The sequence below is a fragment of the Motacilla alba genome, chromosome 1, assembly GCF_015832195.1.
Source record: "Motacilla alba alba isolate MOTALB_02 chromosome 1, Motacilla_alba_V1.0_pri, whole genome shotgun sequence".
NCBI lineage: Eukaryota > Metazoa > Chordata > Aves > Passeriformes > Motacillidae > Motacilla > Motacilla alba.
In genome coordinates, this window is record NC_052016.1 from 107,251,724 (window position 1) to 107,322,973 (window position 71,250).

General features: G+C 42.5%; 3 protein-coding genes across 5 annotated transcripts in view; all 3 read right to left on the reverse strand.

Annotated features, from left to right (window-relative positions):
* Positions 1–16,649: 16,649 nt before the first annotated feature.
* ASB9 (ankyrin repeat and SOCS box containing 9) lies at positions 16,650–32,110 on the reverse strand. Its single transcript, XM_038150984.1, has 8 exons — positions 31,769–32,110; positions 27,116–27,195; positions 26,021–26,128; positions 24,892–25,042; positions 24,183–24,317; positions 22,655–22,846; positions 19,438–19,604; positions 16,650–18,262 (listed from the first exon to the last, which is right to left on the reverse strand). Exons 1-7 carry the CDS (start codon positions 31,860–31,862, stop codon positions 19,480–19,482), a joined length of 885 nt encoding a protein of 294 aa, XP_038006912.1. The 5' UTR covers positions 31,863–32,110; the 3' UTR covers positions 16,650–18,262; positions 19,438–19,479.
* A 13,211-nt stretch (positions 32,111–45,321) lies between these two features.
* ASB11 (ankyrin repeat and SOCS box containing 11) lies at positions 45,322–59,617 on the reverse strand. Of its 2 annotated transcripts, XM_038151718.1 has the most exons (8): positions 59,402–59,522; positions 58,040–58,183; positions 56,332–56,411; positions 53,289–53,396; positions 51,649–51,799; positions 51,306–51,440; positions 50,192–50,383; positions 45,322–45,513 (listed from the first exon to the last, which is right to left on the reverse strand). In XM_038151718.1, the coding sequence occupies exons 2-8, from the start codon at positions 58,107–58,109 to the stop codon at positions 45,389–45,391; spliced, it is 861 nt and encodes a 286-aa protein (XP_038007646.1). In that variant the 5' UTR covers positions 58,110–58,183; positions 59,402–59,522; the 3' UTR covers positions 45,322–45,388. The 2 variants fall into 2 exon arrangements, with proteins under 2 accessions (XP_038007646.1, XP_038007637.1); XM_038151709.1 differs by lacking the exon at positions 58,040–58,183 and having other exon boundaries at positions 59,402–59,617.
* A 5,196-nt stretch (positions 59,618–64,813) lies between these two features.
* PIGA (phosphatidylinositol glycan anchor biosynthesis class A) overlaps positions 64,814–71,250 on the reverse strand; it is an 8,369-nt gene continuing 1,932 nt past the window's right edge. Inside the window, exons 4-6 of one of the 2 annotated variants that reach the window (XM_038153454.1) lie at positions 70,318–70,450; positions 68,809–69,015; positions 64,814–67,194 (exon numbers count right to left, since the gene is read on the reverse strand). In XM_038153454.1, the coding sequence (XP_038009382.1) occupies positions 66,931–67,194; positions 68,809–69,015; positions 70,318–70,450 (604 nt within the window). In that variant the 3' untranslated portion in view covers positions 64,814–66,930. The other variant, XM_038153462.1, reaches the window with a different exon arrangement.

Here is a 71,250-nt window from a genome sequence, read left to right on the forward strand (position 1 = left end):
AAATGTCTCTTGTGGACAATCAGTGTGCTGGAAGCACATAGCAAGAAGAGAGTTAGACTTAATGCAGAAGATTTCCTCTGGGATGTGTTCCCAGCAAAACCTGGGAAGTGCAGTAGAGACCAAGTCAGTCTGCAGATGAAATTAGCATTCAGAGAAATGAAGATAGGGTGATGCTTAGCTTTTCTTACATCTATAGTTCTTACTGAGAGTGATTACAGGGAAACTGTTGACCTTCTACACTCATCCTCTTATGCTCTTTTTCCCTGGAAAATAGGCAGCTAATTACTCCAAATGACTTGGGAATAGAGCCACAAAAGGCTTTTAGTACTCAAATCTTGTCTGAATCTGAACTTGCAAGCTTTTAAAACCTGTCTCATCCTGGGCTGAAAGCCTGGAAGTGGATATGGATATCTAGCGCAGCATTCACATGAACTCTAGCTAGATCTAAATATCCCAAGTAGAAATTATATATCCAAGCCTTGAAATCTTCTCTTTCCTTATCTTGGCCCATGCTTGCATCCTCCTGGCACTCACAAGATAGATGCCTCTCTCCGTGTTGGGGGAGGAGCCCAATCTGTCCAGTGTCTTTACCCCACATCAGCCTGAGATTGTCCCAGCATAGTGACAGTCAAGCTGTGTTCTCTTGAGTCATCCTAAGGCTTCCCTTTCCAAAACCAGCAGTCCAGCTACTTGACCCCACATCTGTTAAGGCTTCCCCAACAGGAAGGAGTTTCAACAGGCATATGTCCCCTCATGTCCAAAGCACCTTTCAGATTGCATTTGGCTTTAGTTTTATGATTAGAATGCTCTGGTTGGAGGGTACAACAGACAAACAAAAAAAAAAAAAAAAAAAAAACAGCCCAAATATCCTGAATAGCTTTGAAAACCTTTTAACCATCAACCTGAATGGTTGATGCCTCAGTTGCCTCAACCATTGCCTCAGTTGCCATGCCTCAGCAACCTGATGCCTCAGGTTGATGCCATCAGCCTCAGTTTCATTACCTTGGAGAAAAAGATAAAACTTTAATGATTCAGCTGAGTTCTCATGGCAAATCTTGGCTAAGGATTTACCTGGGGAGAAGGGAATAGTGGAGGGGGGGTTCAGTGCAGAACTGCCAGGTGGGGATTTGTGGCCAAGAGGTAGGTACCCATATCCCACACTAGGTTATTAAATGTTTCATTGTGCTACATACTAATTCCTGACTATCTGGCTCTAAGACCTCTTATTTTTTCTTTCTTTTGTTTTATGGAGTAGTACACCCCATTCTGGTGGTCAGGCATGCAAAAAAATCAGGTAGAAGAGCACACAGCCCTGAGACACTCACACTTTCTCATTGCTTCACAGCTGGTGTATTCACAATATGGAAATTGAGGGGTAGAGATGAGCTGCATTCACCCACGACCTTGGATGCAACTTGATTGAAGGTTATCTAATAAAACATCATCTCTGATGAGCAGAGGCTCACAAAGCATTAGTCTGCTCTGATTGTTTAAATAGGTGAGGAAAAGACAGAAGAGGAATTTTCTGAACTGAAACAAAGTTATCCTTTTAAACAAAAAAACCCACAAGTAGTTTCTCATATTGAACACAAGGCAGCTCTTATCCTGGAGAAAACCCTTGGCAACATCTTTCGGAGCTTAATTTCCATCCAAGCTGGACATCAGAATGTGCTGAAAACAGAACATCAACCAAAAAAAAGATGTGTATATGCTTGCAGAGCAACCCTCAGTGGAGATTTCCGTGGCTATCCTCAACCTGGCAGAAGCAGACAACTCAGGTTAAGCAAGCAAAGGGACATGCAGGAGCTGATTACAAGGTCCTTTACAAGATATTTTCCATTTTCCCCCTGTTTTTCACTATATAACTAGAATATCCTTGGTTTTTTAGACTCATTGTGATAACAAATAATCTACACTGTCCTTTTTTGCAATACAATACCCTTAAATAAATCTCTTCTCTGTGCATTCATAGAGGTCTACAAGAAAACTTATTTTTGAGATCTTCTCCAGATAATAAGCATGCAGGAAACCATAGACTGAATAAATAACATAACACCCAGGAAAAAAAGGATTCAAGACAGAAGTAAGGAACAGAAGGACATCACAAAACAGGTCAAAACCCCCCCCAAAGAAATATGCAGCTGGATTAATTCGCACATATATTCATCCTCTTAATAAATAAAGCAGATAAAGGAAAAGTGCACTTTCACTGGGGATTACAGCAAGTCAGGTTGTTGTTGATAATGACACTGATGTAGCAAGGCAAGAGAGATGCTCAGTGAGTCAGAGTGAAAAATGCCCAGATCTATATGTAAGGGTAACTTTTCTAGTTGCACTGCAGGTCAGTCCCTGGTATATAACTCAAAAGACAGAGCTCCCTGCTGGGAGCTGCATGGCAGAGCTGCTTAGATCTCTTAGACCATAACACACTTTTGTGTTTTAATGCTGGCATGGAAAGCTGTGAGACCAACCTCAAGCTTTCCCTGTGCACAGTGTTTCCACACTACTGTCAGCCACAGGACTGAGCACCCATCCCACCAGCAGTGGGGGAGATGCCCACGGGGCAGAGCCTCCCCACTTACTGCACAAACAGGGAGAGGCAGGAGCACATGTCCCTGCATCCGTGGAAATGTGTGTGCTGCCACAGCCCTGCTACTCTGCAAGCAGGGATCCTTTTGTGCTTTGAATTGAGATATGAAGATATTGCCGCGGGTCTTCTGGGCAGTCAGGACTTGGTGAAGGGAAGGAGAGATCTTGACTCCATTTCAGAAGGCTGGTTTATTATATTATGATATATATTACATTAAAAAAGACCACATTATAACTATACTACAAAGAACAGAGAGAAAGATTCATCAGAAGGCGAGACAGGAATAGAAAGGAATGAATAACAAAGTTCTGTGACTCCCAGAGAGTCCGAGAGCTGCTGCCTCCTCGATTGGCCACCAAGTTGAAACATCCCACACTGACCAATGGAGGAAGCACCTGCTGCATCCCACAGCAGCAGATAACAAATTGTTTACACTTGAAGCTGAGGCCTTCTCAGCTTCTCAGGAGAAGAAAATCCTCGCAAAGGGATTTCATAAAATATCACAACCACATGAAGACATCTTTGGTTTTCCTCAGAAAATAAACTCTCATTTTTACCTGACTGCCAGCTCCACAGGGTAATGTAATCCTGCTAAAACACTCCTATGAATGGACACTAACCTTTGAATTAGCAGTGAATTAAAAAATGTATGATTGAGATAAAAAGCACTGATGTAATTTTATCAAATTCACATTGTACATATGCAATATGATTCCATCTTCCTTGGGATAATCTCTTCCTGGAAGCTTCCCTACTTTCCTGCTGTTTAACCTGAAGGAAGAATGTCCTTTTGGACTGAGTCCTCCCTTTCCTCTTGCTGTTTCCCTGGGAGAGGGGGAGAAGTCTGGCTATCTCTGTAACCCTAAGGTCATGCAGGCAGTGGTTTTTGCCAGCAGAGACTGTTTTTGTATACAAAACTCAGGGGCTTTGCATTTCTAGTGCTGCTCCAGAGGGGACCCAGGACTCCCACACAGCCTGGAGAGACCAGAAGTGCCTCAGGCTGGCCCTGCAGTGCTGGGTCCCACTGGTGGGCACAGCAAGCCCCACTTAGGGTACTCTGGGCTGTGTGCCCCTCTCCATGTCCCTGCAGGGACTCCTTGAAGCTCCCTGAAGGAGCTGCAGGAGGCTCCTTCAGGTGCTGCTTAGCAGGGATGAAGCCCCTCTGAGACACCTGGTTCAATAGATTAGGTTTTGTTTCCTGAACGTAGCACCAGAAAGAGTAACAGAGGAAAATCTTACCTGGCAGAAAAATCAGATGGCAATGACCAGAGGCTTGTTAGCAAATGTTATATGCTTTAGGCAAACTCCACAGAAAACAACAGAAGGGGGAGGGAAGAGGTGTTTTCCTTTGTTTTCCTGTATCTAAATATCTGTCAAAAAAGGTTCTTTCAATCTGACCAAATTGCAGGATTTGAACAGAGTCCTTAATGATCATTGATAAGGGCAAGGCTGTGCAGAGCTGTAAACAGGAAAAAGAAGTCAAAGCTGCAATTTGTAACTTTGCTATTGTATGATCTTTCTGGGAAAGTTTCACAGCTGAGGCTGCCATTTACTGCACCATTCCTGTAGATCATTTTCCTCCCAAAGCACACAGTATTGATTGCTTCTCATCCCCTCTGAATCCCATCATTTTGAAGAAGTCTTTTGAATTGTTTCCTAAAATAAGTAATAGATGATGTCTGGAAAGTATGGGAGAAAAAGGCCTTGGAAAAACACATTCTTCTGGAAGCAGAGGCTAGGCAAATTCAACTTGAAATTGAAGTGTAATTAATCATCAGTGAAGCATTGCAACAGCTCAGACAGAGATGTCTGTAATTTGAAGTTTTTCTTTCTGTGTTTCAAATCTTTCTGGAAGAGACAATTTAGTGAATTCAAGTCAAGATTTTTCACGCAGGGGTTGTTGAGTAAACGCTCAATATGGTTTGTCCTGTTAAATGACCACAGATTTGGTGGATTTAAAAATTATTATTTTTCTAAAAGCAATGCATGAAATCCCACCAAGATTTACTCTGCAAATCACAGGAGCATCAGGGCTGAGAATAATGCATGTGTATGGTCAGGCAGTTCAGAATCACAGTCACAAATGTGTAAAGCATCCCAGACACTCACGAACTCGTGCTTTGATTGTTAACCTGGACTAAACACGTGGTTTGTGACCTTTTTTCACCTGCAAACCCCTACATACTTTCCTGAAAGCCTCTCTGCAGTGTACTGCAGCTTGCTGAGGAACAGTTTGCTCTTCTAATTACCATATCTGTATGCTATAGAAATAGCCATGTGAATGGATTTATGGATCTGAGTGTCCTCAAAACCATTGTACTGAATGACTTTTTTCTGATCCCATGGCTGTTCATGTCCTGTTTCTGTACTGCTACTCTCTTTAGTCTTCAACAGGCATCTATATTTGCCCACATACTACAGATTTAATCCAAATCCTGTTGGATTCTCTGACGTCCTAAAGTTTTATCCATATAACATAGAACATCTTGTGAAGGGAGCAAAAATATCCCAATAAGCCTACAGAAAGCAAAATTAGGTGTTTTTATTCAAATTGGAGGAAAAAAGTCATTCTGCTTAACTCTGCTTGTCACATTTATATGTCTCATTTCCTAGCTCTTTAAAAGCTTCAGTGTGTACTGAAGGTACTTTGTTGTTACATTGTCTGCCAGACTGATATAAACAGATATATATTCATTAATTACTCAATTTTTTGGCTTAGTGTAATGCCTGCCAAGACAGTGATGCACCCTTGCTGTCCTCTGCCTTTTGCCCGATCAGTTACATCTGTGGAGGAAGTTGATATTCAAGGTGGCCAAGATGTGGTAAAAGCAAAAAGCAATTAAAACAAATGTATCCTGTCTCTTTCTTAGGTTTTTTGCCAGGAAGCCAGTATTTAATGAAGCTTAGCATTATCTGACAGCCCTTCAACTTTCCTCTAATTAACTTGCAGCTCTTTGAGTAAAACCTTTCAACACAGTGGGACTGGCCGTGAATGCAGTATTTTGCTGCCACTTCAGAGGACATTGACCTCTTTGGTGTGGTAGGGAGGCCAGCTCTTTAGTTTCTCCATTAATTGTTCTTTCTCTTGACAGCTGTATTGTTGCATAACTCTAAATAGAAATGTATTGTCCTTTCATGAAAATGCTGAGCAGGATTTCGCATATGCTCCATAATTCAAAATATTAATGTGTATCTTACAAAGCCAGATCCCTTGTATTTGCCTGCCACAATTAATGTTCTCCCTTCCAAACAGTGACCAAAATAATGGTGACCATCTTCAAAACCTGGGAGTCTCTGGGATCCTATGTTTCCTTCAAATGTGTGATGCTGTCCTGTCCAGATAGAGCTGAATGACAGCCCTTGGATGATACTTTGAGAGACAAAGATCCTTTATCCCTGCTTTGCTATATCCTATATGTAAAATCCTTCCTCATAGCAAAAGGATCATTTACAGGAAGTATTCCCAGTATGTGTCCCCTGCAGAGCAGTGACTTTTCTGCTCCCTCTTAGTGGGCCCTTCTCTTTGAATTCTGCTTATAATGAAAAGGTTTGAAAAAATCTCAGCAGATGCAGAGTGCTACCTGTGTTCAGCAGTGAAGATCCCTCATCCTAGACAATTACTTTAATTTCAAGGAAGGAACAACTGTGTACATTCCCAAAAATGTGTGGCTGCCTAACACCACCCACCCTCACAGCACATGCCACTTGCTGCAATAGACAGGTGAGGCTGACTGTAAAACTGTTTGCTCAATGGCTTGTGAACTATCTCTAATCAGTCATGTTTCTCTTCTGTGTAGCTTAAAACCCAAAGGCTAGCTTTAAAGAAAAGAAACCATGTTGATAGTTCTTGCATAGTTGCCTGATACCATATTTGCCAACACATTTGCCCTAAAGTGCTTTAGTGTTTTGTCAGTCCATAACCACCAATGTACAGCTCAGCTGTGCAGCTTGTTGTGTTTATACTGGAAAAAAACCCCAAACCTTCATGAAGATTTGAAAATTCTTTTTGTGGTAGTTCCAATGTCTTATTAAGATATTGGTTAATAAGTCATGCTTATGCAGCTCTGTTTTTCTGTGTAAAATTCAACCTACCTTGCCAGATTTTTTGCCACTGAGATGCTCAAATTCTTGAGCATGCAGTTGTTTTTTAAGAATTACAGCCTTCTATACCATCAATATTCAGTGTTGATTTTTGACTCCTCTTTTGGCCTCTCAGACTATTCCCTTCCAGCTAAATATTGCTTTTTTGTCATCCAACAGCTGAAGTCACTATTAAAATTCCCATTCAAAACATTGGCATGCTTCAGGTATTTTTTTGTTTTCTAGAAATTGATTTTGCCACATAGTAAACCCCTTTTTCTTTTCCCCTCTTTTCTTTTTGGGAATGGACATGGTCTCAGAGCTTTGCTGGATCCCTGTTCGATGCAGGTCATATTTTCCCCACTTCCATGGGTGACTGTTCATGTGCAGGGTGAGAAGGCAGAAGAATAGATCCTGTGCTAATGAGGCGAAATGCAGGAAAAGAAAACAGGCCTAATACAAGGAAGTTTTCTGAATACTGAGGTCTATTGACTCACAGAATAGTCTTAAAACAGAAGGATATGACAAATTACACCTTTAAACTATTTAGGAATAGAGTTTACTGAGAGTTTTTCTCAGGAAAGGCAAAATGTGAGCCTTCTGAAGGCAGGATTCCTCACAAAAGTGAGTGGAAAGGACAGAAAAGTAATTTAGTTCTCCTTGTTCTCAGAATTTCAAGGACAATTCTCTCCAAAGCAGTGGGATCTAAGTGCTTATTTGAAGAATATCAACCTGGCCATGCATGTGATGAGCCTGGGAATGAAAAGACAAACCAAGGGATCAAAAAGAGCAAGGATTGCTTGAATGGGCACCTCTGCAACATATTCCAGAGTTATCCTCTTTTCCCATAATTCTTCAGCCTCAGATACTCTGGATTTTGGGCCTTTTGTCTTATTCTCAGATGAGAAACTGGACTGTGGAGGCTCAACATTGAAGCAAATATGTTGGCAGGACATAGGATCCCATTAAATAGTTGTCAAAAGCAGAGGGTGCTTGACCTACTGTAGAGGGGCTCAGTTCAGTCAGAGTAATTATTAATCTGTCATTAATGCCTGGTTGCATTCTGTGTAGAAACCTAATAACAGAAACTGTAAGAAACTGTTACTTGAAGACATTTATATCCAGCAGCCTGTATAACATTTGGTGTGAGTTCATCAGCATCACATCCTACTTCACATTATTTTCACAGTCCACATAAACAGTGCTCTTTTGGGGATGAGCCTACAATCTTTGAATGAAGAACTCAAAATCAAAGCTTCCCAGCAGAGCCACCAAATACATTTGCATTCATATACCAAACCTGAATAACAAAATGGAGAGAAAATGCTGGGGTGGCTGTCCTGGAGGAAACCCTATAATAAAAACTGAGGGCATTATCCATAAGAGAAGCTCTTGCCATTGGTACTAAACCTCTTTTGGCCAGGGAGCATCCTGAGAGTTTGAGAGAAAATGAGCACCAAGAGAAATACACTGTTAAGAAACAATCCTGATTGTAGGTATTTGTTTAACCTATAACTTTTTTTTTTTTTACCTTAGCTTGCCATGAGAAACTTGACCTTGAAGTCTCAATGTATAGTTCTTGGGTTTTCTTTAGCATTAGGCCTCCTCACTGCTATTGCTGCAGAGTGATGGACCAGCACATCATTGTCTGTTTTCCCAAAAGCAGGCAATTCAAAAAGAGTAGTGGGTGCAAGCACTGCAAGGTGTTCTATACCACAAGTATTTCATGTTTCCTGATAAATTGCAAAGGAAACCTTTGAGGACTGCTATTAACTAGTGTAAATTTTGGAAATTTCCTTCTGCCTTTGCCTTAGTAGGCATTATCTAATGTATGTCTCACAGGAAGAGAAAGAAAAAAGTATCCCACCTTTTTGAACAACCCCATGCATCACACTTAGCTAAACAACAAATCAATTTCCAAAAGGAAAGGGATTATCCAAAGGGATATGCTTATGATTCTGAGGTCAGCAGAGGAACCAGTGTGACTCACAATTTGCCTTTGGGGATCCCGCCTTCAAGAGCCTCTTTCATGACTGGACATCTTAGACAATCATAATCCTTTTCCTACAAAGGATGCCTTTCTGATAGATGTTACTCAGCAAGCTCTTCATCCCACAGGATGACTCAGATCTCAAACTGCTCAGGGAGCCCGGACTTCCCAACAGTAATGATGTCACTTGTTGCCAGAGACAAGAAGCAATGGTAGATGAAAAACGTGGATGCAGGGCTACTGAGACAATCAATATGTTTTTAAGTTCTACCTCCTCAACCACTAAAACATCTCCCTGTGCAATTTCATGTAATATCAAGGAAGTAGTTTGGAGGGAGGAGGACACGTCAATGCTTTTGTTGCCCAGATTGCACTTTTCTGCTTTTTGAAGATAGGTGCAGTGTCAGCAATTCTCCAGTTAAATGACCTCTATCTATGCTTTATGAATTCTTAGAAATTTTGATGGTGAGTATTACAGTCTGTTTAGGTAGAGGTGATCTGTCCCCCTGACATGAAGACATTAATGTCTCTGAGTACTGAAATTGCCTTAGCCCAAGTCACTCATGGAGAATAATAAAAGGAAAGCTATGAAAATGTTTGCAGGCTTTTGCACTAAACTCTTTCAAAGCTTACCTGCATGGGAAATTGTAATGTACAACTTACTGGGTTTACAGACCATCTGTCACTCCTTCTGACAGCTCAGCAAAGTGACAGAATGTAAAAGCCCAGTTAATGCTTTTAAAGATTTAGAAAATCACTTAGTCTTTGCAACAATCATCACAACATTATTGTGAGTTATTTAATTGTTAACTGTTAAATTAAATAGCATCTGAAAGATGCCATATGTTTTGATCTATTTCAGAAGCCACAGACTGCATGGAGTGTGCACATCCTTGAGATATCTCAGGTGCCAAAACAACAGAGAAGATGAGACATGAGCCAAGGACACAGAAAGGGAGGGAATGTGGACCATTAAAGAGATGTTTTGAGGTTCTCCTGCCCTTGTCTGTGAGGAGCTGTGGCAAGCACTCAGATCAACCCACCCAGACAGGCAGGCAACGGTACCCAGTCACCCTCAGGGCTGGTCTCCCTCAGGAAAGGACCAAGTTCTAAGAGACATAATTATGATGAGAACTTTGGATGTCAGTGGTGGGAAGTTTACTGGACTTCCCCTGAATACTTCTGTGAAAGCCAGCACCAATACTTCAAGACACTTATTCTTTCAAATCTATTTTTTTAAACACACATGAAGCAAGACAAACAATTTGAAATAATTTATTATTTTTTCTCCTTTTTAGTGAATTTAATACTAACCCAGCTAATTACAATTATAACAGATAAAACTTCATGATGAATCCCTATAAACCTGGGCAGTGCTAGGAATAATGCTGTCCCTTTAGCTTCAGTCAGTATCCTTAGACCCATGAATCCAGCTGTGGTCTCTAACTGTAGGATAGCTGTTCTTGCCCTAGATCCTGCATTGTCACTGCAGAAATGTGGAGCAATGTGGCTCCCTCTCATTGCTCAGTGCGTTGGCACTCTGCCTCATCCATCGTGGGCTGTTCAAGCCATGTCCTGGTGATAAGGTTATTCATTTCACCCAGTGCTTTTCTTTAGGGCTGATCACTGCTGTGACACAAACATTAGTCAATGCATTGTTGTAGCTCCTCAGCAAGGAGCCTCTGCTGTACAATCAAGGAGCAGAGCCACAGCAAGACTCCTAATTTTGGATGCCCATTTGAGGTTTATGGTATAATTTTCTTCCATAACTGATAAAAGTTACATAACGCTGTAGATGCTTAATATGCAGCTAGTTTTCATTTCAGTTATATTTGACTTTCAGTGAGAAAGTTATTGATAATCAAACTGGATGTAGAGAAAATACATCCAGTATGGCTGCTTCTTTTTAAATGCCACATTTATGTATCTTGCCTGTCAGAATGTACAGAGCAGTTGGTAAAGGCAATGCAAGACAGCCTTCTCCAGGACAGCCCACATATTTTCACTTATTTTCTCTGGGATAAGCATGCTATCCAATACTTGATGAAACAAAACTGCCAAATCATTCTGATCCTTTTAACAATACTCTGACATCCCTTTCTTGCTTGCCCACTTATTGGATAAATCAGTTTACAAAAACCTTTGAACCCTTTAGATAGGTAAGGTCTGTGAAAAATATCCTGTGATTCTCAGTGTTGCTGGAATAGCATCTACAATCTGACCATCTAACCACCCTGCTGTTCCAGGTGCACACGAATCATCATTCTGCCTCTTTGGTGGGTGAGATCCAGGTAGATACTATCTCTGCTTTGTAATCCCCTTCCTCTTTATGGAAAATACAACTAGCCCCAGTGGTCTGAAGGAAGAAAAAGTGTTCTCTAGTCTGGTCCCTGATGTTGGCAATGTGTGGAGCCGAAACCGGGTTGTGCGGTGGCATCCAGATGTTTCTCAGCCTCAGTGATGCCAAATCAACCATAGGCTTCTCTTTAGCAATTATGAATCACCTAGAGGGAATCCTATTTCCAGTTTCATTGTGCACTGCCTCTGCATATGGATGAGATGCTGCCATGCAAGGGCAGGTGTGTGACTCCAAACCCTCAAGGTCACTCATGCATTGGAGGAAAGAAGTCCCCTGTAGCCATGGAAGCTGGCTGTGGGGCATCCAAGAACTACCAGGGACATGGAAGGTACACTTCTACACCTTGCACTGTGGAGTAAGAGGAATGTGGGGATTTCTTTGAAACTATTTAAATAGAGGTGCTTGAAAAAGCAGCAGGATTTCATAACGTAGTGTACATGCCACTACACCAAGGAATGGCCACCCATGAGACCATAGAGCCTCTCTCTCACACTCTGGCCCAAATAAAATGTCTGTACTATGGCATCTGAATAGCTTTGAGGATCTGGTTGCCAAGGGAAGTTTTGTGACAGTGTCATTTTGAACATCCAGAATAGCTATCAAAAACTACAGGTGTCTGTTTTGGGTTTTTTTTTTTTTTTTTTTGTCCTGGATGTGGATGTAAAAGTACCTTTGAGCCAATGGATAATTCTCAGCTTGATGAAGGTTTTTTCCTTTTTTTTAGCTTTTTTTTTTTTTTTTAATCTGCCTTTTGCTTTCAAAAGTGTTTTCAAATTCCCTCAACAATGTTCACATTCATGCCTCACAATTGTGTGGCACTTTAAAAATACTAATGCTAGCAGTCACCCTTCATGAGATGAAGGTTACATAAATGCTTCTTAACTACAAAATGCTGCAAACAAAGAGCTCCAAGTTTTTCCCCAATGAATGTTTCTTTGGAGATTCAGAAGCTGATATTTTACTGAACTTTTTCTGCCTGTGGACAATCATAATAGCTCTCAAAAAAGTAAACCACACCAAAGCTTTATAGCTCAAAGCAGAAAGCTGCAGGAAATTAGCTTTATTTTGCTGTTAATGGAAAAAGGCAAAATCCTGCAGTAACTGAACGGTTTTGGGTTTGTTTTTCTTTTTTTTTTTCATTTTTAAATGATTGAAAGAGATTAATAAAATTTAGGGGACAGAATGAACTTGCACTTCCTATGAACATGAATATGAACATGAAAGGGCACTGTATCCTAACAGCAGATTTCTGTGATAACCATAAAGCAGAATTTAATGAAATTGCTTTAGAGAAATGCAGCAATAAATACAAGTAATGAGCCAGCAAAAGAAGCCAGGAGGCAAGGTGCTTCCATAGATATGAGTCAATAAATGCGATAGTGAAAGGAACAATGGTATCTTGGAGAGAAAATTGCTTAAAATTATCAGAAATGAGAAGAGTAGCAATTTGTACAAAATTCCACCAAGAAATCTTCTTTTTTTCTCTCTGGTTATATTTGAGTATCTGCACTTTAACAGAAGTCTGGAAAGGCCAAAATGGTAGTTAAACCACTATGTTTTTACTGTCAGCCAAAATATCTTCGGAGTCTGATGTGTGATATGAAGCGAGGTCGCCACACCTCATGCACTGTTTTACCAAGCAGCACACAAAATACAGCTCTGCTGAAAAAACAGCAGTCTCAGGATGATCAGAGCTGGAGCTTTGCATCAAAATATGCATCAGTTTGAGATGGGAGCAATATGAAATGAACCAGCAGCCCTCCAGTGCTTGCATCATTCCCCTCTCACAGAGGCACTCCGGAGGCACACAGGTGGTGGGGGGCAAAGCAGAGCACAGGTCTCCTTTCTTCGTGTCTTTTGTGGAACCAGAAGAGAAGGGTGAAGGAACTGTGCACCCTATACATTTACACCTCCTAGCTGCAATTTGCTGAACAGAAGTAGCACAAACACATCAAGTTTGTGATGCCACTCCTACCCCCTAATGTTTTACTCACTCCTGTAGAAGATTCAAAGAAATGAGAGCACTGTCAAAGTAGCTGCCTCCATTTGTGCAAAGGCTAATGCACATCTCGGGGCAGTCACTTGGATGTCTTACTAAATTACCTGATCTGCAAGGATGTGTGAAAGTCTGCCACAATAACTCACAGCATGCATTGCACTTGAGAGGCCTGGCCCATGAGCAGGCATTATCTGAAGGCATTTATTTCTATGGCACGGAGCTGAATTAGATTGCCATATGCAATGCATACGTCTCCTGGGCTGTAGACAGTGGGAAATGGGATAAACAAAACATTTGGAGAGGACATGGAAATAAGACATTTCCCTGAAATCGGAGTCACTGCACAGCATGGGGCACAGACATGGCAAGTCCCGTGACACCAAATGGCTTTGTAAAATTCTGTGTTACATGACTTTTAGGAGAAGACTCCAAGGATCACTCACACAAAAAATATATTACGGGAAGGACTTTTGCTCAGAACTGCTGTCTAGAAAGTGATAACAGCCAGCCTGTAAAATAGGAAGCCAGTAACAGTAATTATTTCCCTAGACGAGAGAAGGGGTTTTGAAAGGTATTATATACCAGTAAGCATTTATTCTGAAAACTGAGACAGATTTCTGTTTCTAATTGGTTAATTATATGTAATTTCAGTAGGTACGGATGTTCCATTTTCTGGAACCGATCTTTTTTCTGTCAAGTGCTAATGGAGGTTAGAAGAAAAATATATTAAGCAAGCTGCTATGTAAAAAACTAAGCAGACCCTTCAAAGACTGGGAGTGCTGCAGGGTACCTCTAATTACAGGTCACTGACAACCAGTGACTGAGAGTGCTTATGTTCATGTTTTTCAGGCTTTTCCAGTACAGGATATATAAATGGTAAAAACCATTAGATTTTGGAAAAAAAAAAACCAAAACCAAAAACAAACAAACAAACACAAAAAAGGAAAAAAAAAAAAGATAACAAGTATTAAGTACAGTTAACCTATCTGTTAAGTCTGTTAAGACAAACTCTGAGCATTGTACACATCCTGTCACTTTCAGACAATCGATGTAGAAAGGTTGGTCAGTAAGAAGAACAGTAAAAAAGAAAAGTTGCACAACTCGCAAATGGAAATGGCAATGATGGGAGATTACGTGGTCCTTGTGAGCCTGAGGTTGCAGTCACTCCCAGCACCACGTCTTTTCTAGCTCAATTTTTTTCACCAATTATTCTCTGGCAAAGCTTCTCTGCAGAGCTGTGTGCCAGCAATACCATCTGCTGGCTAAACCTGGCACTGCCCGGGGCAGCCAGCAAAGGCTGGCAGTGCCCAGGGCAGCAGCCCCTTCTCTGCTCACATGCTCACACCTTGTGCTCACCATTATGATTATCTGAGGAGCAGAAATGCACTGGTCACTTATTCTGAACTGATAGGTATCAATGGAGTTATTTCAGAAAGGGATGTCCATAGTACTCATTGAAGAGACTTGAAAAAGCAGAGGTTCTGTCAACCAGCTTGTAGGAAAAATTATATATAAAGAGTTGGAAGGAACAAAGAATTTGTCAGTCTCAGTCAGCATGCTCAGCCAGAGGGTGAAGAAGCTGAATAAAGTGCAGGGTTGATGCTCCTTCAGAGAGGCCTGGGGGGAGCAAAGCAGCTGCTGGGAGCTTTGCCCCATTCAGAAATTCCCAGAAATACCACCTGTTCCTGTTTTGGTATTATTTAATCAGAGGAAAAAAAAAATGCAACTCCCTTTCCTCAAAATAAGGTAATAAAAAGTGCAGTCTCAATGACAGTGAGACAACCCAATACTTGTCCTATTCATAACATCTTTCCGAGGTCTGTACGAGCCTCTGTGATTCAGAGTCAGTGCTTTCATGAGACAAAGAGCTGCTACTGCTGCATTTTACAAACCACAGAAAGAAAAGCTCCAGGGATTTCAAAAGCCGTAGACTCGGCAGAGGCTCCACAGTTTAATTTGTGAAGTGAGACAGCTGACAGCTTACAAACTCAATTTTACTTCACAGTCACTAAAGCCATGAATCTAGTGCTGTGTCACTCGAATCAGTGATGATTAATGAGTTTCAAGACCTTCAAAAGTGCAAAGGGAAGTAGTTCAGAAAGGAAAGGCTTCACCTGGCACAGAAGAGACAAGACCTTGTTGCACGGTGACATGAGCCAGATATTCTCCCTTTTAAAGAAAAGTGGGCTCCCCTAGGTATCCTAGAGAGCAGTTTTGCATCAAATGTTGCCTGGTGCATGAAAGTGAGTATCCCTTGGAGCAGTGAGCTGAGCAATGTGTCAAGAAAGGAAAATAATTGCTCAATATACGTGGAAATAACTCCTGGGAATTTTTATCCAAAGCCAGCAGGATTAAGGCTGGAACTGCAGAGCAAGGCAGGCTCCATTTTGACAAATACAGCTCATGTGTTAAGCAACAAAAAGTGGATTCAGGAGCATCAGGTCTCAGACCCACAATTTTCAAGAACATGAGTCCAATGGGAATTGAGCATATCCCATAATAGGCATAAAAGTACTCTCTTTTTCACCACTAACGTACTATTTTTCAGCCAGTCTGTCCTATTTCGTTAAGCTAGTAAAATTTATTTCCTTCTTAGTCATCTTCAAAAGAATTCATGTCAGTGGACAGGCAAGAGGACATTCTCTGAATATGCTCCAAAGCAGTGTGTTACATTTGCTAGATTTGCATGTCTGTTGTTTCCAGTTAAGAGAAAATATAAAACAACAAGAAACGTACAGGACAGCTGTGGACCCTTGCACAACTGCAGAAAGAAGAGCTGTGTCCTGGGATGTGGCTGATCCCACCGAGCAACTGCAGAGGTTTATTGCACCAGACATATTTCAATAAAACAAAAGATCGTTGTGCTTAAATCCATGGTTTTTTGGGTTTTTTTTTTTGGTTTTTTGTTTTTGTTTTTTTGTTGAGGTGTTTTTACTTCCACAGGTTCCATAAGCAGCTCTCTATCCATCAGAAAAAACATCTTGTAAAGCAATTTGCTGGCACTGTCCTCACTCTTTGAGCCGGTCATTGTGGGCAGGGACTCCCAGAGATGCATCCAATGGAGAGGGAATGACTGTCCTTCCACACCTCCCCAGGCCAACAGCGTACCCAAGGGCACTGACAGACACCTGCTGGGCTTCTGACCACACTGGGACCTCCACACTCACTTCCAGTAAAGGGTTCCTGCTGTGTACAAACACACGACAGCACCAGAACATTGCATGTGCCTTTTGCCTAGCTGTCAGGAGAAATAAATAAATGCAAATCAATTAAAAATTAAAACAAAAAAAAACAAAAACCCCAAAACCAAGCTGAAGACAGTGCCCATCGAAATTTGCATCTTTTCCTCCTTTGTGTAATTTCTATCTCCTTTTCACTAATCCTCAAGTGAGCCAAGAAGGAATTTCAGGAGTCCAGATCTACATTAAAACATCAACAAAAAGCACGATTTGTACAGTATTTGCATTTTAGTCTCATATTTACTATAGTTTTATTTGAAGGAAATATTCTGTTCACTACCTGCCTGCAAGTGGGATTGCAAGATATTAGAATTCAAAACTCCATAGTATCAGTCAATCCACAAAACTAGGGCTATCATTTAAAAACTGAATGAAAACAAATTAACAAGGAAAAGAGGATGAAATATTTATTTCTGAAAAAATATACTACAAAATTGTGTGGCTTAACTACCATTAAACTGTTAGCACAAAAATAGGAGAGAATGTGATTAAATATATTCCTAACAATCATTTAATTCCTGCTTTACATTTTGAATGGTTTCAAATATAGAAAAAATACAAACCTCACCTACAAAGAGCTTATTCAGTTTGCATCTTGTACTTTTACAGTTTATAACTGGATAAGTGTTGATGCATAAAGCTGTGACTCACCAGTGTTGACCACAATTTTTATGAAAATAAATAAGTAAACACACTGAGATGATACAAGCTGAGCATACAGAATTCATCCTAATTCCACTTGGGCAGAGAAATTCAAGTAAACAGAGTCATACCATGAAATTTTCATAAGAAAAGCAAACTAGAAGCAACACCCTCACCTGGTTCTCAGAGCAATTTTCTCCTGGTATTATAATTACTCCTATAAATCCACTGGCTGAAGTTACAAAATAAAGGCAAAAATAAAAATAGCACATACAAAACTGTTTCTTCATCATCTAGAATATAATGAGATGGATCTCCAGCTTTCCACTGTGTCACCAAAGCACACTTTAATGTCCAAAAGTTAAGCACTAGGTTCACTGTCCATTCCTTGCCTGTTCAGTGCAGATACAGCTTAACTAAGACAGCAGTTTTAGAAGCATATACCTTCCCCATCCCAGGTACCTGCTTTTATTTAACCTCTGTGAAGACAGATGTCTACTTTTCTTCCTGGGTATGAGGAAAACCATATTGAAGGCCATCTTAAACCAGCCAGTTGATTTTTACATGGCTCAAATATGTGTGATGAATTGGGTCAGATAAGTGACACATTCCCAAGTGTCTCTATCACCAGAGGAGTTAGGGACCTAACTGTGTTTGTCATTTTGTCTCATTAGGGTACAATTTTGCATCCCACAAACCCAACAGAACTGTGCTGTGTCAGCACAGGAATCAAACCATCACACTGGATACCGATAGCCAGCAGTCATGTTGTACAGACAAGGATTTGAATTGTGATTTATATCAAATACCAGCATCCAGGTAGCATTTGACCTCTCCTCTCTAACCTTCCACTTGCACAAGGCAGGCTGGCACTGCTCACACTGGCACTGCTCACACTGGCACACTGGTGAACACCTAAATCAGCTTCCATATATTTGAAGGCTGCCAGCCTGCCCACTTCTGAACTGAGGACTCTGTATCTCTCATTGCTGGTGTTAGTGATGTCAGCAGCTTTTGCACTCCCAGCCCACTCTTACAGAGTCTCCACAGCAAAGAGAAAAAGGATCTCCAGAAGCACCAAAGTGTGTGGCTGCCCCTTGAGCTCAGGGGTGACATGGAAGCCCCTCAGGGTGCTGGGCATGCTGCTGCTCCCAGGTGACACAGATGCACTTGGGTTTAGAACTCAGAAGGAAACAGGGCAATGGGAAGAAGAGCTGGAGTCTCACATTCTTGCTCCCACATCTATCAGGCAGCTGATATCCCCAGGGGAGCACCCAAGGGAGCAGAGTGGTCACAACTGCACTTCGGTTTGTGCAGAACCCCCACTTCGGTTTTTCTGCACTTCAGGCAGCAGGACCCATTTCTGAAAGGGAAAGAAAAATGCCCAGTGTTAATGTTTAGCTGGAAATAATTGTTCTTATGACCTCAGTGGAATAAGAACTACATATGTCATACACTGAGTCAACCGCCCAGCAACTGAGCAGGGGGCAGTAATTGCCCACTGTTTTTAAATTTGGAATGGACTTTGATTTCATTGTTTTATGACCACACATTAGAGGCATTATTATTACCACTCCCATAGAAAATGCTATGAATGAGGTAGCAACTCTCACAGAAAAAAATATTATCTCATTCTTAATATTTTCTTGGGTGGAGAAGGGGTGTAGAAACTGTTGTTTTTCTGATGCATGCTGAAAAAATGCTTACAAAATACCACCTAATTTTCAGGGCAGAAAAGAGAAGCACTCAGTGTCTGCTGCTGATAGCCTGTTAGCCTCTGTCCTTGAAAATTAACATGCTACAAGGAGAAAATGCATAGTTCTGAAGTGTAGCTCTTCTATGTCTCAAAGTATCAGCAGTAATTTTCTTGAATGGATGATTAAAAACTTTTGCCCCACTACTATTGCACTGTATGGAGCTGCCATCAGCAGTGACCTATTTGCTGTCAGGGCAGAAATGCTTGTTTCAGATCCTGGCCTGAATGCAAATGATAGTTGGTTGGTGTTTATCTGTCTGCAGTGTGATATCCCTAGAAAATAAATAACTTCTGCCAGAGGGCCTTCCTTGCTTGGCAGCTGGGTTCACTTGGGTTCCCTGCCCTTCCTCGTGGTGGCATGGGCACAGCCCTCACAGGCACATGAGCGCTGCCTGCAGAGAAAGCTCTCTGCAGCTCCTGGTGTGCCTAATGTTCACATGAAATGCTGGTACTGCTGGGCTGGGATATGTGCTTTCTTTGTAAGGCGTTGTCAACCACAAGACCTCTGAAATGGTGCCAGAGAATCAGGAGATCTATTTTAAAATGTTATGCTAGTTTTCTGTGCTTTCAAGGGGGCTCTCACATCACATTTCCAAGTTTCACCATGCAACCATGTAGGATTGTTTCTTTCCAAATGGACTTGGTGGGGGTGATGGCATTGAGGACTGAGCCAGTTGGTCAGTCCTGTGTTTTTTTGACCTGGGCTTTACTAGAGACCAAAAATTGCTATAAATTATCATTGCAAAAACTGGCAACACAAGTGACAAAAAAAGTCAACAAACCTTGGTGTGTTATTAAAGGCACTGTTTTGAACATGAAAAGGCTCAAATGTGGAGAAGGAAATGTTTCAGCTCGTCTGGGAGGAGAAGTCCAGTTATTTTTTGATGCTGCTGGTATCCAAAGCACCTCCTGATGCACAGGCGACACAGCTGCATCAAGGACAGTGGCCCTGAGAAAGATCCAGGCAACAGGTTACACACATGGCTTTATAATGCCAAGACTATAAACCTGAAACAGCAGCTGTGCAACCCACCTCCTGCAACCCACCTCTCACCAGGTTTTCACACTCAGCAGTGGAAAGTCAAACCTGCATCCCCCAAAGGACACCTGCCCTCCTGCAATCCAGTCCATGCCTGTCACTGTCATTACTCAGCTGGCATCAGCAGCATCAGCCTTTCCCTTTTAAGCCATGCAAATATTTGTACTGGCTGAGAAGAGATGATTGATGCTACTTTAAAAGCCCTTCCCTCCTCTCACTCCCTCTCACACGGTGAGATCAAAGTTTACAGTCCACTGCTTTCTTGAGGCATATTTTATAACAGTGATGAACACAAAGCAAAAGAAGCACTTTATAATTCTTTATTTAAACCTTCCAGGTGAACCGGTCCCATATTGATGGATGGGAGCCCTGCTGAAGAATCTTTGTCACTTTATAAAAATCTACTTGTTTGGGTCACTTATCCTTTTCAGGAAGAGGAAGTTCCTGTGTGAAGTTCTACCTGCAGCACCCACCAGTGTTCAACCCTGCAGAGCATCATTTGCACAGGGGTGATGAGTGCGTAGGGTGGCAGGGGCTGTGGGAGGGCAGGTAAGAAGATGGGCACCCATGAGGGGGTTGGATGCAGGGAATGGGGAGGACATGAGAAGGGACACTGCAGAAAGCAAGAGGGAGGTGAGTAGCTGGGAAGGGACAGTTTAGGTGCCCTCCCTCCTGCAGAGCAGAGGGAAAGAAGGAAGGCCACAACAAAAATGCAACGAGGTGGCAGCTTCGATCAGCTTTTGAGACTTCCCTCGTGCAGGACACCACATTTCCAGCAGCTCTGCAAGGCTGAAAGCTGCTGTGCTATCACAAGGGCTGCACCCTTCTGCTAGGAGGCAGCATATGAGTTATTACCCTGTTCCTGGGTACAAAACACAGCAAGCTAGTTAAACTATTGCAGCATCACGCTGCGCATGTGCTTGACTCTGATCCCACAGATAAATGCTCTGCCTGCAAACATCTCACTAAAAAAACAAAAGCTTACATTAAAAGAAAAAACAACCAAACCCAAAACATGAAGACTTATCAAAACACAAGCAGTGACACTACACTGGAAAATATTTTGCAAACACAAGCACACAGTGCATTTTTGGAGCACTCGCTAATTCTCCCACCCACGCACAGGACTGTCCCTGAGATGTAAGCAGGTATGATGGTCAGCACAGTGAACTGCTAGGAAGGGAACCACCACATGTACTGCACCTGCCCTGGGCTGGTCCTGGGAGGGTGGCTGGGTCAGCACACTCACCAGCTCATCTCTGGTGGCCAAACACGCTCCCTGCAGCCTGCCGGGCCATGGGCTGCAGGGCTCCAGCAGCTGGGCTCTGGGGGGAGAGGAGCCTTGCATGGCAGCAGGGCAGGAGAGCAGCTCTTGCACCACTCTCCTAGATCACAATTGTTCAGCCAGCCAAAGAAGCCACACATCATCTGTCCACAGGCATGATCCCACTCAGAGAAGGGCACGTTGGAGAACATCAGAAAAACCACTATTCCACAGTAAAATTCCCTTCAGGCATTTATTGTTTCTGATTTTGATTGCTGAACTTCACGTAGAAAAGTTCCTCACTGCCCATGCTGTCAGCTCAGCCTGAGCAGTGTTTCCAGGCCAGCACCACAGGGCGTGCCTGAAATGTTTTTCTATCTCAAATAAACAGGACACATGCAGTGCCACAGGAGTCAGGAGTCGAATGCAGCAGGGACTGGAACTCAAAGAGGTCACTGCTCTGTGTGCCATAGACTGGGTTGGGAAACCAAAAGTCCTCTTCTCATGCATAACATGCACAGCACAGTTGTTTCCATGCTACTTTCACGTTACTTTTTCAAGCAAGGCCTGATTCATCACTTTGTTATTCCAATTTTACCTCTCTATGGCAACAATCTCATCAATGTATAACTGTTTTAAACAAATCACCAATTTGTTTAAAACAATGAAAATCCAGATTATTTAGTAATGTATATAGCTTGCTGACTGAGAAAATCTGAGGATGAACACAAGTATAAAAATGAGTAGACACTTTGGATCTTATTCTAATTTCCCTCAATAACATTTTTCTCCATAATTCATTAAAGATTTCATAATCAATAAAATAAAATAAAATTACATGAAACTATTTAATTTACAAGTATGAAACAGACTCTTCCTAAATTTTAAGCTTATGGTTTGATACTGCTGGTATTATTCAGCACATAAGGTTGGTCTTTAGAGAAAGTCTAGTGTATAAATTAATATAAATATATAATTCCTCATATCATTCCTGTGCAATTTACCTTAATATAAAAAAAAATCATGTAGCCTTTCATTTTAAAGATACTTTTGCATCTATGTAAAAGCTTGGGCCAAGAAAAAGAAGTAAAGGACAAAGAATTAAAAACTAGGTTCAAAATACCCTTTTTTTTAGTATCACATGCATTTTTTTGGGGTTGCAAATCTGCATGTATGCATTTGTGCTGAGACAAATCTGACCATCTACTGTATAACCAGGGATCCCAAACCTCATCCTCACTACCTAGCCTCAATTCCCATCAGAGGTGATTTGCTGCCTGCATTTGTCAGTGCACTCCAGGGAACACTCCTGGGTCTGCTGCTGTCTGACACAAGGGAACACACAGGATCTCACTGAATTCAAAGCTTTAGGTAATGAAAGAAGCTACCATTAATTTCTAAGGTGTCTTTTGCTTGTTTATTCACCCTAAACTCTACTTTGTATTAAATGGCAAGCTCAAGATGATTGCTTCCTGATGCAATAGATTAAAAATCTGGAGGTTTAGGGTGGGTTATTTTTCTTATCATTATCACTGTGAGTTCATCACTATATTCTGGCACTTGAACAATGCCCCTATGTCAGCAAATGGGGCCAAGCTCAGTAATTCCCAGTTTTTTTAGTGCTAGCAGCCTGGAATAGCCTAGCCTTGTGCTATAGTCTGTGTGTGTTTTCCCTAAAACAAGTTCTAAGGGGCACCTTCTCTCTGCAGGAACAGTTGGCCCAGAGGGCAGCCAGGTGGAACCAGCTCCACCGGCCTCTTGTTTTCAGCATTCTTCACCCAAACGTCTGCTCCAAAGTCCATCAGCAGCTTCACCAGCTCCACGCTGCAGTTCCTGGCAGCTGTGTGCAGAGGGGAGTCCAGGCCCTTGCCGCTGTTCACGTTTGCTCCTGAACAACAGGAAGGGCAAAGAACAATGAGAAGAGCCATGACTGCACAGTGGCCTGTTTTCATTCACTGCACTGCTGTTTCTCTGAGTAACACACGAGCTGTAGCCTGCACCCAGAGCTGGACTCCCTTACGCTGGGGCTTGGTGCTACAACTTGCACAAGCACAACCCTCACTGGCTGGGGAGTGGGGCTGTGACTAAGATGATACCAGAGGAATGGTACACAAGGAAGTTCTACACCCACAACCCAGCCCAAGGGTATCTTGAAGCAAGACAAAGGTGTAGCTCCACCTGTGGCCCACCTCTGCTTCCCATCCCTTAAAATAAAGGCAGGATTTCAACATGCCCTATACTGGAGGCTTAAGCTGGTGGGATTTCCAAAAAGTATCTGTTAGAGAAAAAATGTGAGGATGGGAAAGCTCTAGAGGTCCTTGGTAGAAGAGGGCATAAGCACCCCTGATGAGAGTTCCCTCATTCATTACCCTGGATTACTGGCTCCTAAAACACCCTAAGAAAGGTGAGCTGCAGAACTAATTAAAACCTATTATGTTTTTATAATACACATTCCCATAGACAGGAGGCAACAGAAAAAAAAAATAGCAGAAAAAAGAAAATGGTTGCCAACATTTAATTAAGATTAAACTAAAAACATTTAGATTAATTTGTATTTGACTTCTTCCCCAAAAAAAAGATCATTGTACTACACAGCGACCTACTAAAATGTGATATATATGATTTTTTGCTTGTTTTTTCTAAAGTAGCTTTGTTGGTCCATCATTTTTGTACCAGCTATATGGCCACTTTAGGTTATATGGCCCCTTTGGCTAGAAGACCTGTACTACTGTAGATAACAAGAAATGGTTTTGTGTAATTACCCAAGCATTTAGCCTTACAGCTTTGTGTGATGCAAAGGATACAGTGCTGAACCTTCTTCTGTGTTGGAAATGTCTCCAACTTTTTATGAACTCATTGGAAATCAAAACATGTTTGCAGAAATACTATGTAAAAGTGGCTGAGTCAATTGCTTTGGATAAAGATGAGGTAAAAAAAAAATTCTTCCTGTTTACTTTGAATAACTGGAGCATCACAAGCATAGACACTGGAAAGAATAGCTTGTTCCAGGCACAATGTGAAATCCAGGATCATCCATCATTTTGTTGGGAGCTATCAAGCTGAATTCCTGATCACCCTGCTACCACATTTAACCAGGGCTGCTATTAGGAGTGAAACATCTCCTGATCCCAAAGCAGGAGCTCCCCTAAATCTTTGATGCAAACATAATCCAAAGACAGATGTTGCAGGAAACGAAAGTACACATTCTGTATTTTTGTTTTTACCTGACTCAAGCAGCTTCTTGGCACAGCTCAGTTGCTGGTTCTCACATGCTACATAAAGAGGAGTACCCAGGTGCTTGATGTTGTGATCTATATTTACCCCACGGGACACAAGGAGTTCCACACATTGCACATGACCTTAAAAGGGATAAAGGAAGAGTCAACTCACAGAGATCAGGCTTTTTTTTTCAGCAAATTCTCTGTTGCAGCAGTGTAGTTTGGCAAAGATTCAATGTTTTGTCAAGAGGTGGTAGTGTAATACTTTCATCCACTGCAATGGATCCAGCCAGCAAAACAGGAGCTGAAAAGCCACGTTCAGCAAAGCAGGCTGAAGCCCTCACATTTTATCTGACTCATTTCAGATGTCTGCTGAAGATGAGATGAATCACTCCATGTTTCTCTCCACTCCTTCTGAATATAGCCAGATGTCTCCCTCAAATGTCTCCCTCCAAATCAGCTACATTGCAGGTAGCTGATTTGGACAATGCATTCCCTTCCAGGTGTCACAAAGTGAACTCAGATGATCTGACAGCTGAGCTGACCTGCCCTTGAGGAGCAACAGGGGTGGGAAGAACTGCACCCCTCATGGTGAGACCAATTAGCAAGGAATTTTACATGACCCAAACCAAGAAAATTATCTTCTTTATCTCTCTCCTCCGCTTCAACACGCTGCTAGCAGCATGGGAAGGAGGGCTGATGCCTGTGGGGTTACCTCTCTTAGCAGCTTCGTGGATGGGGGATGCCAGGTCACAGGGTGGTTGTAGGTTGGCTCCATGCTCCAGCAGTAAATTCAAGCAAGCCACACTGCCACTGACACAAGTGTTGAACAGTGGTGTGTGCCAGTCCACAGTCACTCCATTCACCTGGGGGAAAATAACACAAAAATCCAGCAAGACTTTTGTCTTAGTATTTCAGAATTGATGACAACTAACCAGTTTCTAAGCAGAAAATAGGGGGTTTGACTTTTTTTTATTTAATTCCATGCCAAAACTGCCCAGTGCTTCTGAAGACTACAACTTTTAATTAAAACAATCATTATAAACATATTTTTTAATTGCCCCCAAGTCTCTCCTACTGAAAAAAAAAAAAAACCACCACAAAAAAACCCCCCACACACAAACAAAACAAAATAAAAAAAAAACCCACACATCAGGGCCACTCCAGAGTCTCTCAGGAGTTTCCAAGCTAAATGTAAGACCATTTCTCAGTTATCCTAGCTGAAACATAGCTACCCACAGTCCTCTCCTGAAACAGTCCATTTTTGGCTGAAAGCGTGCAACCCTTCCTTATTTTTTATTTATTCTTTTAAATTTTTAACTGAAAGGTAATATCTGGTAAGGTAATGTATGTATGAATGAATTTTCTTATTCGCTATAAATTTGAAGCTGGCTTGAAAAGAAGTGGCCATGAGACACCATTCTGCCATTTTACTCACATCTTGTTTCCATTTTCTTCCCATTTTTTGTCAGTTGGTCCTAACATTCCTACGCCTTGACTTAAGACTCTGTGCATTGATACCAATAAGATTAATTTGCCTGCATAAAATAAAACACACCCTTAACTGCTGCAGGATTATAAACATTTTGCAAGATGAACTTCCCCTTGTTCTTGTGAAAGATGAGAACATTTTATCCTCATCTAAAGAACAAAAATAACTGTTGCTTGTATCTGTGCTTTTTGGATTGCTTTATTAGGAAGTGCATTTCAGAAGTACCTCAAGCAGAGCTAAGTACAGAATGTAAATCACAGAGATACTCATGTGACGTGACATCATGTAGCAGTAAGTGTGGTAACACAACATACCAACACTAGAGACAGTGGTCTGTCCATCACCTACTCACCTGAGCACCATGTTTCAACAGGACACTGGCACAGGCAGCATGACCCCCAAGGCAGGCTTCATGGAGAGGAGACACCTGGTCTGCTGTAACAAGATTGACATCATTCCCCTGATAAGATAATGGAAAACATCATTACAACCAACTACTAAAACCCCCATACAAAAATCAACAATAAAAAAAAACCAACCCTTCTTTAAAAGCCTTATGTAACTAGACCTTCCTCAACTGCCTGGAGCTATTCATCTCAGAAAGTAAGCAGATGAAGGGGATGAAGAGGCTGTGATGTTTTGGCTGGAGTGGATACTGGCACAGCATACCTGAGGCCATGACCGGCACACCCTGAAAACCAGCACAGAAAGCTTAGTGGACTGTCCAGTGGGACAATGTGGTGCGGTTGACTGGCTTGAACCCTGAATGCTCTTGGAAGTATTTATGCTCTTCGCCTCGAGGCAGCCACTGAAGGAAAGAAATGCATCAGAAACATCGGTTGGATTCCACAGGATCTCTTGTTTCCAACGATCTTGGTGCTCCAGAAGACTAAGCTGGAAGAATCTCCAATGCTTCTTCCCTTTCCATTACCTCCTTCACAGGTTAAACCCAGGGATTTCGAAGAAACAAAGCGGTGAGGTTCAGAAATCACTTCTACCTACCTATCTCTGACCTTCTGGAGGGACAAGGGCTTTGGGATATGCTCAGGCACTTCAGAAACAAATGTCTGGGTGACTGAATTGAAGCCTCAACCAGACCCATGACTGGGTCCAGAGCTGGCCCCTCAGCTGGGGCACCAAAAACTGCTCACAGGCATGCACAGAGCTGCAGAGGAGCTGCCCTCAGCTCTCCAGAGATCCCAGTGATCCCATTACCTCTGCCACAGTTAACATATCGCCCAGGATAGCTCAGTACATCACCAAATCAGTGCACAAAGCTTGTGCTGGCAAGGAACTGGCTGTAGGAAAGAAAAGTCTGTTGCAAGCAGATTTCACTGTGGCCTGGTTAACATGATTTTCTCACCCCAAAGTTTCACAGTAAAGCACAGACTGCATTCATCCACTGAACAAACCCTGCAGAGACCACAAGAACCCAGGGGAGAGGTACCTGTTCAATGAGCTTCTTCAGGGAAAGCAGACGCCCATGGATAGAGGCCTCATGTAAAGGAGACCAGTCTGAAACAAAGTCTGTACAAAAACAAAGACAGGAAAAGGGCTAAAAACTCTATTTTACTAGCATACTTTACTTCAACTGTGTGACCTCCCTTCTACTTTATTTGAGCTGCCAAGATTTCTTTGGAGCAGATGCTGTGAGGGGGACAGACAAGAAGATGGTTTCCCTCTGGGTGCATTTTTAACTCATTCCATGTTTGCACTGTGCAGCTGTGTTCCCCTTCAGAAGACAGGAGAGGGATTTGCAGAACATCATCTGGCTCTGGCTGAGCTTGTCCCTCTCTCTGATTTATTTATTTCCAGGGCCTTTTTTTTTTCCTTACACAAATGTATTGCATTTTACCAATTATCTCAAAAGGAATATGTTTTGAAGAGGGTTCAGCTGATCAGTCATTTACCCCTGCTCAGAGCTGGACCAGAGTCAACAACACTTGGCAACAGAAGGGACCAAAGTACAGGGAGGCAAATTGTGCTACCTGTTGATTCTGTCTTTCAGTTTTCAGTGTTTGCTATGAGTGGTGCACTATAAGTAATACCTATGTTCTCTGCATTGCTGAAACCACAAAGTGAGGTACAGCATGTATATACTGTGCACATATTAACAGAGGGAGATCTTCAGTATTACAGATTTTATGGCTCAGAGCCAACTGACAGCAATAATCCCTCTGGGAGATATTTACATCCCAGCACTCAAAACCCAGAGTCTGCTCTAAGCCAGTGTCCCAGATTCCCCCTGGGAAGGAAGGGAAGCCTTTACAGAGGGCACTTCACACAGCTTCCTGTGGAAAGACATTTTGCTGTTCTCTGGAGATGTCCCACTCTCCTTGCACTAACTACAGAGAATACTCCAGTGACCAAGTTGCTGGCTGAGTTGCTAAGGTTCTCAAGAACTATATTAGAGCACATGCATGGAATGGAATCCTTAACAGTGGGAAGTCTGCCTTCAGCAAAAAAAAAAAAAAAACAAACGAATAAGCCACTATAATTCTTTAAAAGAATGTTTACACATAAGCTGATGAACATACAGGTTTTAAATGAAAATAAGGTGTATTTAGACCAGACATAAAAATGTGGTGGTGAAATAATGGAACAGGTTGCCTAGAGAGGTGGTGGATGTCCCATTTGTGGAAAGATTCAAGGTCAAGCTGGATGGGGCTCTGAGCAGCCTGGTCTAGTGGAAGGTTCCTGTGCATTGCAGGGGTGTTGGGCTAGACAATCTTTAAAGGTCCCTTCCAATCTAAACCTGGCTATGAGTCTATGAATTAGCTTTTAAAGAAATTAGTATTCTTTGTTATTAGCATTATTTGAGCTCTGCCTGCCTCCTTCTATGTTCCATGGGCTGCATCTCACAGCATTTACACAATTTCATTAGGTTTCCAAAAATCTTTTGGCTTTAGCAAATGGACAGCCAGTTCTGGAAGTTGTGGTTCTGGTTCATAAGGACAGCAAAACTGGGCTACAATTATTAAAGCACAGAATGATTAACTGACTAAACCAGCTAAGTGATGTGTGTCAAACTGATGCTTATCTGACCGTGCTGTTGTTCTTGCTGGTCCTGCCTGTGTTACAGTCAGTTGTGTTTCCAGGGTATGTAAAAAGTTTTTCCCCATTTAGAAACTAATGCCATTGCCTAAACTGCATGAGTTGTAAGGGAAGTTTGTTTATAGATATTCTAAAAATCTAGATTGCAGTACAAGTTTTTTGAGCTGCAACTTGAACTTTTTTTGGCCACACAAATATTGGCAGATGCTTGCGCTGTACCAATCTGCGCATCGTACCAACTTATGATATCATCATGTCACGATGATATAAGAGGGACATACCCAGGTATGGATTTTATCCATTCAGTCCTTGCTTGAGAAAAGACAGGTTTCTGCTGAAACTCTTTTTAAAAAGAGCCAGACCAGCCATCTGTGGACTGGCCACTGGCTTGCAAGTTTCCAGGTTTTAACAATGAATTAAAAGACTGACCATATAAGCATTAAAAACACATGTCAGTGAAAAATAAGAGATATGTGCCAACACATAATCTATCTGGATGTTCTGTAACTGAAAAAAACCTAGGGTTTTATCCTAGGTGGAAGTGGAGCCCTATGGAGCCCATCACACCAGCTTTGGATACCTTGGGAGGAGCAGGATTAAAGGCCTGACTGATGACTAATTGCAATGGCATAATTCCAGATCTGCTGCCACGAGCTGCACAGCCCCAGGCTGATGTCTCTCCTGCCCTACCTCCATATGCAGCAAGCACCTCTAACCTGAAGCAATGCCAGGGAGGCAAACCCCCTGGAAGGGATGGAAAACTTCCCCAGTTTCTTGACCCAAGGCATAACCTTCTGGCAAACAACAATATTTCTATTTTCTGCCTGCTCCAGGCTGGAACTCAAGTTTCTTGCCTGGAAGAGGAGAAAGGCAGTGGATTTCCACGTCTCACTGCCCTCTTTTACACTTCAGAGGAGGCACACGGCCAGAATATAAAAGATCTGTATTGTATTTGATTAAGACCTAAGCACATGTCAATTCCAGCTGACCACAGGCTTTCAAAATCCTGAACCAGTGACTTCCATGAATGTGCCCAGAGCACCCTGCCACCAGAGCTGCACATGGAGTAGCAAGGCCAGTGTATGTGGGGGACACAGCTGTTCATTGTATGTACCACCACTGCAACAAGGATTCCTGACTGTCAAAACCAGGTACAACTGCCCTTTCACAAAGAAACAAGATAATTTGTCCAAATTTGAAATTTACCCACACCTTAGTCCACAGGGAGGCTGAGTCAGATCTCAGCAGTTCAGCATCTAGGCATCCAAATCCCACTGGCTTTCAGTGGCTTTGGGTCACCTAGCTTCCCTTCCACTGCAGAAAACTCCAGCCAGCCCGGAGGTCACATTAAACCTCTGGTCACATTTGATGGCATTGCCATCACTCAGGCACGTGACACTGGCAGGGTGGTGTACACAGAGGGAGTCATAGCAATAACCATGCACACATCCAAATTCTGACTGTTCCCCGTGCACAACAGAGCTCTCACAGGACCTTTCTAGAGCACTGGTCTTTGTGGTGATGGCTGAAGCAACTTTTCCCAGCCTCTGACCATGTGAGGGCATTTCACCCTCCGTGCCTGTCCCCAGGCTGGCTTCCTCCCATGCCTCTCACGCACAGCGCAACCTGAAAGGGGCTCTTAAGTCTTTCCAGTGTTGGTGTGTTCTTGCATGCGTTTTTGCAGATACAAAATCCTTAAAGCATTATATAGAACAGTATTACAAATGCTGTTTTTCATACTCAAAGGCTGTGCCTTAAAGTTTGTGATACACATAGCCTGAGCCAAACACGTTCCCACTGGAAATTGCCAGCAGAGCTTATTGACTCTGCTAAGGAACAGGAAGATACGAAAGGAATGGCCTAAACTTTGATTTTCAAAGGACCAAATGATCTGTGTGCAGCACTGTGCCATGTGGGATTCCCTCCTTCCACCCTCCATTTTGCTGGAGCTCATCTCCAGTGGGGACTGGTTCTATTTCATACTGTTAATAATAATAATAATGCTGTCTGTGCCTTCCTGCTCCCCCCAGCCTCAGGCTGTACATACGTGGCACACACGAGGGCAGGCAGACTACACTGCAGATAGGCTGGTCAGCCTTGCATTTTGGTTTTATGGTCTTAATTTTCAACTTGGTATTAACGGAAACATCCCGAACAGCCCAGAAAAAGAGCAAGGACAGCATAAAGTCACATTTTCTGAATTTCCCTCATTCCATCTGCACTCGCCATTAGATGAAGGAGTAACTTCAGAGAAACAGAGCTACATCGAACACATCCAGCTCAAGATATTAGGTTAAATTACTTGTTTTTTTTTACCATGTCATATTTTCAATGGCTCTGGGCCAGACACAGAGCAATGCCCGGAGTGAGGCCATTTGTCTGAGTAACTGCTCACTATTATGTGCCCACAGCAGCACTGGTCACAGCAATGCCACTGCAGAAGAACCCAGCAGGCTCAGCCTAAAAAAACACTTAGGTCTGTTCATCTGAAAGACAAGGGGAAAGGATAAAAGATCAGGAAGAAAAAAAAAAAAAAAAAAAAGAAGAAAGGGAAGACAAAAATGAAAAGCAAAAAATAAAACAATCAAAAGAAAGAAGAAAAGAAACAAGGAAAGTAAGGAGGAAGGGGAAAAAAAAAGAAAGAAAAAGAAAAAAGAAAAAAAAAGAAAAAGAAAAAAAGAAAAAGAGGAATTGAGCCAGTGCTGAGCTTCCTGCTGGCACTAATTTAAGTCAAACACGCCACATTTAAACTTATTTTTCAGTGTGCTGCAGTCCAAGTGCTGCATTTGTTTCTGCGTGCACAAAATGCACGACAAAACCAACCACTCTTTTCTATGACACGAAAGAAAAACAACCAAAATTTCAGTACCAAACCGAAATAACTTTCTATAATCCCCTCAGGAGTACAAAGGCATGTTGGTGTTATGCGGGACGGACTGAGGACCTGTCCTGAAGCCGGCCACGGGGAGCAGCCCAGCGCAGCCTGTCCCTGTGCCTCGCTGTCCCCGCAGGGCTGAGCCCCGTGCCCGGCAGGAGCGGCACTTACCCCTCATCAGCGGGGACCACGGCGACGCTGCAGATGCCTGGCCTCCCGCTCCTTGCAGTTTGCTGGCATTTTGATTCGTTCTCTCATCATCCATCTCAGCCCTGTCTGCCCAACCGCTGTTTTTTCACTTTGTGGTCGGTTTCCAGAGTTCAAATTCCATCGTTCCCGGCGAGCCCCCGGCGGCCGGAGCGATCTCTGGCACAGACCCTGCCCGCATGAGCCGAGCAGCCCTGGCGGCAGCCGGGACGCGGTGCCGGCAGCTCCCCGTGCAGAAACCCGAGCACCTGGGCTGGGATTTAACTCGGCGGCTCCCGGGCTGCCCCGCTCGGCGACCCAGCCGAGCGAGAGATGTGCCTGATGTCACATCCTCTCCAACGCGACGCCCAATCGGGGCGCCCGCCGCTCGTTTTTATCAGGAAGGAAATTCTCAGTGTGCCAAAAGCACGAGACAGAAAGAGCCAGTTCAACTAGTTGAGCAAACTCTGCCTGCAGGGGATGCGCAGGGACGGCAGGCAGGCTCCCCGGGCCGGGCTCGGCGCAGCTCCGCCGGAGCGGGCGCGACCGGAGCGGCGGGACCGGTGCTGCCCGGTGCCGCCCGGTGCCGGTGCCGCTGCCCGGTGCTGCCGCTGCCCGGTGCTGCCCGGTGCTGCTGCCGCCTCTGCCCGCTGCTGCTGCCGCTGCCCGGTGCTGCCCGGTGCTGCTGCCCGCTGCTGCTGCTGCCTCTGCCCGCTGCTGCTGCCGCTGCCCGGTGCAGCCTCTGCCCGCTGCTGCTGCCGCTGCCCGGTGCTGCCTCTGCCCGGTGCTGCCGCTGCTGCCCGGTGCTGCCGCTGCTGCTGCTGCTGCTGCTGCCCGGTGCTGCCCGGTGTGAGCGCCGCCCGTCCCGCGGCTCTGCGCGGCGTGGGGAGCCGACCGCAGCCGGGCTCGGGTCCCTTTACCCCGTCCGGCTGAGTTCACCGAGTGCCACCAGCAGTTTTGTACCAAAACAGCGTCCTTTTATTTCTAAGCAACTTCTCAGCCTAAACAAACCATCACAAACCAAACAGCAAAAACAAAAAAAAAAAAAAAAAAAAAACAAACAAGAAAAAAAAAAGTCTTTATTATTTTTTTCAGGAGGACCTTTGCCTCATTTCTTTGGGTCTGTTTTGCAAAAGTTCTGTTCTCGCAGATCATCTCTGTTTGAACTATTTTCCCTCCCAATTTATTTTTATTTACAAGCACAAAATCTTTTTTCTGTCACTGAATATTTGCCCGTTTGTGTTTGGTCTGTGTTGCAAAAGTTCTGTTCTCACAGATCATCTCTATTTGAACCATTTTCCTTCCCAATTTAGTTTAATTTACAAGCACAAAATCCTTTTTCTGTCACTGAATATTTGCCTGTTTGTGTTCAAGTCGAAGTAGGCAGAACGTCCATGCAATATGTTTTAACATCAACCTGGATCTCAAACAACACAGAACTTCAAACACAGATTAGAAACAGCTTACACAACACAGAGACACAACAGAGCTTTTAAGCATTACAGTACTATTTTCCATTTAAATAGCAAATACATCCCCAAGTTCTACATAAGCAGGCCTAGCTGCAGAAATTACTTTATCCTTATTCAAGTGCAGCCATCCTCTGTGCATAGAAGTGCACAGTAAAGTGGAATCTACAACACTTAATATTACTTTTTTCTGTTTTATGTCTTACAAAAGGAATTGTATTTTTTTTCCTCCTTCAAAAATCTAAATTTTTTGTAATTCAATGGACTGTTCTACTATCATGGTTCTTTTTTTTCTTCCACTTGGTAATCAGTTTTTTAAATTGTGCAGATAAATTTTATAATGATTTTATTATTATTATTAGCACAAATATTGCTACAAAAATGAAAATGCACTGCTGGTAAATCTTTTCTTGGTGTGAAAATTCAGCCTTGGTTTCTGAGGATGCAAACCACAGAATTACATAAAATGTTCGGAAAATTGGACATAAAACATAAGATTTGTTCAATTTAACTTCAGAATCAGGGTGAGATTCCTAGCTTTTCCTTAGCACTAGTGAAGAAATACAGGCATTCTCAAACCATGCTTTGTCTCACCTACTTTAGATGTCTGCTCTGCGGCTACACATACTGGAATTTTAGAGTCAGTCTTGACCAACTGTAAAAGGGATCCCTAAATCGTGAGCAGAGAATTAGCTGTGTACGTGTAAACAGCTGAAACCCACTTTAAAATGTGGCTGAACTGACAGCCAAGGGTCCCAGCTCTGACACCCTGAGTGCTGTCATGTGCCTTGTCCTGCACAGCCTCTGGGTGCTGCAGCTCAGGGTGAAACATCTTCATCCAGACAAAGGCCAGCATTGCCCAATGCCTGAACCACAGAGCCTCAGCTTTGGAGTGCCTGTATCTCAGAGAGCAGGGTTTTGACAGACAATTCAGACAGATTTATCTGCATTGATCCAAGCTGTTGCTCCCTGCCTGGCTCCCAGCTCTCAGCAGAGATTACCCAATACAAGGGATGGCAGCACTGGCCACAAACTGATGCCACAAGTGTCTCAGTACCTGGCCCATTGTGTCATCTCAAAAAGCTGTAAAAGCAGTTTTCTTCTCCAGCCTGTAAACTCGAGCTCTGAGACCCTAGCACATGCCACATCCTCCTCTAGGGCAGTAATTTCCAGTCAGCAAGCAAGGCAAACATCTGGGACAGCCATGTTTTAAATCACAGCAGTTAAATCTGCCAGAGCTTGCCTGCAGGAGCACTGAAGCACTGGTGTCATTTCCAGACGTACCTGGGTTTTCTTTGGAAAGCTGCTGTGAAATCCTTGAGCTGACACAAAATGGAGAAGTTCTCCCTTGGAGAAATAAATAATAGTGTCCAGTTCCTGTATCCCTAATTTCCATTCTTCAAATCAAGTCTCTCCTCCAGAGGCTTTACTTCTTTTACACTTTTTCTGACATGAAATGTTTTCATTTTCCTTCCTCTCACCCTCACAGAAACTTCCCTTTGCAAACATTCCATTCCTGGCTGGGGACCAGACAGACTTCTGCAAGTAACTGTTCCCTTCTGCAGGATGGCCAATTTACTTAGCAAGAGAGACTCTAAGTCAAAACAAACAAAAAAAACATGAAGAAGGCATCAAAGACATCTTGGTTGCACCCTGGCTACATCAGTAGCACCTGGATCTGTGCTTTAATTCATTGCAGATGTGGAGAAGTGTGGGGTTTCACCCCCAGATTGGGGTGACCCTGAAAGATGGAAAAGTCCCTCCTCCAACCCGTGCCTTCAAAGAAAGACTCAGTAGTCTTCTGTTGTCCGGTCTCAAGGTAGTTTATTGTTGGATATCTAAAAGATTCTTCTCCCTGAACTGCTGTGGCCCGTTCAGCAGGGCAGGCAAAGGCACACTGCCCTCCCAGGGGGATGGTGCCATCTTTTATATCATATATTATGTACTACATGTTTATACCTTTTCCCCAATGCCTACTATCTATATTGAATGGTGACTTTCTACTCTAAACCAATCTGTGAGTGCCAACATCACCAAAGACATGGAGGTTAGGAAGGAGAAAGAAGGAGGACAGGGCACACCCAAATCCCTCCATCTTAGAACTCCTGACCCCCATGTACAAAACTTGGACCCCTGTGTACAAGGCTTAAACCCCCCTGTACAGCACTCAAAAATCCTTCCTTTCACTTCATGACTACTTCTACTACAATACCTAAACTTGTGTGTGTGGCTTGTAATTCTTCATACAGAGTTGGTAATTTGCTCCATGGGCTAAGATCAAAACCCCACGTGTGTCTTTGGCTGCAGGCCAGGGTCTCAGAGCCCCCTGCAAGTGGCTCTGGCCATCCAGGGCACACAGAGGGATGTTCTGGATTCCGACAGAGAAGCACCAAGATTTCCCAAGGAGCAGGACAAACTTTGCATGAGAGCTTGCAAACAAGGTTATTGTATTTTCATTGTGTCAAGAAGGGGCATTTTCCCCACTGAGAGAAAAGCAACAACAATCTGGTTTTCCCCACCTGGTGCCAGTTGTTTCTCAGTGAACATCTGTGTAAGCATCTTCATATGTTGCAAAATATATCTTGACATTGCTTTCTGAACAGGATTTAAAACATATGTATGTACTCCTGTTCAGGCAAAAAGAATCCAAACCCTGAAACTGGTGGCTTAACATTTGGTTTGGGTTTTGGTTTGGTATTTTTTTGTTTGGTTTTTTTGTTTGGTTGTTTTTTCTGTTGGTTGTTGTTGTTGTTTTTTGGGGTTTTTTTGGGGGGGTTTTTTCTGAATCATTGTGATTTCTATCATTCCCAGGATGTTTTTTATCCTCTCTTGTGGGCTGCAATCATGGTTTGCCCACACTGCCAGGTGAGTTGTGTGGTGAAACACCTCATGTGACAAGTACACTCCAGCAAGCAGAGAGTAGGTGTAACAGCAGCAAAAGTGTCAGCCCTGTTCTTGAGAGCTGTGGAGGTTTTTCAGCAGACTGCCAGCATCTGGCAAACTGTAAGGTAGTCTTGTCCAATACCAACTTTTAAGTGAAACCTAAATCCAGGCATAGAGCAGATTTAAATTTCTTTCTTCCCCTTTTCGAACTGTTCATTATTAGTTTTGAAAAACAGTGAGAATTCTTTGGTTTGCTGGCAAATCTTTTTGGTTCCCAGACTTTCCGGTGTAAAATAGTCGTTTCTGAAGAAAGCAAAATTACTTCCTCAAAACTATTAATTTTGTCAGCAACTTTGCATTAAAACAAAAAAACCCACAAAAAACAAAAACAAAAAAAAAAAAAAAGAAAAACCCACCAAAAAAACCCACAAAAACCCCCCAAAACAAAACAAAACAAAACAAAAAAACCCAGTTAGAGTTTTCCACTAATCCCAGTGGTTAGACCAGTGTTGAGAAAACCCAAATGTAGCAAAAAGCAAGCTCAGAGCCACTGAGGCCAGCTGGGTTGGCCCTGCTAAGCAGCACTCACATGGCAGGTCCCACACAGAGCATCTTGCCTGCATGGTGAGTGTCCCCAAACAAAGCAACTTTCCATGCCTTTCCCTGGTTTCTGCCTCTTCCCACTGCTTATCAGTACCAGGAGGCAAGAGCAGTAACAGCTCAGAAGTATTGGAAAGATGGAATGGTAAAAAAGGGTCGTGGGAGGGAGGTATCTAATGGAGAGTCTCTTCTGCAGTGCTTCTCTTCCCCAATTTCACTGGGGTTAGATGTTCACTGCTTATCCAGCCCCTTACATTTCAAGAAGCTCTTCCACCCACACCCACAGGCTGCTTTCCAGACCTTGGAGCTCACCTCTAGAAATTTCCCTCATGTGGCACAGGTTTCCACACTTCTGCATGCGATGGGAGCAGCCAGCACATTCCAGCTGTCCTCACAGCAGGACCTCCCAGCAGCTCCCCTTGGGGAAAGCTGCCAACACCTTACCACTTCTACAAAATGCAATTTGTGGACTTACACAAAAGTTACCCCAGGATCTCCTAAAACCTTGTCTAGAACTGGGACTTCTGTTGGCTTCTAAAAATGGGCTTCAGAAAGCAACACTGCCAGCTCTCCTGCTTGAGCAGTAATGGCAGCCAAAGAAAATGTCCCCAGACCTTGCCTCTGGGTCTGTTCTCCCCAGCATCCCAGGCATGGCAGGTGCTCCCGTTTCCTTTTGGTAAGGATTTTTAGCATATTGCTAAGGTGGGTGAAATTACTCAGCTGCCCTGAGCAGCATACTTGTCTCCCTGCCCTGCTCCTGGAAGATGGCATTTGGTGCAGTGGAGAAGGGGCTGTGTAGAATAGTCAAGCCCATAGGATCTGAACTGTTCCCAACATTATCTTCAGGTCTAAGAAATCCACTCACCTGGTTTTGGACAGATTAGAGGCTTGGACCAGGAGCTATCCACATTTTCTCTGTTGGAAATGCAAAGTTGGGACTGCAGTAAGCAGCCAGCTACAGCACTAGTGTGCCTTGGTAGAAGCTTCCTTTGCTGTCCATGAGCACAGCTTGGCTTTTGTTTTGCAAGAGGCTGGAAATCCTCTGAAACAGCCAAGGGATGCTGATTCACAATGCTGATGTTGTAAAAATAAGGATTTCCCTTCCTAAAGGATTAGGAGCTGAGCACAGTGACAAGATACACGTTTTATCTTAGTACTGTAGCCAGCTTGGCCACTCATCTGAATATCTGACATTGCTGCAGAGGGAAAACCTCCTCTGGAAAATGACGTGCAGAGTGCAGGGCTTACCTGAGGCATAAAGGTGGAAAAGTGTGGCAGGGCTGGCTGACCCTCCCCTTCCTCCAGCTGTGGCACATGCCTGGTGCACGGCAGGCTGCAGGTAACCTCCCCCGAGGCTGCACCTAACCTGGTGTGGGTCATTCTACATCAGCTCCCAGCATCATCCTCCATGTCCCAAACCAGGAGTGACAGAGACTCCCTAGGACCCCACAGCCCTCTGGTGGGTGCTGGGCAGGGAAGGGTCTGCAGCCAGCTCTTGCCCTGCCCAGGCTGCAGGGAGGCACTGAGGGCAAGACCCATGTGCTCCTGCACCGTCAGAGCCCACACATCCCCTCAGACTGCTCAGAGGGGCCAGTTCACCACACCTATCCTCTTCAGAGCAGACCTGGGAGCTGTCTGCACATGCAGATCACAAAACAATTCATTCTTCAGCTTGAAAAGGTGGTTATTATTTTCTTATCACCTGTTCTTGTGACAGCATTAGGGCAGGCATCTGAAGATCTGGAACAAGCCCCTCACTCAACTTACTATTTCATCTGATGACAAAGTTTGCTAGAGATTTGTACCAGTGAAGAGGATTGTCTGTTAAAATGTACCAAGGATGAGCCTTTTTAGTCACATGCTTGAGATGGATTAAAAAAATAGAAAGAAAAGGAAGAAAAAAAAACCCTAATGAGTAATTTAATGGTCAGTGACAAAACCATATTTTTTCCCAAGCTGTTGCAAGCATGGAAAGCCCAGGTATTTCTCAGCCATTTACCATGGATAAATAGCAGACAGGGACATTTTCTGCACAGTAAATCATTTCAACTCAAAGACTTTCATAAATATCAAATGAGGTTCCATCCTGCCAGACACCCAGCAGAGCAGCCGTGGTGCCCTGAAACAGTGGTTGCCCACAGTGAGTGGGAGGGAGCATTTTGGGGGTAAAACTGGAAAGCACTTTGAGGAAAAAAACAGTGTCAGCTCAGGGGGAAATGCCTTGCCCTCTCTACACCAACAGCCTGTAGGAACCTGTCTGTGGAAATAAGCTGGAATTACTTTTAGTTGTTGGCATCGATTTAGAGGAAAGTTTTCATTGAAGTCTTGGAAATTCCCAACCAAAAAAATGTGTTCCTCAGTCACTGCAATTATTTAGGATGCCACGTTTAATATATATGCCTTACTGTAAATCTGTAGTTACCCTGAAAGCACAAGTTGCAAAGAAGAATTACCACATTCATTAACTGGGAGCTACTCTGAGATATTTGAGGATAAGTGGTCTTCAACAGTACTCATTAATGAAAGGCACAAAGCTGCTGGGACAAAGTCAAAGTATTTTTACACACATCAGGCTCCAGGCAGCAGGAACTCACCCTCTGAAACAGTTAAGAGCAAACATCTCCCTGTAGGATAATGAGACACAAATAATATGCAAAGCCAATATCTAAAGATATTTCAGTTTACTTACATTGTGATAGAGACAATGAAAAGGGATGACTAGTTTCTACGTAGCTTGATGAATACAATTTCTTGGTTTTAATGCAGAAAATGTGAAAAAAAATATGCCTTGTTTTGACTGTTAGTAAACTCCATCATCCCTCATAGGGATTGGGAAACCAGCCTTCAAAGAAATTCAGGGCTAGTGTCACTGCCCATAACAATTTGTTCATTGTGACAAGAGTAAAATAGCTATTTAGTTAGCATCTAGTGCAAGAAAAGTGCAGAGAACAATACCCCTTCCATCTCCACATCTAGCAAAATGAGTAAGTCTGTGGAGTCTTTCATTCTTCTTTCCCTAAGACAAAAACTTTCACATTTCACTCACACTCCTAGGACAAAAAAAATAAAAGTTAGAACAAGTTTTCTCTGGAAATCTCTACATCTCCTTCCCTTCCCATTCTCTCTAATTTCTATTTTGTTAGGGCATGTTAGCCTCTATAGCCAGCAGGTAGATCTGGCAAAAAATGAACCATTCACCACAAAAGTATATGGCTAGCAAGGCCCTGGTAACAAACAGCTAAAAGTAGAGCAGGATGCTGCAAAACTCGCAGAATTGTAGCATGGTTTGGGTTGCAAGAGATCTTAAAGATCATCTAGTTCCAAGCTCCCTGCCATAGGTAGGGACATCATTAGATCAGGTTGCTCAAAGCTCCATCCAGCCTGGCCTTCAGCATTTCCAGGTGCCCTAAGGAGCTCCACCATTCCATGATTACTGCAGCCAAGGCTTCCTCCGAGCTTCACATTCCCCACCAGCATTTCCTTGTTGGGGAGAACAAAGCTCAGCACAGCAGCTCTCCTCACTGGCACCTCTGTTACTTGGAGAAGGAAGTTACTATTAATGCATTCCAGGAACTTCCTGGTTTGCCTATGCCCCACTGTCTTGCCCACCCAGCAAACACTGGGATAGCAGAAATTCCCCATGAGGACCAGGGATTGCGAATGGGAGGCTGTCTGTAAGGGCCTCATCCGTTCAGTCTTCCTGGTCATGTAGCAGACGCCACAATAATGTCCCAACCTTCCCTTTAATCCTGACCCCAAAGACCTCAGTCAGCTCCTCATCCATATCCAGGCAAAGATCCATGCATGTCACATTTGTATTTTCTGAAAAATCCCTTCACCCAGGATTTTCCCCTGGGAAGCTGAGAAGCCTCAGAGAAAAAGGAAAACAATAATTATCTGATTTGCTTCTCCTGTGTTTTGCTGCTTTGGAATGTGTTTGGAGATAGTTTACCAACAGGTTGTTGTTTCAATGGTTTCATGTGAATTGTTTTGACTTAATAAACAATCACATTCAAGCTGTGTCAGGGCTCTGAGAAGAGTCACGAGTTTTCATTGTTATCTTTTTAGCCTTCTGTAAGTATCCTTTCTGTATTCTTTAGTATAGTTTAGTATAGCATTCTTTAATATAATATAGTATCTTAAAGTAATAAATTAGCCTTCTGAGAACATGGAGTCAGATTCATCATTCCTTCCTCCTGCCACAGGGCACCCCGCAGTAGAATACACGCACTCCAGCTGGTCATTGACAGAGAGGGAAGCACCTCCTTCCCATCTCCTCTGCCTGTCCTTCACAAAGATCCTGTGTCCTTCCATTCTCACATTCCAGTCACAGGAGCCATCCCACCACATCTCCATGTGATGACAATGGGGTCATAGCCCTGCAGGTATGACATGCTCTGCTGATTCATCTGTCTCCCCCCTTCCAGATGTTGTTCTCAGCTGAATATGCAGATTATGCTTTATTCTGAAACTCCTGATACCCTTTATTGAAGATTTTTCGATTTCAAAGCTGACATAGTTTTTCATTTGCTTGCAATGTACATTGTGAGTTTCTACAAATAGTATAAAATTTAAGACTAAAGAAATTTTCAAGAAATAAAAATCAAATTAGGTAGAAGTTCTGTGTGGAATAATCTGTATTTGACAACAATATATTATACATCTCATGCAGAACATTAAAAAAAACCACAGTGAGGAGCAATTGGCATGTGGGAAATGGAAATTTCTGAAAAAAAAATTACACAAAGGCATCAGGAACCATCACCCCAGGATACAGATCAGACAGATTTTTCAGCTAAGAGTCAGTGAATGTATTTCATTTTTGTTCTTATCAGACTTGCCCTAATGCCATGCTAGGACACACCATCAGTATTTTCAATCCAGTAAAGACTGGAGGAGTGTTAAATGCCAACAGCAGGGTTGTGCTGCAAGAGAAGGTCAGGCTTGGGACAGAAAGGTGCTGGGCAGCCCCTGTGTCTCCTGTCCTGCACAGCTGGCAGCACGTGCAGGGCAGGGAGGGGCACTGAGGGGCTGCAGGGGTCTGCCCAGGGGCAACACGACATTTATTTCTAACATGTGTGGAGGGAAGAAATCAAAATGCCTTGAGGGGGATGTTGGCCAGGCTCAAGTTCCCTGGGCAAAACAGAGTCAGAAGATGATCCTCCCATCCCACTGTCCAAAGCAAGTCCCATCACCAAAGGAGAGTTTGTGGACAGACAGCCTCTGTGGACAGACAGACAGCCTCCCTCACAGCCTGCATCTGCCTGGGAAGGTGGGGTGGTGGCACTTCAAGGCAGATGAGGGGAATTTCAGCTCCTACAGTATAACAACAAGTTTCAACAATTTAGCATTTCCCTACACTTTTTAATTTCACTCTCTGAATGACAAATTCAACTGGACAGACAGAAATTCAGGAACTGGCAGATCTGCTTTTAAAAGGTGAGTCCTAGAAAGGATGGAGGATGGTTAAATGCCAATAGCAGAGTTGTCCTGTAGGAACAGAGGTCACCTTGAACCCAACAGGCTGGTCTGGAGATCAAAACAGAGACCTTTTTGGAGCCAAATCAGAATGAAACTTCTTTTCCTAGCTGCCTTAAGAAATATAGTTTATTAAGCCCTCCCAAAATGTGTCAGCCTATGCATACTCACTGTTGTATGTCCCCCAGGACGTGGCCCATTGGCCAGAAAGCTTGCAGAGAAAACTCTGGGAAAAATTAATCTCAAGCTACAGGGAAACCTGTGGAGCCAGGTTTTGGGCAAGAGACTGAGAGAGCTCTGTATAGCAGATTCCAGCACATAAAAATGGCTGTATCCCCAGGCAAACCATACCTTACCCAAACTACTGATTTCAGCCAATGGTCACAGAATGACAGAGAAGACACCACTTGTTTTAAAGAAAAGAGACCATGTGAAATTAGTTTCCCTTGTACTACCTTCAGAAAAGCAGCTGACAAAGGTTTTCCAAACTCATTTTGAAAAATCACCAAGTCTCAATAGTCTCATAGAAAATTGTCCCACTCTTCCCTTATCCTCACATGAGATGGAATTTTTGAAAAAAAATATTAAATACTTCCTCCAGCTATTTCCATGCATTGTTATGACACAAAGCACAGCCAATGAGAATTAAATGGGTAACTTCATAATTTGAGGTAAGAGCAGGAAAATCTAGGTAAAGTTTCTAATGAAATTTCTTAATCACAGAACTTCTGAACTTCTCTTCTAATTTGTTAAAGCTGTCAGAATCTCTGATATACAGAATTTCAGAGAGAAGTAAGACTCCAGGAAGAAGAAGAGGTAAGGTGATTTTTTGATAGGAAGCTAATATCAGGAAAAAATGTAGGGCACATCCTGCTTCCTGAGATAAAACTTTCTGAGAGACTGAGTAGACTTTGCATTTTCTTAAAGGATATACTTCTCTTTTTTCAATTTAAAATCCTATGCTAGTGAAATACTGCTTTCATTGATGACCACAGAAGGAAATCAATTCAGCATTACACATTTTGAAACAGACCCCATAAATTGCCTTCGTCCCTGATTGCAGTGCAAGTCTGACAACTCACACAGCTGAGGCTCTGCCTGTTCAGAGAGCAGAACTCTCACTGCCACCTGATTAGCAGAGCAGGTGAGTTTGCAGTAAAGATAGAACTGAGAGTGATCTGCTGACATCAGATTAATATAGACATTTCTTTCTTGATAGTATTTGATTTTCAAAGGCTCTTGAGAATTTAGTGTTCAAATCTCTGAGATTCATGATGTATTATACCCTACAAGGTCATTGATGTCACTGACAACTTTATGGGCAGTAGCTCTTGCCATCAGATAACATTCAATATGTGCAAACACAGGCTGAAAACTGCATCCATTTTTGGCTGTAATGTTGAAGATCCAGTCTCATGAGTTGCTGAGAGCTCAATTTATCTTACTTGTGCTGAATTAATCATAAAGAAGTATGGGAAACATTAGACCTTTGTCTCAGAGAGGCTATCATTGTGACATTAAGGGATTATTAGCATTGAACCAGAGACTGCTGCTGCTGGAGCAGGGACAGGAGCCTGAATGCTCTTGGAAGCCAGTCCCATATCCAGACTCCAGGAGGAAAATTCCCTCTGATTTAAGATGTATGGGCAGTGAAAATTGGCGCCAGTATGCCTCACTCATAAAGAAACCAGTACATTTCACAGCCTGAAAATGTGTCAGCAGCCTCTTGGACCTGTGAAGTTGAGCAAAATGGAGATAGAGTCCTTTTAATTCTGCTTCCCATTTTTCTACAACTAGTGAAACACCCTTGCCTGTCTCATGGCAGAAGTTTACCAAAACTTGGCTCTGAGGAAATGTTTTGTCCTCCAGAAGAACCTCCCCAGGAAAAATAAACCAACCTTTACAAAGTCAAACAGGCACTGCAAGTGTCACTGTACACCACATTTTTCAACTCAAAGAGCTCAGCCTTTCAGCCCTGCTGTTTCCAAGCTACTAATCCTCATATTTAAACTAATTTTAACTAATACCACAATGGACAATTATAACACTCTAAAAATCCTTTTTTCGAGGGAGGTAATTAAAACCTCTAGAATTGGGGGTGAGGGAGCAGACAAGCCTGCAAACCACTCCTGGTGAGGAAAATTCAACAAGAACATCATTTGGGTGATGCACAATCATCTTTACTGGCCCTGCTTCTCTCCAGCTCCACAGTCAAGGGACTTACCTTGAGAAATGTCAAAGCATGTAAAGCCAAACAAAAAATTAAAAATAGCAGCATTCTTTCCTTTGCTTTTCTTTAACCCTTGTAAAGGATGGACATTGAAATATCACCTATTATGCCTATAAAAACATTTGCAGTTCTGTCCTGGAATTAAGCTATGAAAAAATGTTCATGTAATAAATACAGCCAGATCTCAGGTGACATAACTTCGGAAGGAATTTTTCTGGAAGAGATGAAAGAGTTTTTTAAGACTTTCACACAGTTTTTTGGGTTTACTCAAAATCCCTGCACTTGCTTTCATAACATTGCTTGTACCTCCAAGGACAAGATGTGTTAGCAATGGGAATAGCTGTGCTCAGGGCTCAGGATGGACAGTGGCTGGACAGCCAGAGACTGCTGGAAGTTGATAGGGCTTCAGTAGACAATAGGAAGGAGATGGAAGGATGCAAAATCAAAGCTGATAAAAAATGTGCAGTATATTGTATACGTCTGATGTTCGTCACTGAAAGCTTTCATTTTCACATAGTAATGGAAGAAAAATATTCACTGCCTTGATTTTGACATTGAGATTGGATAGACAAAGGGAAGAAGCTGCAGAGATACTGCACAAATAAATATAGCCCGAAATGCAGGTGAAATCTCTGTGTCTAAGTGGGTGAGGGGAAGTGTGCAGTTGCACCTACAAACACATGTCAAGTGAGCTGTTTATGTACTAGAACTTCTCAAGCTGGTGTGAGTCCATGTGGCAATAGATTGTGAGGGAACTGTATCCATGATACCATTCACTGCCCATGAAAAGGTGTTTCCAACTTTCACTGTCACGTAGCAGCCAATGTTTGGTAGCCACAGAAGACAGTAAATGATGCCTTTGATTTTTTTTTCTTTTATATAATAATCTTGGAGTAAACAAGCGTTTGTTCCTCTTTGTTTTCCAGTCTAAAGGCAGGCACAGCCTTATCGATGCAGGAGGAAGTTCTCCAGTGGCTCAGGCAGGTGCAGCTTGGGGACTGAGTACAGGCACGAGCGACCCAGATGCCTTCTGATACACAACCGGCACAGCTGGGCGAGGCTGGCAGGACCTGGGGCAGAGATAAAAGGCAAGAATGAGCACCCTCAAATCCACCACCAGTGTGAGTCAAAGCAACAAACACCAGCAAGGTTTGCAACTCAGGCCAAGCACCACATAATGACTCGCTGAGGTCAGGGAGAGTTAGAGACATTAGTGTTTGTAATGAAGTTGTGTTGTCAGAGTTGGTTCAGCAATTTGAAAACTGTGAGCACTAAACACCTTTTTCTGTATGCACAGCTAGGCTGTTTGGCATCTTTTCTTGAGCAAACACCAAAAAAAGTGTCTGCACTGGAGAGAGAGAGCTCTGGAATGCATGGTCCTTTCTCAGGATATAAGACAACCCCCAGCAGTTTTGTGAGGATAAAGATAAAGGGTAAGTACTGTTAATTGTTCATATATACAGAACATGCTTTTTCCAGCTACTCGTGTCTCAGCAGGTATCTGCTATGGTTTTAGCAGGTAAATCAGTCAGTTATTCTGTGCTTTTTTTCCTATCTACTGAAGGAAAATCATACATATTTACCTAGTGGGACTCCTGGTGTTAAAAATTACAAGTGGTATCTGCAGTTTAGCCTTTTTACATGACCACAGTCTCAGAATATTTATGTTTGTCAGTCAGCCCACCAGTGCTCCTCAAAACATTTCTTACTGTGACATCTAATTTTAACGAAATCTGACTGAAGGGAAAACTTTTGAAGGAAGGTCTCAAAGATAGGAAGCCTTCAATTTTTTTTTTCAAAAAGACATTGAGAAGGAAGGAAGTGGCGGAAGGAAGTGGCGGGCGGAAGGAAGGAAGTGGCGGAAGGAAGTGGCGGAAGTGGCGGAAGTGGCGGAAGGAAGGAAGGAAGGAAGGAAGGAAGGAAGGAAGGAAGGAAGGAAGGAAGGAAGGAAGGAAGGAAGGAAGGAAGGAAGGAAGGAAGGAAGGAAGTGGCGGAAGGAAGGAAGTGGCGGAAGGAAGTGTCGGAAGGAAGTGGCGGAAGGAAGGAAGTGGCGGAAGGAAGGAAGGAAGTGGCGGAAGGAAGTGGCAGAAGGAAGGAAGGAAGGAAGTGGCGGAAGGAAGTGGCGGAAGGAAGGAAGGAAGTGGCGGAAGGAAGTGGCGGAAGGAAGGAAGTGGCGGAAGGAAGGAAGTGGCGGAAGGAAGGAAGTGCGGAAGGAAGTGGCGGAAGGAAGTGGCGGAAGGAAGTGGCGGAAGGAAGTGGCGGAAGGAAGTGGCGGAAGGAAGGAAGGAAGGAAGGAAGGAAGGAAGGAAGGAAGGAAGGAAGGAAGGAAGGAAGGAAGGAAGGAAGGAAGGAAGGAAGGAAGGAAGGAAGGAAGGAAGGAAGGAAGGAAGGAAGGAAGGAAGGAAGGAAGGAAGGAAGGAAGGAAGGAAGGAAGTGGTGGAAGGAAGGAAGGAAGGAAGGAAGGGGCGGAAGGAAGGAAGGAAGGAAGTGGCGGAAGGAAGGAAGTGGCGGAAGGAAGTGGCGGAAGGAAGTGGCGGAAGGAAGGAAGGACGTGGCGGAAGGAAGTGGCGGAAGGAAGTGGCGGAAGGAAGTGGCGGAAGGAAGGAAGTGGCGGAAGGAAGGAAGTGGCGGAAGGAAGGAAGTGGCGGAAGGAAGGAAGTGGCGGAAGGAAGTGGCGGAAGGAAGTGGCGGAAGGAAGGAAGGAAGGAAGGAAGGAAGGAAGTGGCGGAAGGAAGGAAGTGGCGGAAGGAAGTGGCGGAAGGAAGTGGCGGAAGGAAGTGGCGGAAGGAAGGAAGTGGCGGAAGGAAGGAAGGAAGTGGCGGAAGGAAGGAAGGAAGTGGCGGAAGGAAGGAAGGAAGTGGCGGAAGGAAGGAAGGAAGTGGCGGAAGGAAGGAAGGAAGTGGCGGAAGGAAGGAAGGAAGGAAGGAAGGAAGGAAGGAAGGAAGGAAGGAAGGAAGGAAGGAAGGAAGGAAGGAAGGAAGGAAGGAAGGAAGGAAGGAAGGAAGGAAGGAAGGAAGGAAGGAAGGAAGGAAGGAAGGAAGGAAGGAAGGAAGGAAGGAAGGAAGGAAGGAAGGAAGGAAGGAAGGAAGGAAGGAAGGAAGGAAGGAAGGAAGGAAGGAAGGAAGGAAGGAAGGAAGGAAGGAAGGAAGGAAGGACAAAAAACCAAGGTGAGAAGATGTGAAGTCTTTTTGCCCTTCCCTTGCTGCATTTGAGATCTCTCATTAAACATCCGAGGGTCAAGTGGTTGGAAAGCTGTCAGGGGACTCATCCTGGGCAGTGGCTGGCACAGTGCTGCCCACAGTGAAGCTGCCCCAGGGTTTTCCCTGCTGGGTGACTGGGAGCTGCTGAGGGGCATGCCAGGAAATGAGGCTCCATTGCTTCTGCAACTGCAAGCTTGCACATGCAAAGGCACCCTGCTAGTGAATGTGTCCCTGCCTCCCCTTCACTTTCCTCTTGCCACAGCTGCTCCAGGTGCAGCCTTTACACCTGCCCAGAGGTGAAGCCCTTCCACTCCAGTTTCTGTCCAAACAGTAGCAATCACTGCAGAGTTTGACAAGTAATAGGTAGAGATGTGGGCTTAAAGACCTGTCCTTATATCTTAGACGTAAGCTTCATAATCTGTGCTTTTACCATGGGAAGATTTAGGAGCTTAAACAGGCTGATAATATCCCCTCTGAGAAGAATTTAATAGAAAAATGTGGGATATTTAAAAAGGAACTTTTCTACTACTGTCACTGAAAGTGAAGAAAGAAACTACCATCTTCTAAAGCACTTAGGAAAACAGACACATTTTATATTTCACATCACTTAGTAGCTAGTGAGAGGAGAAATTAAAGGGGCCCATCTAAGTAACCTCAGTGGAGAAGTTAGAGGTAGAGAAACTCTTCAGCCTCGGGTACTCATTTCAAACAGAAGGACCTCAGAAAACACAGAAGCAGGGGAAAAGAGTAGTTGCATGTTAAGCACAGCAAAATATCTAAGACTGGGACCAAAGGTGAGGAAACTGAGGAAACTTCATGACTGAAAAACAAAGAGTCAGCAAGAACTGAAATGGCTTTAGAGCCTTTCTGACTGTAAGGGAGAAGAGGGTGTCAAGCTGAGAGTGGGAATTAAAAGGAAAGTTCAGGAAGAGAAAATTGTCAATATTACGATATTTCTTTATCTACACCAACTCTGATTCACGCAGGGCAATGGTAGCAGGACACTTGGCAGCACTGCCTTTGCTGCCTCAGTCTGCCACTGAGCTCTGGGCAGCTCAGGCATGGGGACAGAAGTAACACGACGTGAGAAGCATTCCAACAAAACTCCTCCCAGAAGGTTTTAGACATGAAAAATTAAATTTCTGCATGAAAAGTAATGGAGAAAGGGAACAGGACAGAAGGATATTAAGGCAATGTTTTGTTTCTTCCATAAAGCCCACCTGTGTTCAGAGGGTCAGGACAAAGCCTGTGTGCAATGCTGACATTCATTAATTTACCATGCAAGAGCTGTTTGGAAGTGGCTTTTTGTGCACATCATGCTTTGGTCCTTGGTGGGTTGTGAGCAGGCTCAGGAAGGTGGGAGGCCTTGCAGGGGGGGAGCTCTCTGAGTCAGAAGAGCCTCAGGGGACACAGACCAGCTAAGAGGGGACCAGTGAGCTGGGAAATACAGAGATTAGAGGAGAGGAGAACTGATTCAGCAAGCCCACAGCACAGGGATATTGCTCTTGGATGCATCAAGTTCTGGCCAAATGTTGTGCAGGTGAAAACAGCACAAGAGGACCCTGATTCATTTCAGAGGTTTCTTCCAGTAAACTGGAAGGATAATTAATTGCAGGAAGCCTGGAGGTAAACAGCAAAGTGCTGGTCTGTGCTGGAATTGCAGCCTCATAAACCACGTGGAAGAGCTGTGAAGCTGAAGAGTCACCTGGCAAAGAGCTCTGCTTTCTCCTGGCAGCCGAGAACACACTCACTCATTGAGCCACGGTGCAAGGCTGAACACTGGGTGATGGTACTAAAATATTATCTATTAATAAACTCTCATGGTAGTTTTTAACAGCAGGAATCCCACTAGGTAAATATGTATGATTTTCCTTCAGTAGATAGGGAAAAAAGCATAGGATAACTGACTGATTTACCTGCTAAAACTATAGCACCAGGTGGCAGATCTAGCAACAAAACAGATTTCTGTGTCATGTGTTGGAGGTTTGAAGGCAGCGGAGAAGGTAAGAGAATTTATGTAGAGCATTACTTATAAAAGCAGTTAAGAAAATATACTTATGTAAATGTAGCCGCATTTCCCTTCACAGAGAAAAGCAAGGCACAACTTCTCAAGGATATTTCTGGGATTCACATTCTGTGAACCTGAGAGAAGCAGAGAAAATGACCAAAACAATTCTTATCTCTTTTACTGCTCTTGTGTTGTTGACAAATGGAATGCATTGTGGAAGATTGTTCACCTGAAGGGAGCTGGTAATTGGATTCTGGTGTGAGTGTTTGGATTCACTGACCAATTGAATCCAGGGGTGTGTGTCGGGACTGTCGGCTGACAGTCACGAGATGCTGGGCAGTGGAGTTGAGTGCCTGGAAGATGCAGTTTAGATGTAATATCGTATGCAATAATATAGTATAATAAAGTAATTAATTAGCCTTCTGATATCAATGGAGTCCTCCTTGTCATTTCTCCCTGACACAGGGGTCGCCTTGTTTACTATAGGTAAAGGATAAAATACTGCTTTACTTAAAAAAGGAGAAGAAAGGAAACCATTACCTTCCCGAAGCAGAAGTGCCTGCTCCACTTTGCTGTGGGGCGTGGCAAGATCCAGGGCACATTTGAGGTCAGCATTTCTGCATTTTGGGTTAGCACCATAGTCTGTCAGCAAGACAACTATCTCCACACTGGATTTCCTCGCTGCCGCGTGCAGGGGGGTGTCCAGTCGCTTCCCCACGTTCACATTGGCTCCTTGGGTGAACAAGAGCTCGTGGTTAGATCTGGTGGGCAGCAGGGACTGTCTGAACCTGCGTCACACAGGCTGGTTTCCACCAGTAGCCTCAATAGATGAAGGGGATGGATGGCACACAGGATCTCTCAACAGCGGCTGTGCAAAGCTCGGCAGGTCAAACACCTGCTCTGGCAGAGTGCTCTGGGCCACCAAACCCTGTCTGCAATGCTCAGAATTTAGCAGCCTGACCTTCAACCCAAAACATGTTCAAAGCCTACCATATGTTCTTAAAAGTTGTTAATGGCATAAAATCTAATATGGATTATGCTAATTTAATTGCCTGGGAAAAAACAAAAAAAAAACCAAAAAACCAAAAACTGAAACCTTTAGGTATCTCATTGTAATAAGTCTGGGAGCACAGCAAGCAAAATACCTGCCCCAGGCTGGCTGGGCACAGCAGGGCCACACTTTGAGCAGGTGTAAGTCAGCTAATGCACACTGACAGCAAAAATTTATGCTACTTCATAGCCTGTGCCTGGACCTGCAGTGATTATTCTTCCAAGCAGCTTTACTGCTGCTCTCATCATCCACTGAGGAGGAGGTGAAGTTAATGGCTCTGATAAACTGCTATGTTAAGCAAGAGTTGATTTTGGTCAGTAATATTAGTTGTTACCATGCTAGAAAACTAAAATTCTGTTGTCACATTCAGATAGCCTCAGGGAAGTGTCTGTGATTAAGAAGGCTTTTCATTACAAAATCGTAATTTCTTTATCAATACAGGGGAAATTTTTAATGGCCTCAAATGACTCTGAGAGAGTCAGGCTCCCAAACAACTCTTGTGGAAATATCCCATGATGTTTTAAGGAGAGAGGCAGCTCAGAGATACCAACAGCATTGGCTCACACCACCACAGCTCTTCCCCAGCCCCTTTTCCAGGTGTACCTAGCTCCAAAAGCTTCTTGACACATTCTGTTCTCTGGTAGGTGCAGGCCATGTAGAGAGGGGTCCCATGCTGTGGGTCTTCTTGGTCAATGTCAACCTCATGGGCCAGAAGGGTCTCCATGCACTCTCTGTGACCTGTGGAGGGAAGGGCTGTCGCTGAACTGCTGCAGAGCAGAACACACCCAGATACAACTGTGAGGCACAAGAGCTGTGAAAAAGCCAAGCCTGTTTATCTGTACTGATCTGGAAATAATTTTTTTAAATGCTTTGTGAACGACAAAAGGCGCATTTATCGCGCAGTTATTGTTGGCTTTGCTCACAGCCCTCACGCCCAGAAGATCACCTCTCTTGACTGCTTCGTGGATGGGCGAGGGCAGGTGGTTCCCCAGCTGCGCCTTGGCTCCGAATTCCAGCAGCATGCTGACACAGGCTGCACTGCCACTGCAGCAGGCGTTGAACAGAGGAGTGACCCCGTCGATGGTGGCTGCGTTGACCTGCAGAGGAGCACACGCTCAGGATAATCCGGTCTGGGAGGAGCGCCCTTGCAGCGCGCCTCCTGTGCACACCAGAAATACACCTGAGTGAGACTCTGGTCTTGTTTAATTTCAGGAATTAATCTATTTGCAACTTTCTGAGTTATATGTTGTGACATAACATACATAACATTCTCCTTTTATGGCTTCCCTCTTTCCCAGATAGTGCCATAAGGCAGAAACCCTGCCTGCTCTGAATGCTCTTGCTGGAACTGCTAAAAAATGCAATTTTTTATTCTTTCTCTTTTTTTTTTTTAATGTGAAGCAGCTGAGTATCTTCAAGATAGTTTAGTTTGCACCAACCTCAAGGTGGAACACCCTCAAAGGAAAATGGCTTTGCTTTTTAAATGAAAACATTTGCTTTCTCTTTAACACTTTCATCTGAAAACACATTTCCAGCAAAATAAATTTTCATAGAAACATAATCCCAAACCAAAAAGTAGCTTGAAGGAATTGATATGCATGTGTGTGTGTCTATGCAAGACAGAAATTTTCTTCCCCAACTTCTGATGTAAAGACCTGGCAAGAACCACTATTGCCATTCTCCATTGGGACAGCAAAGCTGTAGATCACAGAATCACAGAATATGCTGAGTTGGAAGTGTTCCATTGGATCATGGAGTCCAACTCCTGGCCTTGCACAAGACACCCCAGGAATCACACCATACCCCTGTTTGTGCTGTGTTTAACTATGCAGAAAGCCCTCAGGGCCAATTTATGAAGCAAATCTGCATGTCTTGAATGCTGTGGCACACTGGAGAAGAGCAATGGATTATGCAAGCACATGCCAATTTGTAAAATTTCCACCACCCTCACCTCCTCCCAGTGTCATCAGGCAGGTGTGGCTGAAGCTGCTGGAGGCACTGGAAGTCCCTTGACTGTTTTGGTGCTGCTTGGTTTCTTGCCATATAAATTTTGCTTGAAAACCCAGCTGACATAAAAATATCCCTATATATTTCATCCATTCCTTAATCTCTATTGTGTGCATGTACTCTGCCTTAGGTCCAGCTGTTGGAATTGATATTTTATTAGCAGATAAAATATTTCATTGCTTCAAGCACATCCATTTTTACTTACATGAGACTCCCAAACCTTCCCATAGAAAAGCAGATGTAATTCCAGGGATCACTGCTGAGGGGGGAGGGGGAGGGCAAAGGTGTGAGTTACTTTCTTCAAGGTTATTTCACTTAGCATCTTTCATTCTCTTTCCATCAATCGTGACTATGCTTCACACACAAAGGGAAAACAAAAGAGAATGAAGGGATGACACAAGAGGGAGACAAATCTCTCACCCAGGGAAACAGAACACTGTTATGTATTTCCACATTTCTGTCTGAGATGTCCACCTGCATCTTGGCCCTGCCACCTGGACAGCACATCCAACTCCCCCACTGATGCGGGGAGCATCCATTCCCAGGTGCCCATGTCCCCAGGTCATCCTCAGGACTTACCTGGGCCCCGTTTTCCAGCAGCACCTTGGCACAGGCCACATGGCCACCCAGGCAGGCCTCGTGGAGAGCCGACACTCGGTCCGTGGTCAGCAGGTTCACGTTGAAACCCTGCAACCAGGAGCAGGGTGTGAGGGGAAAGACCTGCCCAAAGCACAGCTCCTGCAGGGCTGCTGGGGTGCCCATGGCAGGGAGAGACCTGTCAGAGCTGTGTGTCCAGGGAAAGGGCTCACGTCGGATTGCTGCTGTTCAGTGATTTCTTGTCCCCGCAAACCACAGCTGGTGGTGGGGTTAAAGAGGGAGCAATCAAGCTATGCCTTCTATTTCTAGCTCTTTACAATGCACTGTCATTCACAGGAAAGGCTTTGCATTTCTTTAACTTACAGGGGTGGCATTTCCTTCCCTATTTAGTCCTGCACCAGGAGCTACAGCTGGAGGGATTCACCTCCCTGAGTGAGGATGCTTCTGGCACAGGTATCTGCAGCTCAGCTGGAGCTGGCAGCTCCTTCAGTGGGGAGATTCCCTAGGATAGGCTTCATCCCCTGCTAAAGCAGCTGTTTCCATTAGGGCAGACAATTTGTATCCTAAAATTCTTTCATTCACTGCATGGGGTACCCAAGTGCGTTTCACTCAGAGGTAATAAGTACATGGTAAACCTGTAAGAGAGATGAGTCAAATCCCACCCACAAATCAGTTCCTCTTATCTGACCATCCAGGAAATGTTTTACACTGGAAGAAAGAACAGCGATTTCCAAATCACTGTTGATTTCCTGTTGATCGCTGTTGAATGCCTTATTTCAGGTGTTTCCCTAATTAACAGTTGCCGTGTCAATTCCTACACAAAGACAAACCAGACATATTCACAAAGGGAAAAGCAGTTATCATACGTGTTTTCCTCTGAATGCAACTAAATCTCCTGGTAATTAGAATTTTACAGCCCTGTGTGAGAACAGGCCTGGAAGCAGCTCCATTTTCTGCTTGATGTCATATTTTGAAGCACAGCTGGTGTCTGCCTGAAGTGCTATAGTCAGGGCAGCTCACGAGATGGCAGCAATGCACTTTTTGGTACACAGTACCCAATTCAATGGGCAGAAAGGAGTACCTGGGAGCAACCTCACACAGCAAAAAAGGCAGCAGTCCTGACACCGTGAGTATTAAAAGCACTGTAAACACTTCAGGCTAAGCATTACATGCTTTTTCAGTCATGTGAAAATATTATTAATGTAAAAGCTGTTGGTAGAATTTCTCGTGCATTACAATGGTGCTAGGGGAATAGACAAAACCTTGAAAAAATAGAGATTATTCCATTTTCTAATTGTATGGTTGTTTCATACTTTGTGATTAGCATATTCCTTCAAGATTAATTTCTTCTAGAGACTCCTAATAAGGAGACCTATTCTCAATCACTATTCATATATACTTGTATATATATATTTTTAACAAATAAAACTCAGTCATATCAAGTAAAAGAATATCTTGGGAAAAACAGCAATTCTTTTCATTATAAAATGAAGAATAATTTGTAGGTCTTCCAATGGCTGTTTGCCAAACATCACTCATGACAAACCTTGTTTTCAATGTACATGAATAATCAAACTCTTTTTTCAGGCATTGAAACAGGCGTTGGTGAGTTCTTGAGCCTTTTGAAAACTCCAGCACTACATCACCTCCCTGTGTCCAGGCATTCCCTGTGCAGCCGGAGCCTCAGCGGCTTCCTTGAAAGCTATAGTGCTGCAGTAGACACTTCTGAGTGCCCCACAGATACTCAACTACAGTTCCATACTTCATTTCAGGCTAGTATACAGAAGCAATGAGCAAAGATTATGCTGCTCTATGAACAATTTCATCCCTGAATTTATCAATCAGCTCCAATTCAGGCTCTACAGACATTGCTGCCTTGATCTCTTTTCATCAGCAAGGACCTCCATCTTTTTCTCCCAAATTAAATGTCTTCAGGAAAAGGAGAAACAGCGGATTAACTAAATTATATAACCACACCAGTGGGTGCTTCCTCAGTGTACAACCATGAACAGTGCATAACCAGGGCATCTGGTGAACAACCATAACACCAGGTACTCCACAAAGCAAGTGGTGTAAGGTCAGCATAAATGGAAATAGAGGGGTCAGGAAAACATCAAATCCCTAAATGAATAAAGCCTCTTCCATTTTATCCGTAACCTCCATCAGTTCCTTTTCCATAAAAATCACTTTATGTCAGCAGGTGAAGGAAAGAGGGATCAGCAAATGGGAGGGCAAACACTGTCTGTAAACATGATTCTGTTTTAGCTGCAGCTGTGCCTCAAGGGAAGTCTGGAGAGGAGGCTTTCCCACAGGCAGCTCCACTCCTTGAGGATGTTGTCAATTAGAGCTGTGGCCTCTGGTAAGAATTGTTTACCTTGACTATAAAAAGTCTGACAGCCAAGTCAAAAACTTTACAGTCAGGGTTTCCCTGCAGTTGCCTTGGGGGCAAGAAGGAGAGAGGGACAGTTACCTATTTGTGCTAGATGGGGACACTGAGTTTAAGCAAAGGTGGTAAGGAAGCTGATGGGCAGAGCACAAAGAACCATAACCTCTTTTCATATCCAGTGTCTTTTCATTCTCATGTATTCTCTCCTCCTCTCTTGCTTTTGCCTGAACTCTTGGTTCCTTTTGGAGCAGAGGGTTTCGGGCTGACTTTATAAAAGGCAAGATACCTTTTATAAGGCATGCCTTTTACTTTTTGGGGTTTTTTTAATAGCCTACATTTATATATTTATTGTCCTTATTCTCAAGCCGAGTTGCATGGTTCATCATTGAGAAAGAGCACAAGGATCATGGTTTATTGTATAGCAAGCTGCAAGCTCTTGTAGTCTTTGTCCCAGGCTTGTCCCTACCTTCTTAACTGAGCAAACTAATACATACCCAGAGGTGTTTGTGCTGATATATCATTCATACAGCCATATTTCTTATGCCCTGTTGCAGTCTATTACCAGCTCAGCAGCCCATAAATTCAATTTATGTGAAACCACCTTGCTTCCCAGCCTTTTCTTTCCCTGTGGGCTTTTACCTGTGCAATCAAGGTTTTCAGAGAGAGAAGGCGTCCCTGGAAGGCAGCATCATGGAGAGGGGATCGGTCTGCCCAGCTGCCTGAAACAGCAAATGCATGGAAGCTAGTTCAGGGATGCAGCAAAAGCAGATCTTGGGAGGACAGGGGAAGCACAGCAGATCAGGGCTGAAATCAGTGTGGGCTTAGCGGTGAAACTGTTTGATGAATTCATTTCAGCAGAGCACCTGAGGGATCAGCAATCCCGAGAAAGCTGGCTGCTCACTAAGGGATCTAAACAAAAGCTTCTTGGCAGAACTTTTAAAAGAGCAGCTAAAAACATGTTTCAGCAAAGATCATGAGTTTAGTGATGCTGGGTCTCACATGGAGACTTCTGAACCCTGCAATTCTCCGACTCAAAACCATATCAGCCTCCACCTTTCCTCAGGAGCTCTTGTCACAAATTGCATCCCAGCTTCTCTGTCACTTTGTTAAGAGCCTCAAAGCAGGGTTGACTTGTCCATCAAATAAATTCTGGCATGTCCTTGGCAGTTTTATTTCCTTAACTGACAATTTCATAAATAACATCCTCCCTCTCAGACTACCATGTAACAGGTTTAACCATTCTCTTCACTGAAAAATTTTAGAAAGTACATAGAAAAACAAATTCTGCCTGAAGGCTTTACTTTTCTTCTTTAATAATTTTGAGATACTGAACTGTTCAGACTCTTTCATGTAGGCTTGCTTGCCCTTTTTTTTATCCTAATCTATTTATGTGCCAAGAAAAATAATTCTTTAGCCTAGCTACTACCTACAGGCATAGACATTCAGCTCAGGTTAAATCCCTGCCACTCAAATAGAGAGCAAATTTACTTGTCCTATATTAAAATTCATAACCATCCTGTGACACAGTGTGTAGTAAGTATTTCTCCAAAGGCCAGCTGCATTTCCAGTGCCACAGGACAGAAGCAATACCAGTGTTTGCATTCATGCTCTGTTGTACAGCAAACCCATGGGCACTGTATGTGAAACCCTTGTCCTGTTTAATTTTTTCAGCTATGCCGCACACCAGAGAGGATGGAAAGGGTGATTTATCTCCATTTCACATGCTACCCGAGGCAGGGAGAAATCAATGAGAGGCATGGACACATCCATGGGCACTTGAGGCCAAGGATACAGCAGAGGTTTTACCCTTGGCCAAAGGAGTCTCCTTTTGTTACCCAAGGGCCAGGATGCACTTCAGCTATTGGAGTTACAGTTTTAACTGTAGTAATTACTTTTGTTTCCATTTATTTACAAAGCACTTCCTGGGCTCCTAAGGCAGGAAACTGGCGTGGAAAGACCAGCTGGCACAATATATGGCAAGGCTCTGAATGACACATCAGCCAAAATGATGGAAAGAGGAACCAAGTAGGGATCAAGAAACACCTTCCTGAAAACCCCCCAAATACCCCACTCCTGTCATCATGCTGGTGACTAAAACAGGCAAGCTCGGTTCAGAAAGTCAGAAGACATTGCAAGTGACAAAGCCCAGAGCCCTTATAGAGCAGGAAGATTCAGGAGTTACTCAGACAGCAGAGCTACAGGGCTTTATTTAACCTTTTATGCAGAGTATAACTGGTGCGAGTGCGTGCTCTCACATGCATTTCCAGGGCATTTCCAATGCATGTGCACACACAGCCTCAGGACAACACACACTCTGCACACTCCCACGCCAGCCACCACAACCTACCTCCCTGAAACGTGTGGCAAATATAGTTCCCATATGGAGCACATCTCCCCTGCTCTGCTGGGAGTGACATGACTGGAAGTGCTCTTTTCAAATGCCTACAGATAAATTATGCAGCCCTGCTGCTGCTGCTGCTGTGCTACTTCACTGCAAAGAGAAAAGGTTGTGAAGCTCTGGCTGTAATATGATACAGTGCCCCAGCAACAACATCACATGAGCTTACATTTTGTAAGATTATCCTTAATGACTTTCTGCAAATGGCAACTTGCAGATAAAAATATGTTATGGCCTGCTGAATTTCAAGGCACCTCAATAAGAACCTGCTTGAAGGAAAAACTGCTATTCACCACGCGTCAGACTGCATATGGTTGTATAAAGGTGCTCGGGAAAAAATGACAGGAACAAATGAGTGGAATTATATTCTAGAGAATAAAAAATAAATTAATAACCAAGACATGCCTGTATATATACCGGCTTCATAAAGGCTTTGTCAAAAATGTTTGGCTGCAGTAATTCTCTTGGCCAGATCTTAATCTCCCTGCTTTGGGTGGCCATCCCACACCATCTGTGTTCTGATGCCATTCCTGTGCCTGTTCATGATGACACAATCACAAAGCAAGTGCCCAATGAATGAGTCACACAGAATTGTGTGATGTCACGATGCTGATCAGAATCTTCAGCTAGGAAAATAAGCCCTCATTAGCAGGAAATTGAAAACACCGTGTCATTTTAATTAGTGGAATTAACAGGAATGCAAAGACATGCCTATTCATTATTATGGCAGTGATCTGAAGGACTGAAATCACTTGAAAAAAACCAAAACCATGACCTGCTAAGTAACCTATGAAATACAATATATTCTTGAGCTGTGTATTTTTCAGAACAATTTTAGCTGCATTCATTTTTGTCATCTGACTTAACAAAACAAGGATTCTTTGCTTGGATTCATAAAGTCATTAGTTATATCCTACTAGCATCTCCTTCCAGAAAATCAATCTGCTAAAACTTTTCCCTAAATATTCTCTGGCAGTAAAACTGGATGTTTAGTAAAACAATCTGTAACCACTGATAAAGAACACCTTGTACTGAGAACAGTATTTTTATTTACCATAGTGCATTGACCAAATGTTGTCCTCGTTCTAGCTGGGTAATTGTTGGAGTCTCATATTTTGCACACCTAAACCATGCCAACACATAGTGACACTGCAAAGACCCCAGAAATGGGAGGCACTTCAGGTTAAAACATTTACCCCTGCATTTAGCAAAACATCCCTCATTTCACGGCGACTCGCTGATTTAAATCCTCAAGTTACAAAAATGTGGCAAATAAACATTTAAATGTTAGAGTCCATATTTTTACTTTACCTGGGACTATTCCATAGATCTCTTCTGCTATCCTGGCAGCTTCTTTTCTGTTGCCTTTAACAATATAGAAATGGGTCAGCAAAGCCAAGGAAATCTTAATTAAAAGCTTGAAGCAAAACAAAGCAAAAATGGCAAAATAAATGTTAGTGAAAGAATGGAGAATAGAACTGCCTTCCATTTTGGTTTGCTCTTTGAATAGTTTCTCAGGTTGGCTAAGTTGCACTGGGCTATTCTTGGTATCATATGTCATCTATTTTAAACCCTTCAGGACCTGCTGTTCCTCAGTTACCAAAAATACATCCCAGTTTTATTTGGTATGAGGTGTTTGATGCTAAATAACAATATCAGGGATAAGATATTTTGAACATCTCTGCATACAGGAAACAAATGAGAAAATCCTTTCCAAATCTACATAAACGAGAATAAATTTTCAGACAGATGCTCTCCATATACATCCACATTAGGTTTATTCCTAGAAGTAGCAGTTCCATCAGAGATGCTGCAAAAAGAACACTTTTCTGTCTTTGCCATCTAGAGAACAGGCCTTGCTGGTACTCAGATACAGAACAAAGGCAAGCATGTCAAAGAAAAGCATTATCATGAAAGAATTTGAAATAAATTCACATGGCCAAAGACAGGGCTAAGAAGTCAAAGTTGTTCTAGGAGGAGAAAAATACATTGAAATTGCACAAAAAGAAACACACATAATTTTTTTTCCATGACTCGGGGCTAAAGAATGGTGTCCATTGATATCTCTTCAAACAGCATTGTCTGTTTTGGAAATATTTTTACATTGTCCTCTATTGATTCAAAGGTGTAATATTTGTGATTGAACAAGAAGCACCCTTTCTTTAACTGTCCTTTTTTTCTTTTTGAAGGCACATGGCTTTCCAATGAGAACAAAGGGTTTTTTCTGCATGTATTTATTTGAATTTCTGTAGAACACTCCATCTCTTTTTATTTTAAACTTTTATTTATTCCTGTTTTCCTATATGTACCATAGGAGGAGGATTTAATTCTTACTTGATTCCATTCTTTGCCCAGGTTCTCTTAGCCTTCAATTCTAACATCTGTCAAGAAAAAGAGCAGGATAATTCCTCTCTTAGAGATCCCAAAGAGATGGTGGATATGCACACAGAAATTATACAGCAAATTATTTCTCTGGGCATTTTAGATGTAATTTCTTTTGGTTTATGGCAATACAGCTGGTTTAGTATCTTGCTGTCGTTGGTGCTCAGCCCTCCCAGGTGCACTAAAATGTTATATAAAATATGTGCAGACATAAAACACTCCAAGCAATTTTCTCAAGTGAAACAATTTTTCTAAAATCCTGAATTAAATCAAGTTTTTACATTCTTGAATAACTTAACCCCTTTCAAAAGTATTACTTCTACCTTTCCTTACACAGTAATATTAAATACCTGTAGAAGCTATAATACTTATGAATCCAAAAGAGGAAAATTTCTTCTTTTTAATCACTTGAATACAGTTTGCCACAGACAGCTGAATATATGGATTACAGGACAAGAGAAGTTCAGTTAAAGAATCACAGAAAACCATGCTGGTGTATTGGCAGTTAATTCTGTCCAGCTGAGAAACAGAGGAAAAATTATCAAACAAACGTGGACCAAAAACCAGAATGGGCAGCCCAGAAAAATCTGAGATAAAGAAAACATTCCTCCTAGAGCCAGAGCAATAGTAAAAGCTGTAAAGAACAAAATGTTGGATGCAGAGAAAAAGAACACATAAAAAAATATTAAGACCATTACAAAGTAAAGTCAGCCTAAATGACAGAGAAACCTTTCTCGTGTAGGATTTACAAAACTGGCTCTCAACAGGAGACAAGCAAGAAGGAAGAGCACCTTTTAAGAGAAAAAAAGCAGAAAACCAGGCTTTTGGTTGCAAAGGAAAAGCATTGATTTCTTTCACAATCAACCTACTAGATGGTATGTAGAATTATACATGTCCATAAAACTCAGAAAAATACAAGAAACTGAAAATCAGGTGATTGCCACTAAAATTCTTTTATCCCTAATGGAATAGTCCCAAAGAGCTCTCCAAGTGCTCTAGAAAAGCACAGAAAAGTTTGACTGCTTGGAAGCAGTCACTGGAACATGACTCTCCCAGAAGGACCAACTCTATTTGTGTAGCAGCAAAAACAACCATCCTGGCTTCAGAACACGACAAATAAAGATTTCCAGTTAAATTATTCAGTGAGTCACTTGAGAAAAACTTGTGTAATCTCCTAATCTGCTCTTCGTGTACAAGAGCACTAGGGAAATTAATGCAGTGGACATAAAAGAAAATTATAATTGGGAAGACAGCTGAACAGCACGGTGGAAAGTATGAATACTGGTGAGGGTGGTAGTCAGGCAGACAACAGCAAGGTTGGGTGTGATCACTCAGAAATCTCTGGTATTTTTGAAACGAGAGAGATGAGCAACATGGTGTAGGCGTGAGAACAGGCAGAACACAAGAGCAATGACAGTGCAGACACAGGATTGTCATCGTTCCCCCTTGCTCTTTTGAGCATCATTGCTGTGAGCTGAGCATCATGCAACTCCATTGATAGACTTGAGTGAACAAGTCAACCCCCTGCAGAAAAAACACACCTCTCTGATTTCTGCAAGATGCCCAAACTACTCCATGAATCACTCTGCCTTAACTCTAGGATAATTACTAAATTGTTAAATAAAATACCCAAAAAATATATTAACCGTTCAAAAAAATTGTCATGAGAAGGTAAATAGAAGTAGTTTAGCTAGATCCTCAAAAAACTTTGAAAAGTAATGTTTATTTATGCTAGTTTATATGCATGCAAGAAATATGCAGGAAAAAAAAAAAAAGGGCAATCCAGCTTAGAAAACAACTCATTTTCAGTAAGGTTCACCTTAACTTTATCCAACTTCTAGGGAGAAATATCAGACGTGACCTGAAGAATTTGGCAAGGAAATAAAGGGATGAAGAATGCTCATCTCAAAGAACTTCTAAGAGGTATTGGTCTATTCTTATGCTACACACACTCCAAATTACAGCAGTGTATTTCCAATGTGTGTAGTTGGGATTAAGAGTAGCCAATGTATTCAATCAAAGTAAGGCAACTGGGGAAAAAAAGGAGTCAGAAACACTCAAACAGAAGAGATGAGAACAAAGGCGTCCATACAGAGCCTGGCTACTTCTTTTCTATCAGTTTGATCTAATACATGACACTACTTCCCACACAAGCCGTGCCTTATTTGCATCCTTAGGTCAGCACACTTTCAACACTCCTTTTAAAAAGAGATGTGGAGAGTGACTCACTGGCTGCTCTCAAGCCAATGCAGGAGTCATCTCACCTATCTGCCACCCATCACGCCGGGCAGGGTCTGGTTATTGAAACTCCTGCTGCTGCCTGGGCAGGAAGACAGCAAATTCCAGCAGCAGCCATGTGGGTTTTCATGCCCCGGATTGGGGTGATCCCGAAAGATGGAAGAGTCCCTCTTCCAACCCGTGCCTTCGAAGAAAGACTCAGTAGTCTTCTGTTGTCTGTTCTCAAGGTTGTTTATTGTTGGTTATCTAAAAGATTCTTCTCCCGAACTGCTGTGGCCCGTTCAGCAGCTCAGACAAAGGCACACTGCCCTCCCAGGGGCTGGTGCCATCTTTTATATCACACATTACGTGTTACATGTTTATACTTTTTCCCCAATGCCTACTATCTATATTGAATGGTGACTTTCTACTCTAAACCAATCTGTGAGTGCCAACATCACCAAAGACATGGAGGCTAGGAAGGAGAAAGAAAGAGGACAGGACACACCCAAGTCCCTCCATCTTAGAACCCCTGACCCCCATGTACAAAACTTGGACCCCTGCGTACAAGGCTTAAAACCCCCCTGTACAGCACTCAAAAATCCTTCCTTTCACTGCATGATTATCTCTACTATACTACCTAAACTTTCGTGTGGCTTGTAATTCTTCATACAGAGTTAGTAATTTGCTCCATGGGCTAAGATCAAAACCCCACGTGTGTCTTTGGCTGCATGCCAGGGTCTCAGAGCCCCCTGCCAGTGGCTCTGGCCATCCAGGGCACCCAGAGGGATGTCCTGGGTTCCCACAGCCAGTGCCTGTGTTCCCAGGGAATGCACCAGTCCCTCCTGCTTAAACAAGCAGCTTGAAGGACCAGCATGTACAGTTAAAGACAACCAGCCATGCACAGTTAGAGTTCAATGAATCCTGCACAAGCAGCATCTCTAGAGTTGTGACAGTGTTGAAGCATGTCAGGACCTGAGAGCAACCTAACCTACCTGCTAGGTTGACAAGAAAAATGTATAATTTTGGTAAAATAATAAATTCAGACACATAGCCAGATCCTGGCATTAGTTTTATTCCCTTAAAAAATATCTACCTTTTATCTCTGTCAATGTTCAAGTCATTAGGGAAAAGTGTGGAAGTCAACATACTACGAATGTCATGATGCACAGCAAAGATCATAAGAGTAGTTTAATGATAGCAATTAAACACTAAAAATATTGAAATACTTTTAATTTTTAAAAAATCAAAATATTACATCATTTTCAAATTGATTATTCTTTTATCTACTTACATAAAGTCTGTATTTTACTGAAGCAGAAAGCACCAGAAAGACTTTTACAAATCATTTTGAAAAGCCTAAGCATATATGAAAAAAAGGGACTAGTAAAGAGAAATAAATATCAAAAAGGGAAAAAATATAAACAGATGCAGAAAAACTGGACCACAAACCAAGTAAATTACAGTAGTTACCTTCTTACAGATACATCCACACCCACTAAAACACAGTCTGAAAGACTAACCTTATATCCATACTTTACTTGATGCTTGTATGGTATATTTTATGGTTTAACCTACAATTTTCAATAACTTAACTCACAGTGTCTGCACATAATGTATTGGAAACAACAACATTTCTTCTTGTGCTTGGGGATGGAATTTCATTGCAGTTTGGGAGGGGGACATTGTGTACAGGTCTTCCTGCTCCTCCTACACACCAGAGGCCCTTGCTCTGTGCAAGACGTTGCTTAATTCGTGTCACTCTCTCTTTCATAACGTTTCCCTGGTATTTCACAACAATCAAATGTTACCTGCAAGCACAACTGAAACATTTTAATTTTTTAAAACAAGTTTTTTTATTAATTTCTAACCACACTCATTATCCCAGTAATATTTTTTTTAGTATTCTGCTTATTTTATTTAACCTTTTCCACGTTACCCACTGATATTTTGTAAAACTGTAAATGTTTCTGTGGCATCATCCTTTACTCCACTGCATGAGGCCAGTGAGCAAATCATTCCCACCAAGTTCTGCATAATACAAGTGGTGTTATTTGAGAAACCAGTTATGGGTTAAGTTTGTATGGCAGCTTGTACAGAATGTTTTTTCATAATCACCTTTCTCATAAGCTCCAACAACCAGTGGTGAAAAGCAGCATTATGGTTTGTAGTTCTGTATTTTCTAATTACATGCTCCCACATATTAATGAAATGTATCCATTCTTTATGGAAAGGTAAATAAACCTCTAGATAAGCCTTACATTGGTCTTGTTTACAAGACTACATCAAGGTTTTATTATGTTATTCGTAAGCACACAGTGTTCCACAAAAGAAAACTTATTTTGAATAGACACACGCAATCCTTTTGATTTGTGTTTGCCAATGTTGCAGGAAACCAAACAGAACTAAAAGAGAGCAAACAAAATATTACTAAAAATGCACACACATATATATACATAACATTTCCCTGGAGAGGCAATCAGTATTTTCAAAAGGTTGTTAGAAATCTGAATGCTTGAGCAATATAAAAAAAAGAATAACTTAGAAAAGTAGAATATTAGCTTAATTCTACTCATTTATCCTTAAACCTTGTGGCACCATTTTAGATGACTTCCATTTTTAATGCAGAGTTTGAAAAACTCAAATTGTAATATTGTAATATTAACTGTAATATTACACACTGTATGTTACATATCAAAGGCTAAAAATTCTAGTAAAAGAAAATAGACTTTATATATGGCAATTATTTACATTATCTTTGTGTTTCATGAAAATATGATGTTCAATGAAATTATAAAATGCTTGTGTAATTACATGTCTACCCAAACAACGTGAATTTGGCAGAAGTAGTGTGTTAAATACTACTCTTCAAGGGTTTGGAAACAGTGTTTTCATATTGCACAGTTTTAATATTAATACAGTGTCCAACAGCACACAATACTCCAGAGTCATGTAACAGGAAGCTTATCATCGTTAGTGATGCTTGAAAAAGAAACTAACCCAGTGCATCAGACAAGGGGCAACTTTAGAGGTGGTTGACACTAATGAAATAAACACCTCTTCTCACACACATTGGCACAATGCTGTGCTGCCTCCGGCCCCACGTCCACATCACTCAGACTCCTCACAGCTGCCCCTTCTCTCTGTCTCTCCACAAAAAGCACAGCCATTGTTAGTTCCACTTAAGGGACGCCTCCCCAAGATTTCACACGCAGCACCTGCCAGCCAGTGTCTCTGATGTGGATGAGGTGAAATCTGTCACCCTGAACGCTGTCCCTCCCAGAGATGGACTGAAATGCCACTTTGGTCATAAGTAAGGGGAAGGAGAAAGAAGGGGGGGAGAAAAGGGATGGGTGGGTGGGAGGTGGGAGAGAGCAGGCAAGCACGAGTGTGCTTGTTAAGCCCTTCTCAGTTTTTGCTCTCTCTCACACGTGTTACTTCACACTTTGGCACAGACTGCTGGAAGTTTTCAGGCCTGAGATGTTTCTAAAGGCTGTATTATCTCTAAATAATACTATTTCTTCCCCTATGTACCGAGAAACAAAAACAAAACCCAAAACCACTATGAGCTTTACATCACTTTCACACATGTAAGAGAACAGGACAAATTTAGCACCTCTGAAAATATCAGAAAATCATTATGGAATGCTGATTTAGCAACAGGATGTGCAACTCTGACTAGGGAAGAACTTCAAAATAATAATGCTACGCAGGCAAAACACTGTCACTGGGACACAACTGCTAGAACTAAGTCCCTAAAATTTACATAGTAATGGACTTTATGACTAATTTCAAGTGCCATTTTCATCTTAGGAGAAAAAAAGGTGTATTTTGTTGAGTTTTTAATTATTTTGAAAGAGGTCTTAAAATAAAAATCACAGGGATTAGCAATAACTACAGTAAGCTAATAATTGTTGTGTTTTGCTTTCCCAAACACCATAAGCCCCTTTCTACAATGTTCAAGCTGTCAAGAAAAATCTTGTATTTTTGTTTCCAAGGCTTCTGACATATATAAAAACACACGTTCTCTTCCCAGCTTTCAGTGCAAAAGAGATGCCCATAAATTTGCATGAATCCAAAACTGAACTAAGAACATCTTCCTAAATTGAGGTAGCACATTGATCTAAGTTTCTTTCCAAGAACTTCAGAAAGAAACTAAAGAGTTTTAAGAGTAATGTCTCTGTCAGCAAGCATTAAAACGTTCAGTGACCGACACATTCTCCCCTCTCCACTTGAGCAATTTAGGAGTTTGGAAGTTCTTCTTTAACTCTTCTTTTTTTTCCAAAAAAATACTTTTTAGTCCATGCACCCTTAGGTCCTGTTGCATCTATTGCAACATCAATAATGGAATCTGGAGTCATCCACCTCAGAAACGCCAAGAGAAGGAAGTTCAGAACAGCAAAAAAAGCAAAAATACACCCAGTCACTGGACCACAGTGAGTCATCAGTCTGTCAAGTCGCTCCTTCATTGGTAAAACCACTTCATCTGCAACTCTGTCATACACCTAAACAGAGAGGAGACAGAAAGTAACATCTTCAAAATGCATTGATTCTACCTCAAAAATCAGGCACTGCTTTGTTATCACTGCACAAAATAAATGATCTATTCTTAGCTACCAAATGGGACAAGTATTACCCCCCAAAAAGCTTTGCAGATCCTAAGTGCTGATTTATGAGTCTTATTCTAGACATTTCATTCACTTATTTAAGAAGAAATATGAAACATTCTCTTTTACAGACTTCAAAAGTATTTAATAAACTAGGAAGGCTGCATAATTTATCTCTCATGTAATATTACACAGAAAGGGTTGGGGGTTTTAATGGATTGAATGGGTTCTAATCTCATATTCTCATCAGTCCCAGGAAGAGCTTGAACATGCAGTTACTAGATTTTAAACACAAAGATGGATGAACTCATAGGTGAGTTTGGCACTATTCCAAATCCCTGTGTTTGAACAATGAACCAAATCCTAACAGGCTCCTGATTTTTGTTTAAAGAAACAGTAGCTCAATTACTGCACAAAGCAAATACATGCTACTAGTGACTTATGATACATGTTAACCACAGCCAACTACAAACCCACTCCAAACCACTCCAAAAAGGCTTGAAGGACACAGTTATTTCCTTAAGAATGTTACAGACTCCATTCTACAGGTAACTTAGTTTGCTGACAAACTGTTTTCTGTACAATTTAAGATCTATGCATACTTCTACCAATTCTATGACCATTTTCCTTCATGAACTACTGGTGGGTTTTTTTAAGAAAAGGCTATATAAAGCAAACTCAAATCTAGGCTAACGCCTGTAAAAACTTTGCAATTCAAACGTTGCCTGCAGTTACAAAATCATAAAATGAATGATACTGATGGCACTTGAAAATAAAAAAATAAACTGGTTGTACATGGCACTTCGAGGAAGCTTGTGAGAGATACACAGTTGAGTGCAGTACAATCTAAGTAAGAGGCATGGGGTTCAGCTACTCTCTCCTTCCTAAACACAGGAGGTGAAGGCAGAAGTGACACAGCTCCACAGGTGTTTGTAGCATTACTGCAGCCAACATTCTTCACTGAAGGCAGACTTTTTCTACTGAAGTGCAGCTCTAGCTCTGAAATATAATTTCGAAACGATGAAAATAAATTTTCATTGCAACCACAGCTTATGTAAACTCAGCTGTGATCAGCCTTCCAGCATTGAACTACCTCTCATAATTTTAAACTACTTGTTAGCACATGGCAAAGCTTTGTCACGAACTGCTCTTACCTTGTCATACACCTTATGCAGCGCATTTTCCAGCTACGCCAGAAAAGTTACTTCATGTCAAGACTTGAGCAAATAAAGAGTAGAAATCTAACTAATGATCTAGGCTTTTCTTTAAAATATTTACCAGCAGTTATGGCACGTTAGAAAATACGAACAGGAAAAAACACCTATCCAGGAATGTATTTGGGGGAAAAAAAATGCATTTTCTGAACCTTTTAAAACCATGCATGTTTTACAGGAAACATGCTGGAAAATTACACTGGAATATTACACAGTGAATGTGCATAGGAATATTTCAAAGCAAGAAATATTTCAGAAATTTACTTTCAGAGAATTTAAAAGAAGTGACTATACATACTTTCTCGGTTCTCTCCGCTACATTCCTCCACGTATAAAATGTCTTCACTTCATTATGAACAGCTTCTGGAGACGGCAGAGCTCCTGATCTGAGCCGGGCAATAGCTTTTTCTAGTCCATCACACAAAGATTTCACAGAGGGCTCACACAAAATGATGAGATTTTCTGGAAGTACCTCTGGAATCCCACCAACTCTTGTACTCACCACCTTTGAAACAAACAAAAGAAACGGCACACACGCAACAGAAAAAATGAACCTGTGTGATGGCAGTGCTGTTACATTGTTTAGATTCAGCTATTTAAAAGAATAGGAAAATATAATGGTTTGGGAACTTGACCTGTATGTGAACTAAAGATGTAAAGCCCCGAGAAGACAAAGCATAGCAGATTACCTTCAACATTGTCCAGAATGATTCTTTGGTGCCATGATAAAACAGAAGACTTGGTCTAATGAGTGGCAGTGAGACACCTTTCCTGAAATGTTTGCCACAGTACACAACTAAATCCGTGTAACCAGATTTTGGACATTTCCTCCATAGTATCTCAAAAACACTGCTACCTCTATTTGCAGAGGATAATTTTACCACATATTTAAAATTTCACATCAGTGACATTTTCACATCAGTTTCCTCGGTTACGGAACGCTTGCAAAAAATGTATTCATATTAACCTGAATTACTATTTTTAAAGGGAAATCAGAAATTACTAAGACTTAAATTGCACAATCATCTCTAAACATGGGGCAATAAGAAACTGCAGAACTTCCTCACCTCTAGAGAAGAGATGGGAAGAGAATAACTACAACTAGGTAGTAACTGCTGTCAGAGGATACTGAAATAAAGAACAAACTGAAGTCGCTCACATTTTCTATACCAACTGTAAATTAGGCACTCTTATCAGTCTGTCTTTTTAAAAAGATTTCTTTATATTTTATTGTAAAACTCTAATTCTTTATGGCTATTGACTCAACTTCTTTTTGAGCTGTTAATCTGAGTTGTAGATTAGTTAGGGGTGTTTACTGTTCTCTCTCTCTCCACCTTATCTTGAATCCCTACATAGTAAGGCAATTTTTCTGCAGCTCCTTTCGAAGTAAACCTTTGACCATCAACTACCCCAAAACTCTGTAAAGGAGTACTGTCGTGGTTTGAGAGGAAGTGAGTTTTTGGGAGGTGGTGGTGGTCAAACCAATAGGTGCTCAGATGTGAATATTGGCACCTGGTTTGGCCATTGAGGATATGGATCCGCCTCTGAGAACACAAAATAGTATTTTGGCTAGTTCAGAGAACTGAGAGCAGATCTACATGTTATTGCCAATTCTACACAAAATTCTTCTCTTGAGTTAACCCTTCTCTCTCAGCTTCCAGGTGATCTGTAAATGGGGATAAGATTTGCTTACCTCTATCAAGACAGAGCCTCAGATGCAATCAAACGTGAAAAGCACATATTATTTCATTGTGACATTTGTTTAAAAGGGATACAAGCTAGATATTGAGATTTATTTTTTTTTTACCTGTAAACCACAGCTTGCTGCCTCCACAATAGCCATACAAAAGGCCTCAGTGAGGGAAGTGTTGAGAAAAATGTGCCCCTGGACCAGGACATTTCTGACATCCTGGTGTTCCAAGCCTCCTAGAAGACGCACCCTGCATACAAGAGGAAAAACAAACAAACAAACAAACAAAAACCCCAGAGATAAATACTAGATTTGGACCATAATAATGCCACATATTCTGAAAAAGGTACCAATGATTCACACTTATATAGTGAGAGAACATAGATGGGCACCTCAGTTTAGTTTTCTCTACATTTTTCCAGCAATTGAGAAATAGAAGATCCTGCTTTTTTATTGTCACACTGAAAGAAACTTCTGAAAATAAAGTTGGTGGGAGAGGTTGCTGTTTTAATGGCATTTGCCTCGAGAGCATTTGCTACTGAGCCTTCTAGTTCTGCAACAAAAAAATGGCTTCATTCAGTTGATAATTAAGATTTGCCAAATGAATTATCTGAATTTTCAATGTGAGGTCTGACCAATCTGAGTCCGACAAGGGAAAAAGTTTTTAAGATACAGTGATCAGGACCTATTATCTTCAAGAGATATTAGAAAACAATAAAGGGTAAAATGAGAATTATTTTAATTTTAATTGGGGAAATCACTGACTAAAGCACAAAACAGGCAACAAAAAACCTAGAAAATAATATGAACAATTGAGAATATGAAACTGTTCTTGAAGAAAACCCAACAGAAATACATAAATGCATCTGTATCGTGGCAACATTCTGGTGACATGGTAGCACCAGGGAAGATGTTTGTAGTACCACAACAACACACACGAGACAAGCACTATGCTGAAGAGTTCCACACTGAAATAATAAATTACTAGCAGTCATCATGACATGCAATGGCACAAATGAGCTGTTAACACCTGATGCCATATGAGATCCA

What these genes read in the sequence shown, in the direction of transcription:
- ASB9 (XM_038150984.1), bottom strand. Translation starts at nt 31,862, where the DNA reads ATGGATGATGAGAGAACGAATCAAAATGCCAGCAAACTGCAAGGAGCG. An exon ending in TGTTGAAACATGGTGCTCAG is followed by an intron (nt 25,043 to 26,020) that starts GTGAGTAGGTGA and finishes ATTTTCCCCCAG; the next exon opens with GTGAATGGAGTGACTGTGGA. An exon ending in CAAGAAGCTGCTTGAGTCAG is followed by an intron (nt 22,847 to 24,182) that starts GTAAAAACAAAA and finishes CCTGTTGTTCAG; the next exon opens with GAGCAAACGTGAACAGCGGC.
- ASB11 (XM_038151709.1), bottom strand. Translation starts at nt 59,579, where the DNA reads ATGGAAGGCAGTTCTATTCTCCATTCTTTCACTAACATTTATTTTGCC. An exon ending in GATCTATGGAATAGTCCCAG is followed by an intron (nt 56,412 to 59,401) that starts GTAAAGTAAAAA and finishes TTGCTGTTTCAG; the next exon opens with GCAGCTGGGCAGACCGATCC. An exon ending in CCACGAAGCAGTCAAGAGAG is followed by an intron (nt 51,441 to 51,648) that starts GTGATCTTCTGG and finishes TTCCCTCCACAG; the next exon opens with GTCACAGAGAGTGCATGGAG.